At 39.2% G+C, this 72,089-nt stretch overlaps 1 protein-coding gene across 1 annotated transcript; it reads right to left on the bottom strand.

The window, feature by feature from the left end:
• Positions 1-32,776: 32,776 nt before the first annotated feature.
• DIO2 (iodothyronine deiodinase 2) lies at positions 32,777-44,234 on the bottom strand. The gene is made up of 2 exons (XM_081105175.1): positions 43,313-44,234; positions 32,777-35,085 (listed from the first exon to the last, which is right to left on the bottom strand). The coding sequence occupies exons 1-2, from the start codon at positions 43,532-43,534 to the stop codon at positions 34,510-34,512; spliced, it is 798 nt and encodes a 265-aa protein (XP_080961301.1). The 5' UTR covers positions 43,535-44,234; the 3' UTR covers positions 32,777-34,509.
• Positions 44,235-72,089: the final 27,855 nt, after the last annotated feature.

Here is a 72,089-nt window from a genome sequence, read left to right as displayed (position 1 = left end):
AAGTGATATCTAGTCCAGAAAAGAGAGACATTCCTAATTTAGGCTTGCTCTAAAAACAACAGTGTGCCTTCTTTCTGTAATCTAATGAAATTTCTAACCAGAATTCATACATCCAAATAAAACTTGGGAGGGAGCAGAAGAAGTGGCAAGTGAATAAACCATTAGTGAGAAAACATATTAGGCAGTTATTAAAATAAGACTTGGGAGTCAAAAACAGTGTGGTAGAGAGTCCACAAGGTACTGGCTACTCTATATAGCAGCCAAGGCATAAATCAGTAAAATATCCTATCTAATAAAAGCGAAACATGGTAATTGGCGTACGACCGCTACCCTTCCCATTGGCTAATCAGCGAGATATGCAAATTAACTGCCAGGCAAGATGGCGGCCGGCAGCCAGGCAGCTTGAAACTAACATGAGGCTTGCTTGCTTCAGTGACGGAGGACTCCAGCATTCCCCGCCAGCCTTGCCGGCATATGAGTCTGCAGTATAAGAAACATTGTAACAAATATAGAAGCTAAACAAAAGCCCAGAAACCTGCTTTCAGCGAGCCCAGGATCTCAGAGCTGGAATTGATACAGAGTTTCTATTATAGAACCAAAACAAACCAGATACCTGCTTTCAGGAGCGGAGGCCCAAGAGCTGGAGCCTCAGAGCTAAAGCTGGCCCAGAATAAAAAAGAAAAAGAAAAAAAGGAGCAGTTGGGAGCTTCCATCACCCACCAGCCTGAAAACAGCCCTCAGACCCTCAACCAGACTGGCCAGGCACCCCAGTGGGGTCTCCACCCTGAAGGGTGTGTGACGAGCTGCAAACAGCCCTCAGCCCCTCACCCAGGCTGACCAGGAATCCCAGTGGGGACCCCCACCCTGATCCAGGACACCCTTCAGGGCAAACCAGCCAGCCCCCACACGTGCACCAGGCCTCTATCCTATATAGTAAAAGGGTAATATGCCTCCCAGCACCGGGATCAGCAGAGCCGCGAGGCCTCCAGGCACCGGGATCAGCATGACAGAGGGCAGCGCCCAAACCCCCTGATCACCCTGCAGCTCTGTGTGTGACAGGAGGTAGGGCCACAACCTCCCTATCAGCCCTGCTCTGTTCGTGACAGGGGAAGGCGCCCCAACCTCCTCATCAGCCCTGCTCTGTGCCTGATACAGGTGAGCTCCCCAACCCCCTGATCGCCCTGCGGCTCTGTGTGTGACAGGGTGCGGCGCCCCAACCCCTGCAGCCCCCCCCCCCACGGGCCCTGCTCTGTGTGTGACAGGGTAGAGCCATAACCTCCCCATCAGCCCTGTCTTGAGTGTGAGAGTGGCAGCGCCCCAACCCCCTGATCGGCTCTGCTAGTGGGTGATAGAGGGCGGCACCCCAACCCCCTGATCCACCCTGCTGTGTGTGTGACAGGGGGTAGTGCCCCAACTCCCCTATCGTCCCTACTCTGTGAGTGACAGGGGGGAGCTCCTCAACCCCCTGATGGGCCCTGCTCTGTGTGTGACAGAGGGGAGCTCCCCAACCCCCTGATGGGCCCTGCTCTGTGCGTGACAGAGGGGAGTTCCCCAACCCCCTGATCCACCCTGCTCTGTGCGTGACAGAGGGGAGTTCCCCAACCCCCTGATCCACCCTGCTCTGTGCATGACAGGGTAAGGAGCTCCAACCCCCCTGATGGGCCCTGCTCTGTGAGTGACAGGGGGTGGCCCCACAACCTCCCTATGGACCCTGCCTTGAGTGTGACAGGGGGCGGTGCCCCAACCCCCCAATTGGCCCTACCCTGTGCATGGCTGAGGGTGGCATCGCAACCTCCCAATCCGCCCTGCTCTGTGCATGACAGGGGGTGGCGCCCCAACTCCCCAATCGGCCCTGCTCTGAGCCCGACCAGGGGCTGCACCTAGGGATTGGGCCTGCCCTCTGCCACCGGGGAGCAGTCCTAAGTCAGCCGGTCGTTATCTCCCGAGGGGTCCCAGACTGCGAGAGGACACAGGCAGGGCTGAGGGACCCCCTTCTCCCCCCCCCACCCGAGTGCACAAATTTTTGTGCACCCGGCCTCTAGTTAACTTATAAGAATAAAATACTTATCCCTTTGGTCTGGATGTCTAAAAGCCACTATAACATTATGAATTTTGTTTTAGCAAATTCAAATCAGAGATTTAGGGTTCTAAGTATCAATAGAGTTATCTTTCTTTTCCTTCAAGTGAGTTATAAAAATAGTCCTTAGCTCCAGTGCAACAGATAAGCTTTCGCTTGATCCCCTTGTTTTTTATCTAATGCCTCTTGACTACCTTTTTTCTCTCTCTATTCTTTCCTATTTGCTTCTAAATATCACTAAATCTCTCTCCTCTTAGTAAAATCTATGGCACCTGATCTTTCTCACTCTCCCCACAGATTGAGAGAAAATGGTTTTAATACCTCTCCAGAAACAATTAAACAGACATTTGGAAAGACATTTTAACGTTGGTTTTAGTTGTTTCTGAAGGAACCCAACTGCTTAACAGCCCTTCTCACAATTTGGATGTTCCTTTTCCCTTTCTATTATATAAGCTACCCCAGTGTATTCAGTGGTCAATACCATTCCAAAATGTTAGTGGCTTAAAACTATACTATATAAGTAATTTTACTTACACATTCTATGCTGGTTGCATCTCTCCATTGGTTGGCTTTTCTTTGAGCAGTGACTTTGAGATGCAGGCAACTTTCATTGAGTTCACCACTTCTCTTTGTTTTGAAGCTTTCTCCACTCAGGAATAAAATGGAGGAGTACGGAGTGGAGATTGCATAGGGTAGGGATTCATGAGTCAGGCCAGGAAGTGGTATATATCACTTCTGCCCACATTTAAGTGGCAGAACCCAGTCACATGGGCATGCCCAGCTGCAGGGAGAATGGGAAACAGGTGCAGCTGAGGGCCCCATAAGAGTGAAGCAATGCGTTTGTTAACAGCTAACCTGTCTCTACCACACACAGCCAGTCAACTCCTACTTAATAGGTTCCTATTTTTGCTTAAACTTATTTGATTTGATGTGTTGTCACCTGCAACCCAGGGTACAGACTAATCCAGATCGTAGGTATAGGAATCTAAGTTCTGGCAAGGAAAAGTCCTAAATCCCTCAGATGAGCATTCAGGTAATTGTAGTATAAATTTCATTGTTCATTTTTTGTTGTAAAAAGATAAGAACAAAGAATAAGAATATAAAGTAAGAGATGGTAAACACATTTTGAAAAAGGTCACAATATCTAGCAAAATATTAAGGAACTGTCATTTTGTTAAGTGTTAAACTTGCCTTAACCGGTTTGGCTCAGTGGATAGAGCGTCAGCCTGTGGACTGAAAGGTCCCAGGTTCGATTCCGGTCAAGGGCATGTACCTGGGTTGCAGGCATATACCCAGTAGGTGATGTGCAGGAGGCAGCTGATCGATGTTTCTCTCTCATTGATGTTCCTAACTCTCTATCTCTCTCCCTTCCTCTCTGTAAAAAATCAATACAAAAAAATATTTTTTTTTTAAAAAAAAGAGTTAAACTTTTTCTCTAACCACTGACATGCATTACCATCTTATAGAGTGACATCTAATAGAGTGATTTATCAATTTTAAAAAAATGTTTTTTTTAAAATTTATTTCAGAGAGAGAGATAGAAACATCAATGATGAGAGAGAATCATTGATCAGCTGCCTCCTGAACTCCCCCTACTAGGGATTGAGCCAGCAACCCCAGCATGTGCTCTGACTAGAAATTGAACGGAGACCTGGCTCAACCACTGAGCCACACCAGCCGGGCTGATTTATCACTTTCTAGCAAGGTCTAACTGAGGCATTCACTGGTTTTATAAACTCTCCCTAGTTATTCTGGATATGTCTCCTCATAGACCAATGGTTCTTAGATTTGGCCATACATCAAAATAACATGGATACCCAGACCAAAACCAGATCATCAACCATCAATCAGTTTAGATTAAACTCTATATTTATTTAATGCCACAGGTGATTCTGAGGCACAGGCAATTTGGAGAACAACTGTAACAGGGTATAGAAATAGATGTGAATCTGATCTGAGTAACAACTATATATTTTCCATAGTTCCCCAAGTTAAATTTTAAATTTTAAATCATTATGATATTGAGTTATAAGGACCACATGGAAGATATCAAAAACAATCTATAAGAATAATTTTCATAAAACGTATGGTGGGCACTTTGAATTTAGAGATGTCTTGGCTGATATGGACTGTGCAAGCTTCATGGTGCAAAGTTATTTGACCTGGACCCTGGTAAGTAGGTTGATTCTGATGAGAAGACAGGACAGGCCATTCCAGACAGGCTGAAGAAGAACAAAGTCATAGTTGGGAAAGCACCAGGAATAATCAAGGAGATAATAAGCAGACCCAATGTGGCTGGAACAGAAACAACGAAGAAAAAATACAAGGCAGCACAACCAAATGTTAAACTGCGCACTCTGAGCTCAAAGTGCTATGGAAATTCTAAAAGGAGAGCATTTGGTTAGAACAGACAAAGAGACTTCATGAAGAAAGCAGACCTTGAGCTGGGTTACAGAGATGCTGTTAACAGAGGAGAAAGGGGGATCAGGGTAAAGAAGGATATGTTGTCCAAATACAGCAATTATTAGTTGGGTGGTAAATCTGCCCATTCTTGAACTCTGCACTCTCAACTTTGGTCTCCAACTTTGGCCCCTCCAGATTTAGTGTTCATTTTCATTCTCAACTGAAATTTTGTCTTTGGCTCTATTCTTACTGTTTTTGACTGAGCCAACTCCTGCTGATCTCAGCATTTTTGTTGTCTTGGATGAGAAGGCCTGTGTAACTTCAGCAATACATAACTCAACCATTAGGTTGATCACTTGGCTGGACCAGCCCCAACTATCCCCAAGGAATAAACACATAGCACAAGCAATTCCCACAGGCAGTAAGGACTAGAACAGAACTGATATCAAATGGTAGGGCATAGGGAAGGACTTGGAAAGCAAAGAGGATTGAGTTTCATATACATAATATTCATTGGTATGTACCAAAGACAATACAATATCCCTTACCCTGGGATAACAATATGTTTAGATGGGTTTTGAATGAAATTATGAATATTGTACCATAAGCAAGTATAAATGCAAAATCTTCTCCATTTTTGTTTACTTCCTTGAATTATTTTTTAATTTTTTAATTAAATCTTTATTGTTCATATTATTACAGTTGTTCCTCTCCCCCACTCCCATAGCTCCCCTCCACCCGGTTCCCACCCCCCTCTGCTCTTACCCCCACCCCCACATTGTCCTCATCTATAGGTGTACGATTTTTGTCCAGTCTCTTCCCGCACCCCCACACCCTTCCCCCCCAAGAATTGTCACTCCACTCCCTTTCTATGCTCCTGATTCTATTATATTCACCAGTTTATTCTGTTCATCATATTTTTTATTCCCTTGATTTTTAGATTCACTTGTTGATAGATATGTATTTGTTGTTCATAATTTTTATCTTTACCTTTTTCTCCTTCTTCCTCTTCTTAAAGAATACCCCCAGCATTTCATATAATACTGGTTTGGTGGTGATGAACTCCTTTAGCTTTTTCTGATCTGTGAAGCTCTTTATCTGACCTTCAATTCTGAATGATAGCTTTGCTGGGTAAAGTAATCTTGGTTGTAGGTTCTTGTTATTCATCACTTTGAATATTTCTTGCCACTCCCTTATGGCCTGCATAGTTTCTGTTGAGAAATCAGCTGACATTCGTATGGGTGCTCCCTTGTAGGTAACTAACTGTTTTTCTCTTGCTGCTTTTAAGATGCTCTCTTTGTCTTTTGCTCTTTGCATTTTAATTATGATGTGTCTTGGTGTGGTCCTCTTTGGATTCCTTTTGTTTGGGGTTCTCTGTGCTTCCTGGACTTATAAGTCTATTTCTTTCACCAGGTAGGGGAAGTTTTCTGTCATTATTTCTTCAAATAGGTTTTCAATATCTTGCTCTCTCTCTTCTTCTGGCACCCCTATAATTCGGATGTTGGTATGCTTGAAGCTGTCCCAGAGGCTCCTTACACTATCTTCATATTTTTGGATTCTTCTTTCTTTTTGCTTTTCTGGTTGGGTGTTTTTTTCTTCTTCGAATTTCAAATCTTTGACTTGATTCTTGCAATCCTCTAGTCTGCTGTTGGATCTCTGTATAATATTCTTTATTTCAGTCAGTGTATGCTTAATTTCTAGTTGGTCCTTTTTCATGTCCTCAGTGGTCTCACTAGATTTATCAAACGTCTCACTAAATTTATTGGTGGTTTCTAGAAAATTCTTGAAAAACCTTATAACTGTGGTTTTGAACTCTATATACAGTAGTTTTCTTTCCTCCATTTCTGTCATTTGTGACCTGTTTCTTTGTTTCTGAACTTTGGCTGCTTCTCTGTGTTGATAGAGTAGCTTTCTGTGCTAGGTATCCTATAAGGCCCAGTGGCTCAGCCTCCCCAATTACCTGAGGTGGACACTCTTGGTACACCACTTTGTGGGCTTTGTGCACAGTCTTGTTGTAGTTAAGCCTTAATTGTTGTTGGTATCACTGGGAGGAATTGACCTCCAGGCCAATAGGCTGTGAAAATTAGCTGTGTCTATGGTGGGAGAACTTCTGTGCTAGAGACACCCTTATGGGGAAAGACTTGCTTCAGTGGGGCTTTGGTGCTCACTGAGTCTGCCCCCTCAGTGTGTCCTTTATGGATCTGAGGAGCTGTAATCTGGATGGCCCCACTCGACCACTGGATACACTGGCTCTAGGATCTCTAAGGAGGTGCTAATTTAGCCTCTGCCTGAGGCTACCCAGCAGGAGCTACAGAGAGATCTGCAGATTCCTCTTCTTTATTTGGGGTTTGGAGGTGCCCAGATGAGGCCCAGCTGTGAAGCAATGCAAGCTGCTGTGGGGCTTTGGGCCTTCTTTTGGATGTTCTGGGTCTCCCTAACCCAGCTGCAGTTTGTTAGGTAATTTTAGATTGCAAAGGGCCAGGCCATTCATATGTAAAAGCTTCTGCGCACCGCTTGGGTGGGGCGGGGTCTCAGTGAATCAACAGGGTGGAGCAAGCAGCTATGGCTGATCCTCAGCCCTGCCCTAAGAGGCCCCAAGTCTCAGTGTCCCGCAGTAATCTCTGCAAGCACCTCTGAGAGAAAGCTGCCCTCGAGTTCTGCCCAATGCCAGACAGTCCAGTTTCTCCCCGTATGAGTCTTGATCCCCAGAGACTCGCCCAGAACTGGAGTTCAGAGCTGTTGGGTGCTTGTATCTCCCTCTCGATTGAAAAAGACAACCATGTCCTCAGTTGCCAGCCCTTTCCGCGTGTGCCTCCATACCTCTGCACTTTACTTCCACACCTCCTCTGAGTCTCAGTGTGCTTTTCTCTTTCATTCTAGTTGTAGAATTTCCACTCAGCCAGCCTTCCTGTGGTTCTGGGTAATGTCTATTTTGTCCTTTAGTTGTAGTTTTGAAGTGGTTGTACCAGACAGCAATTTCAGGTGTTTACCTATGCCGCCATCTTGGTTTCTCCAATTCTTCCTCGAATTATTAACAAACAAATCATTTTCCACCACAGGGAGGTACACATTTAAAACTATGGCATCAATTGCCCTGGATAAGCAGAACCATATAGAATTCAGCCTCTTATTTCACTATTGCAGCCCTACTTTTACTCCCCAATTCACAGACAAGATCAGGTTTAGAGTATCTTTAATTAAAGTTCTGTCAAAAATAAATAGTCTGAATGACACTGGATGGTAGCATGGACAATTAAAACAAAGTTATTTGGTGTCCTATTTATCTGTCATATGGGCTGATTTATAAGCTTCCTACAAGAAGTAATTTAATGGCTTTTTAATAGAAAAAGACTTGATAAAATACCAGCAGACAGTATTGTGGGTAATGACCCAGGCTTTAATGATTTTAGTAATGACTTGTCTTATCTATTTACCTGTTCTCAAATAAAGGCTGAAGTTGCATAGATGAGCATACATGCATGTACATTATCTTCTGGTGGACTAGGCTGCCTAATTGCCTTCAATAGAGAACATGTAAACACACTTAAGTAATTAAAATATATGCAATTCAAGAAAAGAACAAAACTGGAGAAAACAATAATAATAGTAATAAAAATAGATGATACCATCCAGACAAAAACTATTTAGTATCCATTTGGACTCACCTTGGATTTCCATCAAGAAATAGGTGGCATCTTCCTAGAGAACATGCCTTTTAAACACTCCCAGCAAGTTTCACAGAGATCTTGGGTTAGCTACTGCTAAAAAGGATGAATAGAAATGGCTTATATCCCTCAAGTAGCCTTTTGGCATCCATACACAACACAGGCAACTCTCATAAGCAGTAAGAATGACACAGGACTCAATACAAATGGCATCCCTCCTACTGATTGTCTTTTGGTCCTATTGTCTCAAATACAGATCTGGCAGCCACAGCCACGTTCTGGATAGCTTCCCCTGAAGGAGTAAGGGAATGATTGGGAACTTACTATTAGAGAAAAAGACCAGGTCAAGTGTAGTGACATCCTAGGTACTGTTTTATTTTAGTATTGAAAGTGTTTGAGGGACAGAAGCCTGGCTACAAGCCAAAGGGTCAGTCAGGAGCAGAAAGCAGGGTCATAAGAGGAAAAATACACAATGACCGGCACCCTTGGCCATCCGAGACAATGGGATCAAGGAACATCCAGGATCTTATGCTGTGGACAGAGCTGAATCAGTTTTGGGCACCGTCTATAACTGGTCTCTGTGTGGGAAAATAGCAGCTCATTATTTCAGGGACACTGAGCTCACCTCTGACCTTTGCTCCTTGTGCCCCAGACAGCACTACTTGCCTCTGGCCAGGAGAGATGGTCCATGAGCTCATTTCTGGGCAAGGTTTCTATGAAACAGAGACAGCGTCCACTGGGGCTAATATGTGAGGAAAATTTCAGGGCCTTGTTTCCTAAGAGAGCTGGAAAAAACATTATTAAGTACTGAGAAGAATAGCCAGTGGGATTTTTAAATAAAATTAAAAAGGAAAAGCAAAATGAGAATTTTCCCAGGAAAACTTGACTTGAGCATACTTTGTGCGGGTGGAGCAGCAGATACCGGCACTGACCTTGCTGACCAGCCTTGGAGAAAACCAGGAAACAAGCAAAGCTTACCCTCTAAGCTCCTGCTAAGCAAGCTGTCTCTTTCCTCTCCTTGCGGCCCCTGGGAACCTTTCCAGGTTTGCCCTCCCAGTGGTTAGCCCACCCTGAAAATTAACAAGTCCATTTTCTAACTTGTCCAATACAGTAGCCAGTAGCCACATGTGTCTTTGAAATGTATTTGAAATGTAATTAGCCTGAATTGAAATATGCTATGAAGCAGCGGTTCTCAACCTGTGGGTCCCAACCATCGGAAAACACATATAGCATATCAGATATTTACATCACGATTCATAACAGTAGCAAAATTACAGTTATGAAGTAGCAACAAAAATAATTTTATGGTTGGGGGTCACCACAACATGAGGAACTGTATTAAAGGGTTGTGGCATTAGGAAAGTTGAGAACCACTGCTATAAAGTATAAAATGCACAACAGATTTTAAAGATTTAGTACAAAATAAGAATGTTAAATATCACCTAAATGTTTTTATATTGATTACATGTTGAAATGAAAATATTTCAATAATAATACATTAGGTTAAATAAAATATATTATTAAAACTACATTTTTCTTGACTGTTTTTTTAAAAAATATGGCTACTTTAAATTATAATATTACATCTGTGGCTCAAATTATATTTCTATTGGACCACACTGCTTTTCATCCTTAGGGCTCTTATTTCTAATACTAGAGGCCTGGTGCATGAAATTCATGCATGGGTGTGGTCCCTAGGCCTGGCCAGCATCAAAGGGTAAGTGTCTGACTTGGAAGGGCAGGTCCCAGCTGACCTCTGGGCCCTGGGCAGCACCTGGGCCTCTGGGAAGCCATGCGCCCCCTCTGCCTGAGTCATTGGGCCCCTGCCCAGCTCCCTCAGCACTTGGGAGTTGGTCGCCATTTGCAGGGCTATTGGTGGGGCGATTGGGCCCCGCTTGCACCCGCCTTGGCCTGGCACCGCCCAGTCACCTGCTCTACCATCCCTCCGCAGTCCCTCTCTCATAAGGGCCCATCGGGGCTGGCAGCACCTCCACTGCCACCCACTGCCAGTGCTGCATTGTCAATGCCTGCCATGTTCCGCACTGCCCCCTGGTGGTCAGCACATGTCATAGCAAGCAGCCTAACTCCTGGTAGAACTCTTGGTGAAGGGGACAATATTAGGCTTTTATTATATAGGATAATAAATTTAACCTTGACAATGACAAGGGTAAGTTTTCTCAAATAACATATTTGATTTTAACAGGGGCGAGAGGAGAAAGGTATGTGAGGGAACATGTAATTAACTATCTTATCCTAGAATGTGTTTCCTTTTTCTTTACTCTGGCACTCTTTTTCACCCATCAAGATCCAGATAAAATGTCTCCTCCACCAGGAAGTTTTCTGTAACTCTCCCAGGCAGAGATAGTCCCCTCTGTACTGTCAGAACACTCCATGCAAATCTCCATCAAATACACTTTTAGTCATACCCTAATTAATGCATTTCTTTTAATATACATATCTCCCCTAAGTTGTGAACTTCTTAAAAGAACTGCCTTATTAATTTTACTAATAATCATAATACTTCAATAGTCATACTAAAAATGTTTTCTGACATCTTAATTTATTCTTTATACACTTATAAAGTAATTTGTAAATTTAATTCATCCTTAAATCAAGCCAAGCTATTCAACCCACAGCAGTATCTGCCCACACCCTTTCTTCTTCACATATCCCCTAATCCACCTTGTAGTGAGCGATCCCCTCATGAAATGCCAACCGAACTTCCAGTGAATTCACCTAAAAATAACTATCTTTGATAATGAAACAAGGACTTTTACCATGTACTTTGACTGCCTATGCAAGTGTCCTAGGTTTTTCTCCTTGTATATCTTACACATTATCCAACCCAGGCCAGCTTTGTCCCCTGTTCTTGCTGTTCTGAAGGTTCTGCTGTAAGCTCTCTCCTTACCTCACCCCTAGGAATATTCTCCTGCTTCCAAATGCAATGTTTGTTACATTGTTTGGCTGTTGACTCTTCTCAAAGCCAGTGGAATATGGGATTCACTAGGAAGATGATGAAACTATAATTCAAAGACTTAGTAATTTAGAAGAATTGTGTCCTTTCTTCTGATAGCTGCCAATCTGAGAGCTGGTAAAGTCAGCTCTCTAATACATCCAAACTAGGCTGTCAATTGGTCCCAGCTGTGACTTTGTTATTCCTTGTCATGGAGACAGGTATCCTGTGTGTAGTAAAAGGAGTCAGAACTTTGCTTAACTGGTTGGAGATGTTGCCCTTCTGCAAAACACCCCATGGAATGCCTAGGGAGAGGCCCTGCTCCTGTAACCAGACACCCTTTTTCTGAGGGTTGATGAGTGAGCACCCCATACCACTTGGCTTTGGAAAAAGCATGTTCCCTCCTTTGTAAAGGGTGGCCTTGAAAGAGGAGGCAGCCACAAAGTTCTTGTGAAAGGGATACATTCAAAACTCTATCTTCAATTATCATTGAGATAGTAAAAACAAACCAGATTGCCAAAGAATTACTATTGAGTAAGTGGGAGGGAGGGGGAGAAGTGTTAAAAACTTCCTTTGCCCTTGAGAAGGTAGTGACAAGCCACTTAATTTGATTCTTATTAATTTGATTCTTAAAGAAAAAAAAAGGAAATCTAATTGATACATATCTTCATATTGAAATTGGAGATTACACAGTTGTGGAAATTAATTCTTAGCTTCCTTGCCTAATTTCTACTTGTCAGGTCCATTGGGATACTTTAGAGATAAAAAATGAGAATAGCCTGGAATGCTCCAAGCCCTCCCACTTTGCCTGAATAACATTCATCACTTCTTTCTTCCTTTCTCAGCTTGGACATCACCCCTACTCTGATTTTCCATGACAGACAGAGAAGTTCACTACTGTGTGTCCAGTTCTCAGCACAGTGCCTGAACCACATGAATGGCAGCAGGATACAGGCAAAAAATATTCAACGTGAAGGTCAAGAACTAGCTCCACCATTTACCATCATTAACCTTTCTGAGGCTTGTGTGCTCATTTGAAAAAAAGAAAAAAAGAAAGAAAGAAAAAGAGAGGGGGGAGGCAATAGTATCTAGTTATAGAGCTTTCTGAGACAAGTAAGCTAATGTGTGTGAAAGTAATTTATAAACTGGAATGCCTTAAAAGATTTGAAGCTCTCACTGCGTTTACCCTTTTCCCTACATATTTTGCTATGAGGGTTGAAATATAACGCAACATCTTGGCATGTGAGCCAAAATGATCTGGAAAGCAGGTTGGAGAGAGTTTACCAACCATATTCTCTGCTAAATGCAATTCTGCAGTGGACTGCATATAATCCGTGGCTGATATGCAGAGAATTCCTCTGGGTAATTTCGGCAGCCCAGCTCAGAGGTTCCTGGAAATCAGAAGAGGAGAAGATACAGGATAAAGATAGGTTCATGCTTCTCATCCATCATCTGTGACTCTGCCCACGGTCAGGTTCTACTGAGTTTTGAGACCTGCGATCAGAGGGAGAGCTCTGATGTTCTGTTCAAATGTCCAGTGTTTCAATAGCTTTGTCAAATGATTGATTAGATTGAAGATTAAGTTAAGTATATTATCTTGCCTTCCCAGGGAGCAGTTCCTGGCAGTTGAAAGGGTGAAAGAGAGACATACAGAAATTTTGCTCACTGGCCTCTTGATTCAGCATAACATTTTGAATAAGCTAAGATGAAGGGCGGAGTAAAGTAAAGGAGAGGAAAAATTAGTCAACCAGGAAAGACTGAATTTGTTCATCGTACCAAGGCGAGTGTGGATAGTTTTAATAAGGAGATGATCCCATTTCAATTATCACTATTTATGAAGTAGAACTGAGTTGTGGAACAGAGCTTAGTATGAGGACAGCCAAAGAAAGAAAACCAAGCCAAATTTCTCACTCAAATCTGCTATCAGTTTTCTAAGTGACCTTGACAAGCTGTTTAACCTCTTATGCTCTAACATTCTTATATGAGAGATGCAAGGTCAACATGACCAAATCCAGTAGAGTCGACTATTGAATCTTAAGGATCATGAATTAAGTTCCCCAAGTGTAGTTGACATATGTGTCTTGGTGATTCTTTGTTGCAAGGAATAGATACCTAGCCTCACCCTTAGAAAATATTTGTACTATAAAAAACACACAAGAACTTTTACAGTCAGCTGAGAGAAGAAAAAGGAAAGCAGGCCACATGAGGATAAGAACTGGAACTGGGAAGTCCAGGAGTGAGGCAACTTTCCTGTTTCTCTTGGGCAGCATGGGCGTTGGCATCTTGGTCTATCTCTGTCTCTTTTTTTTTTATTTTGATTGGCTTCCTCTGGCTGCATATGATCTGACATGGCATTTTAGGCAATCTATCATCACTACTTTCTAGTACCTCGGAAAATTGACTCAAGCACCTCCACTTGGATCTAATCAGCTGTGGTCATTAAATTCAGGGTCACATGATAGAAGAGGACAGTAGGGCTCTGTGTAGAGGCAGAGTTCTCAAAGAGGGGATGGAGGCAGATGTACAAGTCATTTAAGTAGCGAAATCTATTCTTTGAGAGCATATTGGGGCTTATGAAGGATGCTAATGATATGGAAGGAGGCACAGATAGGGGAGAAGCATGAGGGAAGTGGTCTTCTTTATTCACTAACCAGGCCAATAAAGCAGAAAATCAGGGTAGACCAAAGTGTGATCAATCTCTCTTTTCTCATGTGTGCTTTCACAAGGAAATGGTGATTTCAGTCTTCTGTGAGTCACCAAGGGGAAAGAAACTCTGTAAGTGGGCCTCTAATTGTGGTTAAGAAAAAATGCCTTTTAAAAAGTCTGTGTCTAATTTTCCCCTTACCAGCCAGTATATTCAGCAGATTAGCACCAGTAACCAAAATACTAATATACTCCTAGATTTTAAGTGCCTTTTAACTGCCATGCACATTGTCTCTGCTTGCCCTCTGCCAGGTATTTTGAGTGATTCAAGGCAAAAGTACAAAGAAAGGCCCCATACTGTGGCCTTCTCACCTTCTTTCCCATATCTACCTCCATCTTTCACTGTAGAGAGCCTTCACTACATGGAGTATTCCTCCTCCAAAACAATCCATATTATGCCTCCAAAACAGAATTCCTCCTCCAAAACAATCCATATTCTGCCTCCAAGTGGGTCATGGGAAACAAATGTGTAGCTCACTCTTGGAAGGAAAGCTTGGAGGGGAAAAGTGAGCAAGCCCTGAGAACAACATCTCAGGTTCCCAGAACACTAGAGGAGTGGGGAGGGGAGGTTTAGTGTGGGGGAACACCCTCCCTCCGGGCTCTGCAGACTCCTCACACCCTATGGGAGAGGCTGACCTATAAAGTGCCAAGTCCAATGTGGGGACATTAGCTGCCAAGGTCTAAGAGCAGATCTGGCTGGCAATGTTAGGAATCACCTAGGGACTGTTTGACTGAGGTGGGGCCTTTTATAATGGGGACAGAGCTATGATTTCAAACTTGCAGCAGGGACAAAAGCTAGCATGTGTGTGTGTTATTGGCCGTAGGGGGCTGGGAGTCTGGCTTTTTTGTCATGTGCTGTCAAGGAAGGGAAGGATCATTCAATGAAATCATTAAAACTCCTGAAGAGTATTTTCTACATGGAGGGAAGCTATTATCTAATAAAACCCCAAATATGTGCTGTCTCAGCAGCAACAGAAATGTATCATATTTGAAATCAAATTCATCAAACTTTTTCCTATATCTTTTTCTTCTTCCTGCTCCCCTACATTATCCTATCCCTGCTAAGAGTATCATTGTTCTCCCAATAACTTTGTCTCCATATTTCTTTGGTTTCTCTCTTTCCCAAACTCTAACATTGAATGCTGTCACCAAGTCCCCTGGACTGTTCCTCTCTATTGTGTATCAATTTCTCTCCTTTTCCCTATTTGTGTTCAGAGATGTAGTTCTGACCCTATTACTTCCTGTCTAGACCATTACAATAAATTCCAGTCAATTTTCCACTTGAATCCAATTTAAACAATAACAATACTTCTGTCTTAATCTTCTCAAAATACAAATCTATTCATATCATTTCCCTTCTTAAAAAGCTTCAGTTAGTGACAGGAGAAGATTTGACTTAGTGTGGTAGGCATATGATGCAATATACAGATCTTGTAACATAGAAACCCACACTTGAAACCTATGTTCATGTTGACCAATGTCATCCCAATAAATAAATGAATAAATAAATAAATAAATAAGCAAGCAAGCTTCAATGGCTTCCCATTGACCAAGAATGCATCTAAACCCCTTAATTTGCTATTCAAATCTACCACAACACAGCCCCAGTCAAGCTCTCAATGGCATTTTTTTGTTTGTTTGTTTTGTTATAAAAATAACTCCAGATAACTGTAGAAAACCTGTGGAAAAAATATGAAAAATTATATAAATCAATCTTAATTTCACAATTCAAAGATATTTTGGTCTATCAACATATGTCCTTATTTACAAAAGTGGAAACATGGTTGTTGTTTTTTCATTTGATAGTATATCAGTAGCATTTTGCCATACTTGAAATTTTTTTTAATTATTTTTAACTAGAGCCCCAGTGCACGAATTTATGCACCAGTGGGGGCCCTTGGCTTGGCCTGTGGGGTCGTGCCAAAACCAGCTCTCCAACATCCCCCGAGGGGTCCAGGATTGTGAGAGGATGCAGGCCAGGCCAAAGGACCCCACTGGTGCACAATCAGGGCCAGGGAGGGACACAGGAGGTTGGCTAGCTAGGGAGAGGCCACCGGAGGGCTCCAGGGCATGTCCAGCCCATCTCGCTCAGTCCCAATCAGCCAAACCCCAGCAGCAAGCTAACCTACTGGTTAGAGTGCCTGCCTGCTGGTGGTCAGTGCAAGTCATAGTGAGCAGTTAAGCAGCCTTAGCATATCATTAGCATATTACGCTTTGATTGGTTGAATGGCTAACTGGCTGACCAGACACTTAGCATATTAGGCTTTTATTATATAGGATACTATTTGCTGCAATGACTCAAAAATATAAATGATCTGTTCTTATTATGTAATTACTCTGCATTTATTATAAAATGTGTGTAAAATATAGACAAGCATAAATAAGTAAACAAGTAAAGTTATTTCATACTTAGATAATGTAGAACGAATCATTGTGGACATTTTAGTATATATAGTTACTGCTTATTTTATTTAATTATTGTATCATGACATTTAGCTGAGGTTATCTTTTCTCTAGGGATTTGGAAGGTTTTCATCAGGTTTTCTTCCTAGCAATGATAAAAAGATTAACTTCTATTTCAAAAATATTATAACCTACTTTCTCTAGTTATTAATATCAACAATGAAAGTATCCATTTATTTTTACAGTGTATGTGGACATAATTTTTTTTACTTTTTATTTTTTCATCAGTTTCCCTATTTTTGTGTATGTAATCTGAATTTTTATAACAAATTATTATTTTTCCTTATCATGAATATTTTGTTTTAAAGATTTTTTGACAAACAAAATGTTTTATCAACCAAGATATAATTATTGATATTCAAATAGTTTTTTTGCTCAACACCAAATTTTGTTTTTTAAATTATGACTTGAGTTCATTATTTCATTTTAACTGTCAATTGTCTTCCCAGGATGTGGGTTCAAGTAATTTTTTTTTTAATGAGGACACAGTGAAGACTTTCCTAGCTCCTGAAAATTTGACATATCTTTACCTCACCCAAACACATAATGACAATTTTGCTGAGTATAGGATTTTGTGTGTGTTTGGGGGGGAAGGGGGGAGAATGGTAGATTTATTGCAGAAGATATATGAAAACTACCACCATTGAAAGGGCCAGTAATAAAGCTCTGGGCTTGGCCTTGTATTTCCACAGTCTCTAAGGCAGGGGTGGGCAAACTTTTTGACTTGAGGGCCACAATGGGTTCTTAAACTGGACCGGAGGGCCGGAACAAAAGCATGGATGAAGTGTTTGTGTGAACTAATACATGTTAACACTGCTGCTGGTGAAGGAGCGGAGGGGAGAGCAAGAGAACCCTCCACTCTTTCGGCTCCGCGGGCCAGATAGAACAGCCGAACGGGCCGGATCTGGCCCGCGGGCCGTAGTTTGCCCACAGCTGCTCTAAGGGGAAGAGAATCTGCCTAAGAACAGGATGTTAATTGAGGGATTGTGTCCAATGAAAAAATGGATGGATGATCAGCCACAAAAATTTTCCTCTGATATAAGCATGAAGAAAGTGGCAATGCCAGCTGTGGCAGCTGCCGCCTCTGTGCCCCCCTGCCAGCCTGGTCACCCCCTAACTGCCCCCCTGCTGGCCTGCCTGATTGCTCCTAACCACTCTACCTGCCTGCCTGATCGCCCCTAACTGCCTCTGCTTGCTGGCCTGATCACCCTCTAACTGGACCCCTGCCAGCCTGGTCATCCCCTAACTGCCCCCCCTACTGGCCTGGTAGCCCCCTAACTGTCCAGAAGGAAGTTGGACATCCAGAAAATGTGCAGTCGACCTGGTCTAATTAGCAGATTACCCTTTTATTAGTATAGATACTCTATATCAGTACGTGCATCATTTCTATTTCACACCACAAGCATGAGCTAAGTATCATTTTCCTTTTTTGTAGAATAGATATCTAAGACACAGACAAGATTAATAACTTTAAGGTTATATAATTAGTGACTGAAATTAGGTTCACACTCAAGTCTCTCCAATGACTATGTGATTTTTCTGCCACACCATTCAGATTCAATTAAGTTTAGATGACCTCAATGGGCATAAAACTTGTAGAAGGAATACAATTGTGTTAGATATGCAACAGCAGCTCCCCCTCTGTAAGCCTACTTTGTATCCTCTTTCTTTGGTAAAAAATTGGAAGTAGATTTCAAGATTACTACTAAATTGATGGGTATAGTACTTCTAAAGACCCCTGGAAGACCTCTCTTTTCTTCTCCCAAATATGAAAATTATCTAATTAGTACAAATATGAAATAATAGTCATATCACACCTTGGAAATCAAGGGAAATTTGGTCAAGATATAGTTTTCCCCTATGTCATGAGTACCATGTCATCCTAAAAACTAAACCCACACATATAATGATCCAACACTACTAAACTGGATCTATGGTTTGTGGAGGCAGCAGGAAAATAATATGCGGCAGCTGTTGTTCACTGACAAGAAAAGTAGTAATTGAAAATGGTAAGGACATGGAAAAAATCCTTTAATGCATAAACTAGCAGCCTATGGGCCAAACCCAACCAGCTGTTGGTGTTTAGTTTGGATTTAACAGTGTTTTAAAACTATTGGAATTTGTGGCCAATATATAAAAGTTTGAACTTTTAAATAAAAATCTAAATTTATGGTTTCTTTTTAAAAATATGAAGGTCTTGTCACACCAGATTCACATTCCTGCATGAAAACTATCTACTCAGGCTGAATAGCAGCATGGATAACCACTGCCTCCAACTGTGGACCAGTGAGTTTGGAATATACAACACACGTGGAGTAAATATAAAAAAAAAAATAGGAATTTAGAGCTGCAAAGGATCTTAGCAAAATTCAGCCAGCTTCTAAACTTAAAATAAGAAAACTAGACCAGAAAGGTGATTATTATTGTAGCTGGTTACATACAACAAGCAGCTAGGTATTCTGACTACTCAGGCCACCAGCCTGTTTATTGACAAACTTCATAATGCAATAAGGACCTCTAATGAAATTACATTATTTGGTGCTTAAAAAGTGAGGTGTATTTCAAAGCACCTATCTGTTGCTTCCATGCTCCCTTGACCCCTTCCCTCTTCTTTATTTGCATTAGCACATTGCCTTATTGAATGAAAAAATAAATCCTTTGAGAAAGGGATGCCAATTTATTTGAGTGACAATATGTCAACATAGCTCTGAAAATAGGATACTGTGCAAGGTCCAGCTTGTATAAACAAAACTGTTGGTCCTATATTAACCTTACTATAAATATACATTATTTTGTTCATTTATTCAACAAATATTTATTGAGCATCTACCATATTCAAGGACTGTATTGGGCATTCACTGGGGATAAACAGAATAAACAAGGCAAATAAGATCTCTGCCTTCGTAGTTATAAATTAGCAGTACCATCTATAACAGAATCTCTAACAGTTAATAATCTAAATATGTGTTTCTCTAAATTTAAAGCCAGAATTTATTTATAGTAGTTCATAGAGAGTATATATACAACACACATAATCCATGACTTTTAAAGCTCAGTATTATTATTGGCAAATTAGAATCATAGACTCAAATAAAGGTAATGAATTAATGGATTGAATGACAAAACAAGTTATCTGGAACTAGGTAAAAACATTAACTTTTAATAATCATATTTCTAACCAATAATTTTGATTCTCTGCTTGAAGCTGAATTTTAAGGTATATCTATGATGCAAGAATGTATTAGACAAAAATGTTTCTAACTACTCATCAAGTCACAGAGTAATTATCTTCTAAATATGCATGTTGAATCAGAGATGTCACTGCAGTTGGTGGCAGAATTAGTAAGAATTAACTATTTTTCTCTTTATTTCTCAGGGAACAATCATCTCTCTACAAGATTTAGTTCAACAAACATGTATTGAGCAATAACTATGAATCAGGCATTATATTTATCAATGGGAGGATAGAAAGATGACTCTACAATATTTACTTTTTTATATTAAACATTAGAGATGGAGATTGAGGTAAATAGGAAATAGGTAGTCCTTATTATGCTATTTCATAATTTTGTTTTTAAAAAGAGAAAATAAATGTAATAGGTATTCAAAAATTGGAAGAAAAAATGAGTTAGAGGATCCCAGGCACATTTCAAGGGGACAATGAGTCTTGAGGATTAGGTAGTAACTACAGAGTCAAGAAGGAGGAGGGAATCTCAGGGCACTGCAAGATTGAAACCACAATGATGGTGGATAACCAAATTCTTTTTATTTTAGAAATTAAACCCCAACTAGACCCCCAAAGAAAAATGGAGGCTGGCTAGTATATTAGTTTTTGTTTTTAATAGGTGAAAAAGAGGTTAGCAAGAAGCAGCTAAAGAAAAATTTTTAAAAGGGAGAAGGGAACTTCCTTGTCTTATTTAGCTAAACTAGATGGCTAGCTGTAAGTACTAAGATGATGTCATCAGTAAGCCACCTTTCCCAGCTCTGCTTTTCTTTATGTTCATTCCCTAACTCCAGCAAACACTGAAATCTCTTCTTTCTTGTCCCCACCCAAATATGCATTACCTGATCCAGTTTATTAGGCAATTATTACACTTACTCAATACTTAATTAAGTAATAATATATGTAAATTTAGTAGATACCCCTTTTTATTGTTTGAAACCAGGAATTTTAAGGAAAAGGCCAAATATAATGTATTTTGTATTATCTGTAACAGCTTGCATACTACCTTTCACAAAGCAAATGACCAATATGTGCCAGATGCATTAAAATTATATCAAATCAGTCTTAAGTAAGATGGTTAAGGTCTTATATTCTAGGTAAGGATTAAAAATGATAATTCATAACATAGATATTGGGGCAAAAAGAAGAGATGGTGTCAGATTGCATACAAATATGGATACAGTAATTATTCCTAGTTCTTTCAAGGCTTATAGTTTAAAAATTAGGAACTATTTAGACTCATTAAAATAGCAACATTTGATAGGATAATCAAATTGTGGGGAAAGATAAATTCTACTTTGGACACCTTGAGCTTTAATAGTTGATGAAATATTCAAGTTGCTAGTTCATACTAACAAATGTCCATTGGAAATAGAAAGCAGATGAGAGTGTAAGTCTGGAGATATAGATTTGGGATTCACTGTCAGTAGCATAAAATTAATGATAATCATCATTAGAATGGATAACATTCTATAGAAATGAAAAGCAGCAAGTCCTGCTTTCAATAATAGAATTGGATATATATTCCAAAAAAATCTTCTATGCCAAACTCTAAGAAATTCTGGATAATATAAGACAAAATAGACTGTAAAATGCATAGATTATCAACAAAGAAAGTAAGAGAAATTCACAGGTAGAAGAGGAAAAAGAAAGAGGAGGAGGAGGAGGAGGAGGAGGAGGAGGAGGAGGAGGAGGAGGAGGAGGAGGAGAAGGAGGAGGAGAAGGAGGAGGAGAAGGAAGAGGAGAAGAGAACTTGAAACTGAGTATAAACAACTATTGAAATCACAGCTGGCCAGGGGCATCTCTTCACAGCAGGCATCTAGATGGTTATATTTTAATGGTCAGGATCACATAAGATGGTTATTTACTTTGGATAACAGTAATAAGTCAAATAAGAAGAGAGATGGGTTACTGAGAGGATTCCCACAATAAAAATATTAGGCAGAAAAAAAATCCATCCTCTGGGAAAGGGAACAGTAGAGGAATCAGTTTGCCTTGGGTCTTCATAGAAAGGAAAAATGATCCTTTCCTGGAAATTTATAATTAAAAGCCTGCCCTCACATGGGTTAGGGACTTGAACACTTATGTTTGCCTTCTAGTAAACTGCAAGCAAAATTAATTTTAAGGGCTTTCAGGTTATTATTTGCCCAGGACGTCTGGCAGAAGAAAACACTGATCCTGTCGAGAGAAAGAATCCTTTTAACCTAGATTCCTCAGAATCTCTATAAATTAATATCCTCCAAAAGGAAGAATGTAATATAAAATGATCAAAAACACAAGTAAACAATGCCCTAGCAACAAGAGTCTGATAAACTAAAGAATGTACTTTATGGAAAAAAAAAAAAAACTCATGAGGTAGGCCTGGTATTCAAGAAGGACTGGTAAGCAAATAAATTGATCAATATGTAAATATATAGAAATGAACAATGTCTCTGTATAAAATGGGAGCAATTTGAAAAAGAGAACTAAAATGTTGCACAAAAATAACATTAGAATGTGTGAGATATTTATTGAGAAAATCATAAAACGTTATTGAAAATCACTAAAGAATATCTAAATAAATGGAAAGATATGCCATGTTCATGAATAGGAAGATGCAATAGCATGTAGATGACAAGTATCCCATAAAATAATCTATGTTCAACAAAATTCCAATTACAGTGTTAAAATATATTTTTTCTAGGAACATGGCAAACTGATTCTAAAATTTATATGAAAAATATAAGTGCCAAAAAATAACCAAGATGCTGCCTAGGAAGAAAAGTATGTGTGATGAAAGTAAGAGGAGGAATTTGTAATTATAAAGCTTATTATGAAACTATAGCATTAGTTTCAAAACATATGAAAATAACATTTTTATAGGCCAAAACCAAGCATTTCTAACTTCTTATGGTTCAATAATAAAGATATAGTATAGTACTGATTTAGAGAAACACAAATAGAAAATCCAGGATAGAGAGCTTAGGGACAGACCCATGCATGTATGGAAACTTGTCAGAACTGACATAGATCATTGGGAGATGAGGGAGAAAAGATGCTGCAATAATTAATTATCTGATAGGAAGGTAAAGCCAATTTAGATTTCTTACCTAATGTCATAAACAAAATTAGTTCCAGATAGATAAAACACATACTTATGAAAAAGAAATATTAAAACTGCTAGAAGAAAATATAGGCAAATGTCTTTACAAATATGTTTTTCCCTTGTACTGTAATAGAATTTTTAGAAAGGCACATGGCTTGTAGTATGAAGAGCACATTTTCTAAACTTCTTTGCAGGTAGGATCATCTTGTGACAAAAATCCTGGCCAATGGGATATAAGTAGAAATGCCCATAAAACAGTTTCTAAGAATCTCCTTAAAAGATGAGGGTCTCTTTTTCTACCCTTCTGCCTCAGATATGGGTATATACCATGAGGTGGAGCAGAAAGCTGGAAGGAGCCTACATCTCTAAGGATTGCATGGAACCAGTCTTCCATACCTGCTGCAAATTCCCTACCTCAGGCCTTTCACATGAGAAAGAAAACTAATCTTTGGTTTTATTTAAGTCATTATTCATTTCGGTCTCTGCTCCTCACAGGCAAACTGAATGCTCACTATAACTAGTGCAATTTGCAATGACATTTCCTCTCTTCCTATTTCATAAAGACTACAAGAGATAAAACTGAATACATAGGAATAATCCTATAGAAACATCTACTTCTTTATTTTTTTTATTGATTAAGGTATTACATATGTATCCTTATTGCCCCATTGCTCCCCCGCTCTCCCACTCATGTCCTCACTCCCATGTTGTCTGTGTCCATTGGTTAGGCTTATATGCATGCGTACAAGTCCTTTGGTTGATCTCTCACCCTTATCCCCACCCTCCCCTACCTTCCCTCTGAGGTTTGACGGTCTGACCGATGCTTCTCTGTCTCTGGATCTGTTTTTGTTCACCAGTTTATGTTGTTCATTATATTCCATAAATGAGTGAGATCATGTGATATTTATCTTTCTCTGACTGGCTTATTTCACTTAGCATAATCCTCTCCAGTTCCATCCATGCTGTTGCAAATGGTAAGAATTCCTTCTTTTTTACACAGCATAATATTCCATTGTGTAGATGTACCATGGTTTTTTAATCCACTCATCTGCTGATGGGCACTTAGGCTGTTTCCAAATCTTAGCTAGAAACATCTACTTCTAATAGACTACTAGTAAATAGGATGAGGGAACACTAAAGAAGAAGAAGCTATAAGAGCTAGAAGTGCCAAATGCTGTGAAATACAAAATGAGGACAGAAAAAAATTACCTCTGGACTTGTCTAGATTAGAAGGTCACTGGTGACTTTAAAGAACTGTTTCCAAAGAGTGACTAAGAAGCCTGTGAAGCAACTCAGCACTCAAGGGATTATTGCCACTTGCGTGTTACTTGGAGGCCTCCCAGCTCCACACAAAACCAGCATACAAACACGTTGGGTGTTTCTGGGCTACAGGTGTAACTAGATGTACCTGAATCATTAGGAAAAGAAATAGCCCTTACCCTGAGTAATTTCTTAACGCCTTTTCATGGCACACCCAGTAGGAACATGCTTATTGTCTTTTACCTGGTCACTAGGATGGAGACTGTCAATTCAGCTGGGGTTCAACCTATATCTCTCTTTAATTATATGAAGGGGATTCTTTTTTTCCTCTAGGGTTTTATGCCAGGGGATGAACTACATGATGACTATTAGTAATATATATATATATATATATATATATATATATATATATGAATGTTGACCAGTACTATAAAATGACAAATATAGAGGTATAACTGAAATACAAACCTGACATCAATCACCAATCTGTGTGGGAGCCCTGAGCACCAGAACAAGGGAAGAAATAGATGCAGGCCAGAACTTTGAACTTTCCAAAATATGATTAGGCATTCCTTGATGTACCCAAGAGATGTGCTTTTAACAAATGGGCAGAAACTGAAAATACATATGCCAAAAGAAATTTTTCCATAAATAATAGTAGTAAAGAATGAATGTAAAGGATTTCTGTCATTACAACATATGCTAGCCTATACTTATGCATCCTTAATGTATAATAGAGAGCACACTTAAATGGATAGAGTCAGTAGTGGAACTGAAAAAAAAAATAGTGTTGGGTTTGGTGGAGGAAAATGTAGCCATTACAAAAGCAAATGAGGTTTGTCTCCATAGAATGATGATAGTTGTAAATGCGGGATTCGATTCTCCTAGCACCATCAGAGAGTGGAAATTCCTAGAACTTCCCTTAGGATTTTCTTTACTTTAAAGAAACTTTACTATGTCAAACAGTTGCAATGCACTCATTCTCCCACTAGAATTGGTAGAGTCCCTAAACCTAAAAGAGTTAAAATAACAAAGGTAAACTATGAAACATAGATGAGCATAAACAAAAAGCAATGAAAATTTAGTGACTGATGCAAACAAATAACCTTCTGCAGCACTAAGCAGAGAGGTCACCTCCTATAGGAGTGGCCTATGAGGATTCCTAGGGCTATGGTCTGCACCTAGGTCCATAATTTACCTAACTTGCCTCACATAATTTAGATAAATTCATATTTTATCTAAAATGCATAAATCTAGATTTTTGCTAGAATTACATGGAATTTATTAACTATACAATCCACTCCATCCTAACTCATTTTCATGTTCATTGTATTCAGGTTAAAGTTGTTAACTTTTCTGAAGAGAGATGGAAAATATGAAAGTGATGGCAAAAGCCAGAGAAGAAACAAAGTTAAAGTCCCTTTTCTGAAGCAGGAATGGGAAGGGGTGGGTTCCTGGACCCCTAGCATTCTCTGGGTCCAAGCTCCCTGGTTTGGGCCAGGTAACATGGCAACAATTTATCAAGAAGTACCTGGGATCTCTGTCAGGACTCTAGAAGACCTAGGCATCTATAAGACCCATAATTGCCACCCCCCCCCCTCCTTAGATATTTAAGCTACAAGGTAAAATTGAGCCCAACTGTAGCAGAGCTCTAACTAGCCTTGGTTCCAGAAGGTAGACCCCTTGAATTCCCAATGGCAAGATGTGCAAGTTTGCCCAGGATGTATCATTAACTTGCATCTTCCTTAATAAGTTTTCAAGTTTTTGCACGAGTGTATGTTGTGGATTTTTCTTATGCCTCATGAGCTAGCATATCTTCCTTTTATCTATTGCACAAATCTAGGACATTGCAGTTGACTAAGATGACTAAGCCACAGTGAATCTTAACCTATGTGAAAATTGGAAAAGCATTCTAAATGCTTTTGTAAAATGCCCCAGTACGATGTATTATACTTAAGAATTTTATTACAAATTTTCCTTGAATCTTGAAGGGCTCCACACTCTCTAGAAGACTCCCTTATTTTTATGTATATTTTTATTGATTTTAGGGAGGAAGGGAGAGGGAGATAGAAACATTAATGATGAGAGAGAATCATTGGTTGGCTGCTTCCTACATGCCCCCCCCCACCCCCCCCCCCCCACACACACACATCCTCGCTGCTGAGGGATTGAGCCTGTAACCTGAATATGTGTTCTGACCAGGAATTGAACCATGTCTTCCTGGTTTATAGATCAATGCTCAACCACTAAGACATTGTGGCTAGGCAACTCCCTTATTTTTAAAATACTCTTGTCCATGTTTTTCTTCTCCAGTTTCTTCTAAAGTTCAGTCTAGATGGAGTTAAATGGTAAAGCTTCAAGGTTTAAGGCTCAGTACGTTTGGAGATTAAATCTGGTACATTAGATATTATTGTGATTAGATTTTTCACTTTGCAACTAGAGTGTAAACACTTATAGAATGGAAAACCATATTTTATACCATTTGTATATATACCCATATACCCACTGAATGTAGTGTTTGGGTGGCTCGTGCTTTCTTTATGATTTAACTAGAGACCCAGTGCACAAATTCATGCACGGGTGGGGTCCCTCAGCTTGGCCAGCGATTGGGGCCTATCAGGGCTATCTCGCCCAGTCCTGATCGGGGTGAAAAGGGCCGGCAGGCTTGGGGGAGGGACCACAGGAGGTGGTCCAGCCAGAGGAGGTTGGCTGCATTGAACATCTGCCCCCTGGTGGCTAGTGCACATCATAGCTACTGGCCAGTTGTCAGGTTGTAATGGTCACTTAGACTTATATATATATAGATAGGTGGTAAAAAACATTCATTGGTGATTGAACTTTAAATCTCTGCTCACCCCAGAGAGTAAAAAATACAAAGAAATGTAAAACATAACTTCCATCCTCAGTTCTCTCAACTTTTACTGAATTGAATTTTCCTTTCTAAGATGATGAACATATTTAGTGTCTTATCATTTTTATTGATTTGGTCTCTTGAATTGCAACTCCTGGGCACTTAATATTGACTTACTAACTGGAAAATCTTCTTCTTCTATTTAAATTATGCCCCTCCTCCTCATTCAAGTTTTTTAAACTCTACAAAGTCTCTCCTGACAGCTCTATCTGTAGAGTCCCTTCTTTTTCTGAACTTGTTCTTATTTGCTGTCATATCACTTAATGAGGTGTCCTTGTATCTTTACTTAACCTTTATTATTAGGTAATTTAAAAATACTGGTCACTCAAAGGATCTGAATAGGCATTTTTCCAAGGAAGACATACCGATGGCCAACAGGCATATGAAAATATGTAAAACACTACTAATTATTAGGAAAATGCAAGTCAAAACCACAATAACATATCACCTCACATCTGTTAGGATGACTATGATAAAAATGACAATAAATAACAAGTGTTGGACTGGATGTGGAGAAAGAGGAACCCTTGTATACTGTTGGTGGAATTATAAATTGGTACAGCTACTATGAAAAAACAGTAAGAAGGTTCATTAAAAAATTAAATATAAAACTACCAAATGCTCTAGCAATTCCTCTTCTGGGAATTTATTAAAAAATATGAGAACAAATTTAAAAAATATATGAGAACACTAAATATATATATATATATATATATATATATATATATATTCATTGAATCATTATTAACAATAGCAAGATATGCAAAAAAATGAAGTATCCATCAACATAAAAGAAACTGTGGCATACAGCGAGAGAGAGAGAGAGAGAGAGAGAGAGAGAGAGAGAGAGAGAGAGACTACACAGCAATAACAAAATCAAATAATTAGGGAATACAGTTAATAATGTTGTAATAACTAGGTATGGGTACTTGACTTATCAAGGGATCAGTTTGTAAGTTTTATAAATGTCTAACTACTGTAGTATGTGGATGGATCTCAAAGGTATAATGCTGAGTGAAATAAGTCAGATGGAAAAGAACAAAAAACATGATTTCACTTATATGTAGAATATAAAACAAAAAAGTAGCAAATGAACTAATAAAACCAACCACATAGATACAGACAACAGAATGCTGGTTAGCAGAGAGGAAAGGGTTTTGGGGAGGATGACTGGACAAAACAGATCAAATGTATGCTAACAAAAGGAAACAACTTTTGGTGGTGAGCATGCAGTAGAGTACACAGATATTGAATTATAATGTTGTACACCTAGAATTTATATAATGTTATTGACAGATATTACCTCAATAAAACAAAAATAATAATGGCCACGGAGTTAACTTCTGATACCTTTGTATATTCCCAGCACTTCTTCTCCTTCTGGCAACAGACCCTCCTCTCAAGGCAACAGTGTGGGCATATTAGTTAGTCCAGCTCAAGTCCTTCCCTGAAGGTAGGGTCAAATTCTATTGAGTCATCTTATAGTTAGAATGCAAGTGAGAACTTGGGCCAGCCAGGTCACCCAACATAAGTAAAAACCTGTCTGAACAAAAAAGCTGACTCCCCCCAAAAGAGACAAGACAAAAGACCTAGCAAGCCCTGAGAGTTTCTAAGCCCCTGGATCCAGTTGTCCCTGAGCAAGTTTCCTCCCAAACATTTCCATGGTTTGGTTATATCAGTCAATAAATTTGGGTTCTTTTTGTTTTGTTAAGTTGTAGACTAATTTGAGTTTGTCACGTGCAGTCTTGACAAATCAATTATAGATCCCTTGAAGAAGTCATACCTTTCTGTGTTCAGTTTTACTGTTTTTGGTCATCCCATTGTACCTAGCACCCTGCAAAGAATAGAAACTCAATCAGTAGTTGTCAAACTAATAAGTATTTGTTTTTATTAAAATTCAGAAATATTATATAAGACCCTACAAGTATTAATAAAATTATTATGTGTACGAGATCATGAGCAAGAGTCTCAAGAAATACTAATACTTTGGTTAAGTCACCTGTTTTCAGGAACAAAATGTACATATTTAACCAAGTTGCAAATATATCCTTGTCATTAACAGGCCATTACCTCTGTAAACCATTATTCAAATGCTTTATACCTTCTCACAGTGGAAAATGCTTAATATAAATGTGTTCAAATGTTGATTTTTTTCTTTCCATGTTAATGTACTGACAATTGTATAACAAAGTGTATATATGTATATATACTTATACACACACACATACATACATACATACACTCTGTGTGTGTATGTATGTGTATGTGTGTGTGTGTGTGTGTGTGTGTATTGCTTTAACCACCTTCCTGAAAAGTTTATTTATTGCATTTAGAAAACCTGGGGTGTAAATATAACCAAGTAGAAGTTTGCTCCACAGTCTCTTTTACAGGCCCCTTTCCATGAATTCTATGTGCAACTTGTTCATGAATATGGAAAGTATCTGAAGATTTTCTTTTAACTTGTCTTGATTTCCTTGAAGACTCTGGCACACAGCATGAGATTAAAATAACCTGGCCTTGCTGGCCACTTTGCCCACAAATACCAAGGAATAAATATTAGAATGATGGATTCTCTTTCCCTTGTCAACCATGAATGTGTTCCAGCCAAGGGCAAGGTCTAAAGAGTAATTCAAAAATAAACAAATAGAACCAAAGAGTAACTTTATTCTTTTATTTAAAGTTTATTAAAATACAAGGACAAATTGTAGAAGCACACATACCACTCAGCACCAATATAATAACACTCTTTCTACTGATAGTCTCCAAAGCATTTCTGTTTCTGCAACCAAGAAGCAGAGATACACACATGCATTCTCACCACATTTACCCAGTACTCATAGCATCATGCCCCGAATATTCTCCTTGCTGGGAAGACAAAGATGGGCAGAAGCAAACGAATGTGACTACATCCAACCACTAACTGAGTCGATGACTCTTTGGTCAGTAGTTATCATTCGCACACTGGTAGCCTCCACACATCCCAATCTCCCTCTTCGGGGGCCCGGTTATTTGGGCTAGTGATGGAGTCTGGTGATAATGTGATGCAAAACTAAAGAAAACTGGCCAACATTCCCTACCCAATATCTTATCATGGCTTTGGTTGTATAATACTAGATACTCATGTTTCCACATCCTCCAATTCTAACACACATGAAAACCACACCCACCAGTGACATGGTCTGGAGAAGTCTTGGGAGAATTTTATTTATTTCCCAAAACCTTCTGTGGGTTTCTTTCATTTATGTGTTTACCTGTTTGTGTTTTTAGGGGGGTAGGAGGAGTTTTGAGTCAAAATTATGACTTCATTAAACATTGCTTAGGTCTTCAAAGTCTCCTCAATAAATATTAAATAAACTCTCTGGAGCTCTGGTGCTGCTGCCCAATACAGGCAGCAAGCCCTGACTTGCATGAACAGTCTTGTTTGGATAGCTGTACATGTTTGCTTTCTTGGTTTAGACTCACTGTGGAATAGAAATGGGTCTCTTAAGACTGAGGCCTTGCTTCTGGTGCTATCCAGAATGTAAGGCATTAGGAAATGGCCCTTTGGCTCATCCTAAAGTCACTCAGGCCTCCTCCAAAGGTGTGAAGTTTCTTGTAGAATTTTCCCAAATACATACACCAAGGTCTTCCCGCCTAACTAACCACTTCCTGACTCTCCCAGGCCCTGCCCCCTTCTTTCCTAGAGAACCTCAGGATACTATCAAGAGAGTGCTGATCACCAAGCAGAGGTTGGTACTTGTGCTCCATTCTAGAAATGCATATCAAGACTGGGTTTAGCTTCTATTTTAAAAATAAAGGAGGAAGTAAGGAGGAGGTTTGAATATAACAAAAAACACTTTAGCTCTGATTTTTGGCAATATCTTTTTCGTTTGTTTTTAAAGCTCCTAGAATTAAAAGGCTCATTGCTAGTCTCAACTGTTGAGAGATCTGACATTGGACATTGGGCATGTTCTGAAAAGCTCTAAATGCTGGTAAAAAAGTTTTCATTAACTTTTCAATAGGACAGATGTCGGTGTTCACATTTTTCTCTTTGCAATGGCCATGTGATTCTAGTTGAGCTTATTTTTCAAACTATCAGTCAGAGTTCAGGTGAAATAAATGCCCAACTTGATCCTCTTAGGATTTACAGAATGGGAAGTCCTGTACAACAGTACATTCCTCGTTATGGACATAGCCCATAGGACATGCTGAGGCTACCTTTCATCCATCTGGGAATTTCCCCAAAGGCCTAGATATTGTCTTTCACCTGCCTCTCTGGTATTTTATCTAGCCAGGCAGTCCTCATGCATGACCTCACCATATTTCCTAATTTTTATTCAAGAGCCCAACTAGTGAAATACACTCAAGCAAAATGAAAGGCAGCAGTCTTTTCTTTTCTCCATGGTAATAGAATAGGCATTTCCTGATTAGTGGCAGGATTTAACTAAATCAATATGCCATTTAGAAGTTGATATTACCAAAAATCAGGAGTACATTCTATAAACAAGGTGAAGACATAGGACCAGAGATACAAAACATAAATATAAAAAGGCAGATAAGTTAAATGACAGTCACTTTAGCTACACAAAGCAAGAACAGAGGTTCTAATTTGTTTCTAAGGAGGTCAGTTACATTTTAATGTCTGTATCAAACATGTCTATTTTACTGTGCAGGCATTTTATTCATGCCCAATTAAGAAAGTCATTGTTGGTTCCACTAATATTTTCAAATATAAAATAAAAAAAATAAAGTAAGTTTTGAATAGTTCCAAGACATAAGTCTTTCAAACACTACCTGTCTGAGAGAATCCAGAAGCTATGACAATATCTAAAATTGCTCAGAAACTATTTCAATAACAGACAAGCTAATTCAGTTTAAGAGGATAAACTGATAGCTCCATGTAAACACAGGGGGAAAAGATGCTTAGTTGCTAAGAAGAACAACTCAAAGTTTTACATATAAAATTTTAAATATATAAAAGTTTTGCCTTGTGAAAATAAGAACTACAGTTTTTCAAAGGAACATACTTTATAAAGACAGGATTGGTGGGGTGGGTATTGACAATCTAATAATTTCTCTGAGCATGTCAGCTAAGCATCGATTCCCCTCTACCTCAAACTATGAGTTCTCGTTAAGTTCATAAAAGATACATCACAGAAAATCATAAAAGTTTATGTTGAGATAAATAGGTTACATAATTAAAGACTTATCATAATTCTGATAACACCAAGCCATTCTATATATTGTAGGATTCCTGAGCTTTGTCAATTCATTTTCTCCATTGGCCCCCAACAGTCTTTCTTCCAGTGACTCTTCTATGTTCTATCGAACATATCTTTTTCCCTGATATTCAGCCTATGCCTTTGTATGTCTATTTCCACTGCCTCATTTCTCCATTGGATGATCCTCAGCCAGAGGAATTGTACGCACACAACTTTCTCTTTCTTCAAAAATGTATCACAACTGGGTGATTTTTTTTTATCACCTTTCCCCAGACAACTAGCACTAACTGCCTTCACTGAATCTCATCCCCCTACCAGCTTCTCTAACATCCTGTTCCATTGTTGTACATATAGAACAAAGGGGAAAGTTTAAGGAAACAAGGTGGGTGTGCTGCAACCAATTGATCTTTTATGTGCCACAGAAATCTCAACACCATTTTGAAGATAAAAATCAATGGGGCCCACTGATAAGCCTTGAGTTATAGAGTTTAACTATTTAACTCTGAAATAATCCATTTTCAATGTGATTTTTTTCAGAAATTTGTGTCACAATGTAAAAATCTGCTTTGTTTCTTTGTAGGTGTACTTTGTAGAATTTAAAATACTGAGAAGCTTAAATGTTGTTGTATAAAGAGTCAGTTAAAATGGCCCTTTAATATCTAAACAATAAACTGACCAGTGATATGATTACTATATTACTCCAATCTGAAAATAAAAATAGATTTCTGGTTTTTGCAAACTCAGTTCCCACATCTTTTTCATTTCAGGAAACTAGTTCAGAAAGTTATTTTCAACTTTAGATATCTTTTTATATTAATTTTATTTTATGATTCAATTATTAATGGAATGGTCATAAGAACCTTTGATTTTACATATAAATAAAAACATATACTGTGTTTAATAGTGTCCTTAAATTTATGATAGAAAATTTGTAGGCCTGTTACTTATTTTACTTATAGATAAAACTATCATGTCTTCATTTTAAAGAGATTTATATACCATAAATAACTTTATATTAATGTACTATAAAGGCCTTAGATTACTAGACCTTAGCTAATAGAAACAAAGGAAGATCCAAGTCCAAATTTAAATGTCAATGGCTATTCCATTTTACCAAATTCCATACTACTAAGGATTGCCTTTGATGGGAATTATCTCAAACTAATTTTCTCTTCCTCTATTTTGCAACTGACAAAACCATGTTTGTTTGTACTGGTCATTCATTATAGCTCACCTACTTTGAAAGAAAAACAGGGCTGTAGTTGAATGGGTAAGACACCTACCTCCCACAGCATCTGAGAATGAATGTGTATACATATTTTGAGCCAAAGAGCTCAGCATTGATTAAACACTTCTATAGAGATCAAGACGAATAGGGCCAGGCAGGGGGTATGGGGTGGGGCGGGGCTAGAAGAAGTCAATGGGGAAAAAAGGGGACATATGCAAAACTTTCAACAATAAATATTTTAAAACAAAGAATGAGTAGGGCCACATCACAATTGTAGAGATGGAGTGGGACAGATCAGTACTACTGGATCCATTGGTTTTACCTCTCAATGGTGTGGGTGCAATTCACCCACTGAAAATATACGCACCACAAATACATTTCAAAAAGTAATTATTTAAAAAAAAAAAACCTCAGAAATGCAAATATTAGAGTGTGTTTTTCCCTTTCAATTCCCCTTTCTCCCTTAATCTAGGAGTATACTATGATAAATATATTGATTCCCTACGTATATTCTCTATGCTACTTTTAGTTGAGCTACTTCTTTTTCTGGTTTTGTGTATATTTTCATGTTTCTGTGGATAAAAAATTACTCTCAAGGTGAAACTCTATGATGCTTCCTAATCCTTCTGCCTCCTTTTCCTAGCTAGTCAACTTGATTTTCTTCACCTGTCTTGAAAGTAACTCTCAGTTTTAGATGATCATTCTAACCCTCCAGGAAGGAATCATTCTTGATATCTACAAAAACACCTGTGAGCTCTGGGATGTTTAGACTGGTATAGAGCATTACATGGCTAGAAACTAGAACATCAGAAACTAACATTTAAACACCAAGGTCCTAACCACCTGGCCTGGGTTCAAGGCACAATTGTAAATATATATTTAATATTTTTTTAGTTGAGCTCTATCCATGCTGAATAAAGCCTAGGCAATACCCCTTATACTAACAAGAATGGTAGCTTCTTCCTTAACATGGTAGTTATTCAGGTGAGTCTTTTCTTCAGGTCCCAAAGCATGCATCAGCTGTCGCAAACAGGGTTTCTTCCTTTCCATCTTGGGGTCTTTACAATCAGAAAAATTTTGAAGTTTCTTTTAGAAAGAGAAGTGATGGGGCTACTATTTAGCCAAATGCTATTTTGGGTGTTGAAAGAAGCATTGAGATGATAGAAGTTTATGTTCTTCTGAGATGTAAATTCCTGTCTTTCAGTGAGGCAATGAGATCAGTGGAGGCAATGAGATTCAGTCGAACTAGTGGATTCAGCTCTTCACTTCCTTTCATATGTATATATACATATATATCGCTCCATTACAATCATACCTTTAACTAGTTAATCTAGATTTCATGTCTTGTTGAAATTCTTCTCCAGCCAATGCCGGACTTCTTGGAGGTTGTAGAAGAAGGGACCCTTTCCTCCCAGATAAGCAATTTTCTGTCTCTGCACAATACACACACGTTCAAAGGCTACCCCATAGGCTACATTGGCATTATTGTCCATGCGGTCAGCCACAACTCGGCACTGGGGCGGCAAGGAGAAACGCTCCAGAAGCCGGTGGGCAGCTGCGCATCGGTCTTCCTGGTTCCTGTGCTTCTTCACCTCAAAAGACAAAGAAGAATCCCCAGGCACCGCCCAACCATCTGAAGGATGAGCCTCATCAATGTAGACCAACAGGAAGTCAGCCACTGATGAGAACTCCTCTATCAGTTTGCTGAAGGCTGGCAGCTGGTTAGTAAAAGGAGGTCAAGTGGCTGAGCCGAAGTTGACCACCAGTGGGCGCTCCGGGCAGGCAAAGTCAAGAAGGTGGCACTCGGCTCCAGTAATTATCTTCTCCTGGGCACCATTTTCATTGTCGTCGCCTCCTTCAGGATTGGAGACGTGCACCACACTGGAATTGGGGGCATCTTCACCCAATTTCACCTGGTTGTGAATAAAGAAAGAGGAAGAGCATACCACATTAAACACATTGTCACTTCAATTCACTCTATATGAAAACAAGTGGCTCTAATAAAATGTGGTGAACATATATTGATTTGAGTAAAGAGGCATCGTGGCAGGTAACGTAAAGAATGGCCCCACAGAGAATAAAAGTCTTTTTCATTCCGTGTAATCACTGAAGGTAATTATTTTTATCATTGAAGGCACTGCAGTTAACGCTCTTCATAATTAAGTTGAGGCTGGTATTCTTCACTGTTCTTACTTTGCTGTCAATGCTTAGCACACATTATATAACAAATGATTAATTGACTTCATTTAAAAAGTTAAATGGTCTACTCTAAGACAAATTATCAGAGTCGTGGAACATAGTACCTCTTTCTGAATTCCCCCTTCTAAGCTCTAAACTACAAAGAAAAGACCTTTACTTTTTGCATGATGCTAAGTCATTTATTCTCATTCAATGGACAATGATACCAATGGGCTCTATTCTTGGCCAGAGATAGAAAATGTGGGGTCCACCATTTATAATAAGAAGCTAGTCCCACTTAGCCTCTTCAGCACTTCAATATTCCCACCTGTAAAATGGTGATAACGATGCCTGTCTTCCTCATATGGTTATAGAAGGATAACATAAGGAAAATAGCTCTTTGTACACGATAACTCACTGTGTGGATGTAGGCTGCCATTATTAGATGCCATCAAAATATGTAAAACAGAATGCCACCTTTCCCGGGCAATTCTATGTTTAAAAACATTTTTCCCCCAGAAGTAATTTGAGCTCTCATCAGCACGACATCCTTCCTATAGCCACTGCCTACTTTGGGCTCTTATTATTAGAACCTCATTATTTTCATTAAACAAACAGGCAAAAACATTAAACTATTCCAGAATTCTACTTGTAATTTCTCATTTTTTGTGTTTTGTTTTGTTTTTTGGTCTATTTCCCTCTTTTTATCTAGGAAGTCACAAACCATTTACTCGTCTATCATCCATTTTATTAACAAGCTCCTCTGAATTATAAAATACACAGGCAGAAGAGATCTAGAAGAAAATTGTTCCAGGTGCCCTCTTTGCATGTGGTTTAAATAGTTGAACAGAGACTGAAAGAAAGTTTGCTGGCCTTTGGGTCTGTAAATTGATAATAAAAAACAGGCAACACAAAAGAGTCAATTACTTCAGTTTGAATGAACACAATTGGATCTTCCCTTAGAATGGTTTAATCAAAGCCAATAACATCAGGGACAACTTATGAAAGTACAATTGATTTTATACACCATTCTTAATATTACAAAACACTTCCAACTAGATCGACTTATTCTCCTCATATAAATACAGCCACATATAAAACTGCTGTTAATTGAAGTCATTTAGAAGTGAATTGTTAAAGATTCAACAATCCAGACTGATATAAAATACTCAAGGGTTTTTATTCAGAAGCTTCTATCTAATGTTAATGCATAACTCATTTTCACTGTAGGGAAAGAATTAAAGAAGTCCTGACTCTCCCTTCTGAAAAATCTTAGCAGGGCAGGTTTAAAACAAGTACTGGTTCTTTTCTAAAAGAAATCTTAAAATAATACTCTGCTTCTTAGAAAAGCAAGCTGTTGGTATGATTTCAATAGGTACATTTGTTTTTCAAACACTATCAGGGAAAATGTTATTTATATTAAGCTTCTTGGTTAATCCCCTTAGATGGATTATTTCATTTACTTATTGTTCTTTATGTTTTACTCTTCTATTAAATTTATTGGGGTGAAATTGGTTAATAAAATTACATAAGTTTCAGGTGTATAATTCTATAGTACATCATCTATATATTGAATTATGTCCACCACTCCAAGTCATCTCTTTCTATCACCATCTATCCCCTCTTTACCCACATCTACCTCCCCTCAACCCTCCTTTCCCTGTGGTAACCACTATACTGTTGTCTTTGTCTATGAGGTTTTTTGTTTGTTTGTTTGTTTGCTTAATCCATTCACCTTTTTCACCCAGCCTCAAACCTCCCTCCCTGCTGACAGCTGTCAGTGTTTTCTATGAGTCTGTTTCTATGTTGTTTGTTTATCTTGTTCATTAGATTCCACATATGAGTGAAATTATACGGTACTTGTCTTTCTATGACTGGTTTATTATTTTATATAAGCCACACTTGTCTCTGAGGTATTAAAATATACTTAAAATGTAAAGATATACATTTTGAAGATATTACAAACCTATAATCTATGAGTTCTTTTTGTAATTCTTCATAGATTTAGGTGGTAGGTAGCATTACCATTACCTTACCATTTAGATCTGTTCTAAGATAGCAGTAACAATTCTAGCATGGCTGCTTTTAACCATATTGTTGGGCTGTGTTCCTCAATATAGTTATACAACCAAGATCTGAATGCATTCAATCAGTCTGAATCCACTAGCTCTTGTACTTTACGTTAACTGAGCAATCCATACACAGGAAAAAAATCATGTCTGGACTATAGACTTGTTGGTTCTTGGTAGGTAAAAACATCCATCTGCCTTTTGGAGTCATTTTTAAGACCAACCAACAAGTGTGTGGTCTTGTTAAGTGGGCCTCCGATGCCCATGGCTCTGATCCAAGCAGCACTGTTGATCCTTGCATTATTCCTGACTATTCAACTGAATAATCTAATCTGATGCTTCAGTCACAGGTGCCTCTCCTATTACCTGTAGTTAATTTTCTTGGAAAGTTAAAGCACTTTCTCTTCGTTTTTAGTGACAAAGTATAAGTCAGCCACATAATTCTTTCCAAAATACAGCCATACTAATTTACTTTAGAAAATTTAGAACAAATACAACACTTTCATTCTAAAATTAAAAGTAAAGAAAGTTACCAAATACATAATGTTCTTTGTGTGTGAGGATTTGGCATTTTGTTAAGCCGGGATCAGTGTGTGTGTGTGTGTGTGTGTGTGTGTGTGTGTGTGTGTGTGTGTAAATATATATGTATATATTTGAATGAATTATTGAATGAATGATAGTTGTTCTAATCCTATGTAGGGGTCAGTGAAGAATTTTACACTTAGTATAACCTTGACCTGTAATCAATATAATCATAGTTGGGTGATGAATGAGCTGAGATAGATAATTTAGAAATGTAAACCTACTGTAGAGTACCGCCATCATCAATACCTAATGCTGTTGCTCTGTTCTGGATTACCTCAGATGGTTATTGTATAAAATGAAAGTCAATCCTCTTTATTTTGTTGAGCATCTATGACCCTATTGCAGATTAGCATGTAATAAGCAGATATCCTGCTCATGAGAATGACTAGGTAAGAGAAATGCATAGGTAAGATCAATGTTATTAATACTAGTAGGGGAAAACACACACCCATGATTTGTAAGTCCAAATGTGAGTAGACCAGTAGTCTGCTTTTTTAAGTATCATATACTAATCATACAATTTGTCCATATTGGCTAAAAACCTACTGATGGAGGATAATTTAGCAATAATAAAGAAAAAAATAGAAATTTAAAATAATAAAGTTTGCATTTAACTGCAAAGAAAATTTTTTACAAGGACATTATTGTTCCTTTCTCATTTTCCCATTTGGTCACCATGAAAATTAAATTCCTATTATTACCAGAGTTTCAAATGGAGAATTTCTTGGTTTGCTTGGCTATGCACCCTGCTGAGATGGAATGGGAGAATCACCACTGTCTTCAATGGTGGAAGATTCTTTGCTTTCCCCAGGAGCAAAGCATTCCTTGACAAAGAGCCAAAATGATGAAGAAAATAAAGCTGGTTCCATAATAATAACATTTAGGCTGCAGGAAAGAAGCTCAACAAAAACAAGTTATCCCTGATACTCCCAAACTTTGTTTTAATTTCCCACAGTGGCACAGAAAGTCTCCTGGCCACAAGTTACCTATCATCTTAATTTCTCCTTCTTAGAGGGTTTGTGTTTGGTTTTTGTCCTTAATGAGACATATTTGCCAAAGAGGCATTCAAAAGGCATTTTTTACTCTTGCGGAAGAGTAATTAGGTCGGTACCTCTTTCCCTGCCAGCATTAGCGGCTCTAAAGAGAACCCTGCCCAGTATTTAATGCCCAAACACAAGAAGCATCATTTCCACTAATTGGTCTTGAAGTTCCGATGTTCCCAAAGGGTCCCTTTATTTTGCAACAATCAGAAAGGACGTACATACGTAAAATGCAATATCGTCATCACTGACTTTTATCTCTCTCATCTACACTATTACAATGGTCCTTTCTTACGTCTTTGTAATCAACGTCAACACAACATCACCAACACTGGAGGTACATTAAGGGTTTGCATTTTTATGACAGGGAGCATCTCTGGGCCAAGCTCAAATGTTGCGAGAGCCATGTTTATAAATATGAGCAAGAGTGTAACTACATGGCATGTTTATAAATCTGATTCCCTTGATGATGGGGTTCCTTTCACTCACAGTGTTCAGTGCATGGGGTGGGGGGAGTGGGGAGGAGGGCGATGCTGCTTGAACATGTGGACTGTGAAAGGAACAAAGAAAGGACCATTCGTCAATTAGAAGCTGGAAACAGAGCATATACTACTAACTTTTTTTTTCTTTTCCACTGGACAAAATATCACCTAATCTCATGATAGAAAGTAAAGCAAGTGATAAATATGGAAGGGGGTAGCAGAATAGTTTTGCCACATCCTTCTTGCTGTTCAAAGTCCAGGAATGGCTTCATTCACTACCAGGAAATTTCCAATTCTTTGACATAATGACCAGGCTACATCAATGTCCTTACGAACATAGCCAAACAATTATTAAGCAGCGGTTTAACCATTTACATTCAAATTGGCCAAATAAATCAGAGTTGGAGAATAAACTACCTACTCTTTCCTCTGAATTCAGTTCACTTCTGGCCATTTTCTTTTGGATTCCTACCTTGAAACACAGCTCTGAGCTTTTATCAGTTCCCACTGTTTTATCCAAGTGATGAACAAGCTCTGGCTGTGGCCTTCTTTGTGTTCTTTGGAGAATGTTTCTCTCTTAAAAGAGCCATTTTCCATGGTAGAAACTAGTGTCAAAAGGCTTGAGGTGAATGAGGAGGAGGAGATGTTAAAGAGACCTTTTCAAAACCAAAATTATATGTTCAAATGAATATGTTTTCTGTACCACTGCCATATTAACCGTGAGGAAGCTAAACTGCTTCTCGGCATCTATACTGTGTGTTTGCTTTTACACTTCATTTAGGTAGGGGCTAGCTCCCAGACAGGGCAGTTTGCTCATTGGTTGCATTTTTAGTCTTTGAGCATCAGCAGAAAGATGCAGTGTTAAAAGCAATGACACTGACAAAAGAAACTTAAATGACAAATATCTGTTATTCACCTCAATCTATAAGTTTTTGTAGACTTGCCTTTTCATAAAAGCAATGCCTGGAACACCCTCTAACCGAACCCAAATTATCTTTGCAAGCTTCCCTACAAAGTTAATTTCAAATCCCTTTTAACATGTTCATGAAGAAGGGGCTTTTTTTGTTGTTGTTTATTTGTTTTATTTTGTTCTGTTTTAACTTCTGTGTTGCCTTGTGTAACAGCCAAGCCCAAGGATAACACTTTCATTTCACTTTCTCTTAAAATATCCCCATGTATCTGACATTCAACAACAGGGAGAATTAGAAAAGACATGTTTCATCGTATCTCATATGCACACACTCATCCTGGAAAACTCTGCTTCTGGGTGGCAGTCTCAAAATAGTGCAAGTCAGGGTTGTGAAATACTGTGATGCTATCTCAAACAGTACCTCCTCCAGTGTGTCCCTAGAAATGGCTACACCCAGAGATGGTGGCACAGAGGACAACAGTATTCAGGAAAGAGATTCTGAGTGAACTTCAAATGCCACCACCAGCACCACTACCCTTGCCTTACTGGGTGGCAGAAGGAGACCTAAGTTCAACACAAGTTGGGTTTGCCATGTTTCCATTCATTACACACCCAGTCCAGTCTTGTCTCTGGACAGGCGGGTTCTTGGGTTGTTTCTTCTCATGGTGTTAGCTATTATATAAATCATTAAAAGCAAACTTAATAACATCAGTCATGAACTTGGTCACTAATCAAATCAGTAGGCATAAACAATACAGGAGAGGAATGCGCAAGCCATAGGCAAAAAAAAAAAAAAAAAAAAAAAAAAAGAAAGAAAAGAAAAGAAAACAAATCACTCATCCTCAATTTCCTGGAATAGGAATAACAAAATATTGCAACACAATGGAACACTATACATTAATGAAAAAAATAAATAATAAAGTCTATTACAGAGGTATTTGTTTGTTTTTCTCTCTTAATTTTAATAAGTTGCTTAATAGGAAAACAACCTCGCTTAATATTTGTGGGCAACCTCACAGCCCCTATATTTTATGTGAGAGATGTTTACATAAGTATACACTCATATTAGTAAAATTCTCCCAGGCAGTGACTTTTCTTTTCTAGGCAAAAGTCAATTCTCTTTCAAAAAAGTAAGAATCTAATATGCTGAGATTAAACCACTGACATTGCCATGTTATCTCCTAAGACCTACAAATACAAAAACATAAGCATCTCACATTCAATGTATACACTTGTGGAAATGAAATGATCCCCTCATACTTAACATACTCCCATTGGCCCCACATACACAATATACATGAGTTTTCCTGTTAGAACTTTGAGCATCATTTCATATAATTATAAAAGAAATTTTCCTGACTGACAAGAGTTCTAACTATTCTCCTATCTTTAGAAAAAATGAAAACCTTCTGCAGGCTTCTCTCAATATCAAAGGCATGTGTTATAGTAAAACTTCCCTAATGCACAGTGGATATTTTCTTCCTGAACAATTGTTTGATTTTCAATGGAACAACCCTACTCTGGATTCTTTGTGACTAGAAGTTACTTCTTTTCCTTTCCGGGGGCATAGGTTTAGTTTTCTAGTGCTTATTATGGAGGTCTCATTCCCTTCCCCCTCTTTTATTCTGAGTTTTATTCTGGTTCTGGGGTGCTGCCTGCTTAAGGTGCACCACTTCATTGGCTTCCATATTCCTCCCAAACTCCCCTTCCCTGGCAACTTGGACAAGATCCCCCAATACTGTGAGGGAAAACCAAGACTGCTTTGCTAGCAACTTTTGCCAAGTAGGTCTATTCTTCTTGCTTGGGGACCTTCAGGAGTTATACGGGCACAGGGGAGAAGGGGCAAATTGACTCACGAGAAATGTTTCACTTTGTTCCTAAGATGAGTTGAAGATCCTCTGAGCATAAAAAATAAAAATTAAAAAAGGCTAAAATGACAGCATTCTTCACTGAGAAACTAAGGTCTCAACTCTGGCTTTGAGAGAGCAGCCTCTGGGACCTGATTTCCTCAGGTAAGGGAGGTTGCTGCTCCAGTGATCAAGGCATGCCTTAGAACTGCTTTGAAACGGAATGAACCGTAGGCGCATCTGCTCTTTCTAAGACAACTTATTTCACTTCTGAGAAACAAAGCAAATGTGGTTTCTTTTACAAAGTCTGGAGTTCTGACTTTGTCAGTGCTAAGATCTTCCTTTTGCAAACTGTTACCTAGTAACTTGGGACACAGGGCCTGATAACCCTTTGAAAAGGGTTCAGATTGGAATCAATATAGAGGATGATGCTGAACACGGGCTCGCTTACATTAACTCTTACCTCTCCCAGAAATGATGCAGATAGTATGCCAAAGCACACCTGCTGTGATCATTCCTGCAGCCTTGTCCTCTCCCTGAGTTTTGGTAGCATGTTCTCGGCACCTCCCCACCACCACCACACGCGCCCCGCACCGCCACTTGCTTTTCACCCATTGAACTGTCTCTCCCAACACAGCTCACCTAGCATCTCATCAAGCAAAACATCGGAACCCCAGTTTATAACAAGAGCATGGGAAATGCAGCTGTTTGCCCTCTCCCAGCATCTTCATACTTTTCCCAAAGCTCTCCTGCCGGCACAAACACCCTCTACTCTGAAATCACAGCAAGCCATTAAATGACCCTTATTACAAAGACTCCTTATTAGGTCACACAGTCAGCGTGGCTTACTACCTGTCAAATCTGACTCCTGTGACAGGTGTAGAAAGTCAAGGCAGGAGCTCACTTGAGCATAAACCCTCGGCCCCCACACAGGCTCCACAATCTCCCCGCAATGCTCCCAGCGGCCTCCAGTCTCAGGGTGTGCAGCCCCTGCCCCTGCTGACCTAAGCAGCCCCTTGGCCCGCTCACCTGTTTGTAGGCATCCAGGAGGAAGCTCTTCCAGATGCAGCGCATCCCCTCTGAGGTCAGCATGCGCCTCCACTCCCCGCGAGTGGACTTGGAGCGGCTTAAGAGCAGCACCACGTGCTTGAGGAGAATGACCGAGTCATAGAGCGCCAGGAAGAGGCAGTTGGAGAAGAAAACTGGCAGAATCTGCAATGTGATCAGCAAGTCTACGCTGAGGATGCCCATCTTCCTTGCCTTCCAAGTCAGTTCCCGTGTGCGCTGTGGCTCCCCTTCACCCTCTTACTTAAAAGGGGGTGGCAATAGAGGGGTGGGGGAGGTAAAGGGGAAGGTTAGGGAGGGTGAGGGGGGGGGAGAGAAGGAGAAAAACTAAATTAAAAGGAAGCCCAAGATCTCTCCTCTTTCAAAGAAGCAGAAGTGGCAAGACCAAGTCCAGTCTCTCCAGCCCAGCAGTTGGAGTGTGCCCATCAATTCATTCAATTCGGAGCTGCTTGCATTTTTTTTTTTTCAGGATTTTAGATGTTAAAAAAAAAAAAAAACCCTAAAAAAAAAAAAAAATACTGGCGTACCGGTCCCTAATCCAGTTACCCTCTCAGAGTCGGTTAAAGACAGGCAGTTCCACTTTCATTTCCAAGCACCTATGAGACTGTGGCAGAGACAGCAAAATTTTCTGTAGCCTTTCATTGTCTCTATGTTCAGATACGTAGCCTGTTTCTTTTCTTGAGTTGCCAGAGTTTTTAAAATGTGCTTTAAGGGTAGGTTTTTTTTTTTTACTCCCCCCCTTCTTTACTCCGTTTCACACACACTTTCTGTTCTCCTTCCCCCAGCCTGCCTCACTCTCTCCCTTCCCCTGGAACGACTGACTCCTCTCCTCTCCCCACTCCCTCCGGCTTTGCTTCTGCTATCTGTGGTGCAAAGTGCTCTCTGCAGCCCAGTGAGTCTCCCTGAAGCCTTTTATACATTCCCTGGCTAATTGCTGCAATAGAGAAATGAAAGCCTAATCTTGGTAAAGATCTTGACGTCATTGAGAAAAAGGGCTTTACTTTGGCCAGGACTGCAGTGAATAGAAAAGCAAAACTCGACAACTTTTTTTTTTTTTTTTTTTAGAAGTGGGGGGGTGGAGGTGGGGAGAAGGACAGTGGAATTCTGCTTTGTGATTTAAAGAGAGAGAGAGAACAAAATTAATACCTCTGACGGTTTTTAGGAAATGTTTTCAAACCTTGGGGAAAGTAATTTACTACAATGTGTAGATTTGATAAGTTAACACTTTCTGCTCTGATTATTATTATTGCTGTTATTATTATTCATTTAGGAGGGGGGTTAGAAAGAAGGGATCCTGGACGACAGAGAAGAGGAGGAAATGGTCACCTTTGCTCTATTTCTTGGAAGATGTGAATGCTTCCATTTGGTCTTTATATTTATATAGTATGACTCTCATCAGATTTGTGACCTAGGTTCCTTAAATATTTTTTGAATCAGGATTTTATTTAACAAAATTCAGAGTGAGTTTTGAGGTGGAAAACTTTTCGACTCTTTGAGTACCACCACAGCATTTCTCTAAAGCTGCTTGCTGAAAATTAATACAAGTATTCTTTTCAGTTTTACCTGTTTCTAATGCCCACCCCCCCAAAAAAATATATTTCAGACATGAAAGCAAGCTAGGTGACCAGACCTCCTTTTACTTCCATTTTGATTATATGCAGATTAAATTAAAACTTTCCATCAAATGGCATTAAGATGCCATAAGGTTGAGAAATAAATTCTTTATAAGAGAACTCGTTACATTCTGCACTTCCCCTGCTTCTGTTAGCACAACTCCTAAGAGACCTGACACTTTAGGGAATCTATCTTTTTGCTTGAAAAAAAAACTTTTAAATTAATTTGTGGGTGTTTAGGAGCAGACTTTGAATTGGTTCAAGAGCCACTCTGACCACTCCTCAATGGCCCACCTGTCCCATCAGTCTCCAGCACAGACAAGTATTTAGGCAAACAATTCTTGGGCAGAATGTCATGACCCCACCTCATTCTAGTTTTCCTTCCTCCCTTACCTAACAGATCACCTCTAGGAATTATGTTTTCTTGGAAAAAGGAGTGGCAAGTATACACCCTGGAGTGGGGATAGAGAATTTTAATTGAAAATTAATTAGCTGACTTGTCTATGTACGTAGAGCTCCCATTAAACATGAGCTAAGTAGTGGGTGCTAACCTTGAGTTAGTACATTTCTGTGTTTTATCCCTGTGACTAAAGTTTGCAAGATCACAGAAATAATTTAAAGGCCTGGAGCTGGGTCATTATTTGGTGGGCCCATGGGCCAAATTCTGCATGCAGATGCATTATTTGGTTCACACGGTGCTTTTTGCCTTTAAAAAAATAATTGAATGAGAATGCCTTTAGATTCTGTGAGACTAGGTATTCCTGTCTGCTTTGTCCATTGTTGTCTCCCAGTAGTTAGAACCATGCCTGGCACATAGCAAGTTCAAGGAGGATATACTGAGTGGATGAATGGGTAGTGCATGCATTGTTCCACAGTAGGGGGCACCATTCACATACAATATGATATGACTGGGGTGCCCCAAAATTATATATACCCTAGTAGACTTGGGTGTGGCCCTCCCCAGTCTCACAACCTTCACCATCCCAATGTCTAAAAAATCTGATTCTTTCATTTTTATCACCAATTTAGTCTGTGATGAGTTTTGAATTTGCATTCCATGGACTAAATGTTTAGAGAAGACTTTCAGAGCTTAGAAAAAAGAATATAAACCACACAGAAAAATATTTTTCCTATGACTAGCATATAATGTTAGCAAAAGAATATTATTCATATATGTAATATACATTTACTCCATTCACACTCTAATCTTCCACTATCCTTATGGAAGAAAACAAAAGATGAAGAGAGGGAAGTAACAACATGGTATTTTAACCAGTGTAATGGGAAAGCTACAGGCCAGAGTCCTAGCCAACAATGACAGGAGAAGGTGTAGACTCAGGAACTGATGCTTCCACTTACTGCCCAAGCCGAGACTTAAAGTCTCACCCCTTCTCAGACATTCATGTTGTTCTGTTTGAATTAAATCAGTGCTTCTTTGAGGGAGAGACTTCAGCATCTATAAACTGATTCTTCCTCATTTATTGTTTGCTTTCAAAGAGAGAGGTGTTTTTGGAAGTGGTAAGCTAAGGATGGGGATTGGTAGGAAATCAGAAAAATACTTTCTTTTTCAATGCAACGTTCAAGGCATACCCAGACTACAAAGTGTTATAAATCAGAATGGTATTTTTCTTCTTTTTTACTTTTTCCCCTCCTCCCTTTTTTTGAAGTCAGAAGCGTTTGAGGATTAAAAAAAAAAAATAGAAGAACAGCCTAGCTGGTATATCTCAGTGGTTGAGCATCCCGCCAGGAACCAAGAGACCGCCAGTTGGATTCCCAGTCAGGGCACATGCCTGGGTTGTAGACTCTATCTCCTGTGGGGGGTGTGCAGGAGGCAGCCAATCCATGATGTTTCTCTCTCATTGATTTTTTAATCTCTCTGTCTCTCTTCCTTCCTCTCTCTCTTTAAAATTCAATAAAATATATATATTTTTAAAAATAAATAGAAGAACAAATAGGCACGTAGCCAACCTGATTGTGTCATTTCTCAGATTTCTTCTATCATTTTTTACTAAATGAATAAATAAGTGAATCACAAAACTGAGAGTCATTCTTTTACCTATTAAAACAATCCATCCATTCTAGAAATTATACTTCCCTAAAGCTGTTTCTCTTTTTACATTTGGTTCACAGTTGCTTGTTTTAACTAATAAAAATATTTAGCACTTTGATCTTCAAGTAACTCTAAACTCATTAAGTAACAAAAATAACCCATAAAGTGACAGTACAATGTGTCCCATCATGTAGATGAGTGAAAGCAGATCATCAAGGTTGTAGAGTCAGAGCTGGTGCTTGGATATTTTCGCCAACTCTAAACCTCACTTTTTCCCTACATGACTGCTTCGTGGGTCCTGGTCATTACTCTGAGACTCAAAGCACTTGCCCAAAGTGGTTGTGCTAAGTAATTTTACCTTCTAAACTGCCAAGGATAGCTGGGATTTCACATCTGTTTAATATTGACCCAATTCAAGCTCCTCATTTAGATTTCATATGATCATTGGAAAGGCTTGGATATCTTGTTGGTAATGTTAAGTGTTCTTAGTAATTAACAATGCAATGAGTCAAATGCTAACTGATGTGTGGTGTGTTAGTTGAATTTCCACAACAATGTAGTACACAGGTTTTAAATTCCAAAGAGAGGCAGAGGCAGCCCGGGCAAAATGCTCTGGGCTTCTTCTTCTTCTTTTCTTTTCTTTTTTTTTTTTTTTTTTAATTGACTTCAGAAAGAGGAAGGGAAAGGGAGAGAGAGAGAGAGAAATATCAATGATGAAGAGAATCGTTGATCAGCTGCCTCCTGCACACCCCACACTAGGGACTGAGCCCACAACCTGGACATATGCTTTTGACCAGAACTGAACCTGGGACACTTCAGTCCACAGGCTGAAGCTCTAGCCCAGCCGTGGGCAAACTATGGCTCGCGGGCCAGATCCGGCCCATTTGAAATGAATAAAACTATTGAAAAAAAAGACCGTACCCTTTTATGTAATGATGTTTACTTTGAATTTATATTAGTTCACACAAACACTCCATCCATGCTTTTGTTCCGGCCCTCCAGTCCAGTTTAAGAACCCATTGTGGCCCTCGAGTCAAAAAGTTTGCCCACCCCTGCTAGCCACTGAGCCAATGGGCTATGGCACTCTGGGCTTCTTAATAAGTGCTGAATCACTAAAAATTGTTTAATTTTTTCTCTCGTTCCAGTAGTATGAGAGCATCATGTCCTACCATTGCCTTTTTCTGATTGGACAAATAATGTGGATCTGAGTTACAAGTCTTCCTTTAGTCTACTTTTTGACTCTTAAATTGAGACTGAGAAAATGAAGTTGGATAACTCAAAAGCAGTCTTGGACATTTCAAGGATGGAAGCTACCACTACTATTTCCTTATTGTTTTCTGAAGGATCCAAAGAACATTTTAAAAAATTCAGTTAGCCCAGCCAGTGTGGTTCAGTGGTTGAGCATCGACCCATGAACCAGGAGGTTGAGGTTGATTCCTGGTCAGAGCACATGCCCAGATTGCAGGCTCGATCCCCAGAAGGGGGCATGCAGGAGGCAGCCAATTGATGGTTCTCTATCATTGATGTTTCTCTTTCTCCTTCTCCCTTCCTTTCCCTCTGAAATCAATAAAGCTTATTTTAAAAAATAATAAAAATAATTCATGCTATGGATTTTCAAGCAGTCTTAGTTTTGTAGGATTTTAGCCCTTCTAAGTCAAGTGATTTGTTCAATTTAATTAAAAAATAAGTTTTATCTTTATTTTATTAAAACCTTGCCAAATAGATTTTAAACCCCAAAAAATGTCTGGTCAGGATAGGTGTGATGATTTGGGGTTTGGAAAGATGATTGTCAGACATAGCCCCCCAAAGTATGCAGCTCTTGTCACAGAAGGGAATGTCAACTTGGACAACCTCTGTCTGGAGTAACTCCTGGTTGTACCTGAGAGGGAGTTATAATGAAGAGTTTATACCACAACTACTGAATCACTCAAAATTCCCCTTGGGCCCATTCACTATACAAACACAGCCATGTTCCTTGCCTTTGTGATGAAAGAAGAGGCTGAATGGATAAAATTGACAACCCCAGAGTAAACTCTGACACACCCTAGGCAAAGCAACATAGGGCTGGGGCAATGAAGGCGGGCGCTGTGGGAGGTATGAGCCTTCTATCCCAACAGCCTTGGACTGAGGTCCCTTTGCAAGCCCTGGCAGGGAGCACAGTCAGAGGTGTTAACACATTCTTCCCTCAGGAACTGTGGCTGCTCTCTTTCTTCAGGCCACCTACTGGAGGAAAGGAAAAGGAAAAAGACAGGAACAGGAGGAGGAAAGCAGAAATGACAAGAGCCTGCCAGCAAGAGAGCCTATGAATGCCAATTGTGGCAATGATTTTTGTGAGGAAGACAGCTGTCCAGAAACTGGATGGAAGCCACCACCTCATTTCACAGAGGCCACTGAACAGCTGTTAGGAGACAACAGCCTTCATATGTTAGTGACCTGGTCTAGATCTAAATTGATGGTCAGGCCCCACATCCATCTGCTCACACCTCTTCAGGTGGCTCTCTGAGTGTTGTTCAGTTTTGAGAATAGTTTATTAGCCTCTAGAGACACCCAAGGTTGGTGGGAATGGGAGGAGGTGAGGGAATAGAAGTAAAAAAAAACACTGTAAAGTTATATGTGGTGAATTCCTTCAGGACAAAGACTCCACAGAAAAAACTAATTGAACTCAACCTCTTTTTTTCCTAAAATTTGACTCAATGTCTTCATTCTTCCTAAATCTTTGACCCAATGCAACAAACCAAAAGAAACAAAGGAAATTGGTCAAAAACAGTCATCATCTTTGGAAAAAATTCTCTATTTTATTCCACAGCTCATAGGAAAACATCAGATGATACTACATTTTAAAAGTAAAATAGGTCATTCTTTATAAATCGTTTTACAGGCACTTAAAAACACACACACTTATATATCGCCTCACTCATATGCTGAGTACATGAACATAGAGCATGACAAAATATATTAAGATACATGCTGGTTCATGCCATCAAACTATAATAGTATAGTTTGTTTCCACTGAGACCAAATGATGCCATACTTCCTCTCTCAAGAATCCAGATACTAACGCACAGAGAAAGTAAGCTAGATATTCTATTCCAACCTCATGGAGATGGTGAAGCTGATAGAATTAACTGTAGGATAAAAAATCCACATTTGATACAGGGATTAGATACCTGCAATGAGAATGATTGTGCAATGAGATAAGTTTCCAAGGGAGGTTAGTGGGACTGTTTTCAAGGTAGGGAGGGAGGCTAATAAGATAATGTTTCAAAACCTTTTAAAGCCTGTGGTGATTTTAAAATAATATTTTAAAATAAGTTAATATATAACACATACGTTAAAACATCCAACTGAGCTAATAGCAAAATACCATAATCACAAATTATTGCTCTGTTTCCATTTCAATTCTGAAGACTAACTTCTGTGCTATTAAGTATATCCTTATGCTTTCCTAACATGCAGTAGACAGGAAAGGATTAGCATGTCTTCCAAGGACAAAATATAATGCATGAAATTCAAGTCTATTTTTAAAATTGTGCCTCATCCATTAGATGGACACTGATAGTCTTCTATCACTATCAACAAGCCACCACTTAGCCAAATGATTTTATATATATATATATATACTAGAGGCCCAGTGCACAAAATTTGTGCACTGGGGTGGGGGTGTTCCCTCAGCCCAAACGGCACCCTCTCCAATCTGGGAGCCTTCAGGGGCTGTCCTACTGATGGCTTAGGCTTGCTCCCTGTTGTTCTCTGCTCTCTGTGGGACCTGCTTGCTCCACACCATGGCGACGTGCAAGCAGGCCCTGATGGGTGCTGCCTGTGGGCCGTGCTTGCCTGCTGGGCTCGTGTTGCCCTGGCAACACCACCAGCATCCTGCCCTGGCCACTATGGGTGCCACCATCTTTGTTGTAGTGTGATGGTTAATTTGCATATTACTCTTTTATTAGATAGGATATATCACAACTTTTTTATTCAATCATCTAATGAAGGACACAGTCATTTTCATATCTTGGCCACCATAAATAATGCTGCAATTAACATAAGGGTACATATATTTTTATGTTTAATAAACTAGAGGCCCGGTGCACAAAAATTTGTGCACTCGGGGGGGGAGGTCCCTCAGCCCAGCCTGTGCCCTCTCGCAGTCTAGGACCCCTCGGGAGATAACGACCTGCTGGCTTAGGTCTGCTCCCGGGTGGCAGAGGGCAGGCCCAATACCTAGGTGCAGCCCCTGGTTGGGCTCAGAGCAGGGCTGATTGGGGAGTTGGGGCACCGCCCCGTCACACTCAAGGCAGGGTCGATGGGGAGGTTGCAGCGCCACCCCCTGTCACACACAGAGTAGGGCCCACCAGGGGGGTTGGGGCTCCGTACCCTGTCATGCACAGAGCAGGGCCAATCAGGGGGTTGGGACAATGCCCCCTGTCACACACAGAGCAGGGCCGATCAGGGGGGGTTGGGGCTCCGTACCCTGTCACGCACAGAGCAGGGTCAATCAAGGGGTTGGGGAGTTCCCCCCTGTCATGCACAGAGCAGGGCCGATCAGGGGGTTGAGGATCTCCCCCCTGTCACTCACAGAGTAGGGCCGATAGGGGAGTTGGGGCACCACCCGCTGTCACACTCAGGGCAGGGCGGATCAGGGGGTTGGGGCGCTGTCCTCTATCACCCACAGAGCAGGGCTGATCAGGGGGTTGGGGCGCCGCCACACTCACACTCAGGGCAGGGCCGATGGGGAGGTTATGGTTCTACCCCGTCACACACAGAGCAGGGCTGATCAGGGGGTTGAGGCGCCGCACCCTGTCACACACAGAGCCGCAGGGCGATCAGGGGGTTGGGGAGATCCCCCCTATCAGGCACAGAGCAGGGCTGATCAGGGGGTTAGGGCGCCTTCCCCTGTCACGAACAGAGCAGGGCTGATAGGGAGGTTGTGGCCCCACCCCCTGTCACACACAGAGCTGCAGGGCGATCAGGGGGTTTGGGCGCTGGCCCCTGTCATGCTGATCCCGGTGCCAGGAGGCCTCGAGGCTCCGCTGATCCCGGTGCTGGGAGGCATATTACCCTTTTACTATATAGGATAGAGGCCTGGTGCACGGATGGGGGCCGGCTGGTTTGCCCTGAAGGGTGTCCTGGATCAGGGTGGGGGTCCCCACTGGGGTGCCTGGCCAGCCTGGGTGAGGGGATGATGGCTGTTTGCAGCTGGTCACACACCCTTCAGGGTGGGGGTCCCCACTGGGGTGCCTGGCCAGTCTGGGTGAGGGGCTCAGGGCTGTTTTCAGGCCGACTGAAGCTCCCAACTGCTCCTTTTTTTTCTTTTTTTTTTTTTTTTTATTCTGGGCCAGCTTTAGCTCTGGCTCCAGCTCTGAGGCTTCTGCTGCTGAAAGCAGATTTCTGGGGTTTTGTTTAGCTTCTATATTTGTTACGATGTTTCTTATACTGCAGACTCATACGCCGGCAAGGCAGGCGGGGAACGTTGGAGTCCTCCGCCACTGAAGCAAGCAAGCCTCATGTTAGTTTCAAGCTGCCTGGCTGCCGGCCGCCATCTTGGCTGGCAGTTAATTTGCATATCTCACTGATTAGCCAATGGGAAGGGTAGTGGTTGTACGCCAATTACCATGTTTCTCTTTTATTAGATAGGATGTTTCCAAATATTTGGGGTAGAAACATGGAGCAGGAATTGCTGGGTCATATAATATCTCTATTCTTAATTTTTTGAGGAAGCTCCACATATTTTCCACAGTGGCTATAACAGTTTATATTCCCACCAGTACTGTATACATTAGAATACTACTCAGCCATAAGAAAAGATGAAATACTGGCATTTGTGACAACATGGATGGATCTTGAGAATATGCTAAGCAAAATAAGTTAGGTGGAAAGGAGACTTGACTTTTGGGGGTGAACACACAATGCAATATACAGGTGATGCATTTTAGAACTGTATATTTGAAACATATAATTTTATTAACCAATGTCACTACAATAAATTTAATAAAATTTAAAAAATAAAACAACAGAATAAATAAATAAGTAAAATAGTTGTATATAAATTTCTGAATATTCTTATTTTGTTTTCTCAGGGGGATTTTCTATCTTGCTGTAAAGACTTAAAATCTACCTTCCCAAAGTACTGATTTTTGTATCAGTAATGAGCTAAATTATACACAAGTCTAAGACCTCAAACTCCTCAGAGCAAATATCTCTACTGTTTCTTGACAAATGTTAAATAGTACTAGCTCACTCAGCAAATTGGCATACATTTTTTTTATCATGATATGTCTTGTCCTGACAGACTTCAGTTATCAGACACAGAATCTATTTCTGGGGCCATACAGGTCCATATGGCCAGAAGCAAACCTCTGACTTGATTTTTCTACCAGTAAAATGGAGCTAAAAATGTCTTCCCATATTTACCTCATTTTTTGTGGCTAATGTAGTCGTGTTTTTAAGAAACGTGGTCTTGATCTAAAACTCCTCAAAATAAAAAGCAATCTTTACTAATAAGTTTATTTGGACCTGTTCAAGCACATAAATTTCCTTTAATAAAACATTCTTTGGGAAAAAAGTTCCTGAATTACCACCTTGCTCCACATGACCTTTATAAAACTTTGATTACTTAGTGGGAAACAGGCAAGATTACCAGTAATTGGGGATAGATAGGATGAGCAAATTTTGCCTAAAGAATCATAATTACTCTGAATCTTTGTCCAAATTCAACCCTGAACTGAACCTGTTTGAAAGCTCTCTAGAAAAGCATGTTTCTTAATTCTAAACTATTCACCCTATAATACTTCTGAATCTTTCATGATTCTAGAGAGAATATCAAGAAAAGCTACCCAAATATTCCTGATTCTAGAAAACAATTGTTCTAATTTTTCTGGACCAGAATGGGATAGAAAAATATTCAATAACAAAGGAGAAAAACCACTGACATTTTAATGGACAATGTGCTTGACAAATTGAAGCCTTAACAAAATTCAGTGCCTGCCAATATTTGTGATATTACTTTGCCTCTTCTTTAAGAGATTGTTTTATTCATCCTACACAGAAATATTTTCCTTCTACCCTGGTACCTCAGAACTATGGGTCTCAAAAGAGCTATCAAAGCTATTTATTTTCTTGTGTGACAGAATGACTTTTCCAGATGAGTTAACAGGCAATGGGGCAAAAGGCAAAAAGATGGAAGATAGAACTAGATTTAGAAGAATGAATGTAATAAGGATTTGGGGGCAGGAGTGGGAGGATAGTGCAATATTGATCAGTGGTATTTGATTACTTCAATCACAATATATGCTAAGCAATGGGAAAACTGAGAAATGTGAAGAATGTAGAGGTAAGTTCAATGAAATAATATGGAATGGGAAGTCAGTAGGTAAAACACTTTCATTTTCTATATGTATTCCCACTGAAAGGATATGAGAAATGTAAGAAAAGGGGTAGGTAAAAGCCAAAGACATCTGCTTACATTATAAAATTAGTCACTCAAAGGATTAGCCATTATAAGGCATTTATTCAATTAGCCATTCACTTACAACAAACATTTATTAAAACCTACAAAGAGCTAGTCATTGTGCTGAGAACATTGAAAAGAATCTCTGGATTAAAAAAATGTAGTGTCCAGTAGGGGGAGACAGACATGTGAACTAAAGAAGGTGTTATAGGTACTATAACAGAATTTCAGTATACAGTATAGTATAAAGCAAGGATTACCCAATTTTATGTGTAATAAGAGTCAATAAAGGGTTAATAAAGAACTACACAAGACCAGCTGGTGTTGCTCAGTGGTTGACCATCAACCTATGAACCAGGAGGTCATGGTTCGCTTGGGGTCAGGGCACATGCCCAGGTTGCAGGCTTGATCCCCAGTGTGGGGCATGCAGGAGGCAGCCAATCAATGAGTCTCTCTCATCACTGATGTTTCTATTAATCTCTCCCTCTCCCTTCCTCTCTGAAATCAATAAAGATATATTTTTTTAAAAAAGAAAATACACAAGTACCATTAATTACAGACCTGCAAAATCAAATTTAGAAATGTGGTACTTGATTAATTTGTTTGTAATATTTTATCATAAATCTCTGTTAGAGGAACTTAAATAGTATTTTTGTCCTTGGGACATAAATTATTTAGGAATATATAACCTTCCCTCAATAAACAAAGTTGTTATAGTTACACAAAATGAAAAATAAATTGCTTCAAGCTTTGTTTAGATATATGCTGCCAGTATCAGCAAGAGACAGAGAATATATGTGTATATATATATATTTCCTTCTCTCCTTATCAGTTGACAAAAAGTTAGTAGGTTCAAATTCAATCTTAACATCTTCATATTATAGATAAGCCACAGAAGCAAGGAAGCACTTCTTGGCAATGCTGTTCACTTCTAGTTAAAGAATACATCATTGGCAGGGATGGCAGTGACCAGATTCATTCTAGTTCTTCAAGACCACACTTGTATGATTTTGAGCCATCCATTTCATTTTTGGGCTCTCCAGGTACCTCACCAAGGTAAGCTTATATCATAAAGCACATTGAGAATACAAATTATTAACTACAGAATGGCCAAAAGTAGGCTTACCGTTGTTTGTATGGAAAATAATACAATAATTAATAAATAATAATACAAGAATAAACTCTGTTTCATGTACTTACAACTGTAAACCTATTTTTGCCCCACTCTGTATTATAGCCTCTGGAATCTTTATACTGCTATAGGAAACAATATGGGTCTAGTAACTCAGCATGACTTTAATCCAAATTTCCATTCCTCCTGTTCTCTCTCAGTTGTAACTCAGGGCATCACTCTTGCTTCTTTATTTGTGATTTTCGTTACCTTTTCTTATCGTGACAAATCACCTGACAGTATAGGAAGCAGAGTTAGAGATGTTGAGGATGTCTATTTATAAGGAAATTTCATGAGTTTGCTCAAGAAAAATGTGAAAATCAAGATTTTATGGAAATAGGATATTATATGAAATACAGAGCCTGTTGTATAAGAGCACAATGAACATTATTGTTTCCATATTTAGAGTATAAACTCCTACTGGGAAATAGTTAAATCTTAGGATTTTAAAGAACTATTTACTATGGAAACATTCAAACATATGCAAAAGTATAGTGATGAGTATAAGAAGCCCATGTACCCATCAGCCAGCTTCAACAAGTATAAACTCAAGACCAATCTTGTTTTATCTCTACCACCCTGCCCACTTCCCTACTTCCCATGTAATTTTGAAGAAAGTTCTGGTCCAGTTTTTTGATTCCCCAAATCATCTACATTGATTTTTGCCTACAGAAACCATGTATAAATTAGCTAGCTAATTTATTTATTCTCTTATATCTCCCTTTTTACTCATTCTTTGACTTATCTGTCAAGCCATGAAGAAAGAAATAGAAAATAGACATTTCTCCCCATCACTTCTGAGCTTGAATCCAATCTTTCATCTAAGTACCTTATGCTATGGCAAAGGTGTTTTAAAGAAATGCATGGGTAGATCATAAAACTGTAACATTTTCCATAAATTACTGAACCACAATAATTTCCTTACTTTCATTTGTTTTTACTGGTATATAGTACACATGATGACTCAGAGTGAGATTGCTTTTTAAATTATGAGGTGGTCTCAGTTTACTCATTTACATCCATCCCCAGATGCAATGTACTGCAAGATATGACATGAAATAACCAACTAGGTCATAAGAATCTGACAATTCTGATAGAACAAAAGCTGGTAAGAATTTATGGAGGTGATCAATGACAAGCAAATGTGTTTCTTCATGTAAAATTTCTCATAGGGAAACTTCACTGGTATAAGAAAATCATGAAATTTACCACAAAAACAAATATCATATGAATAGAAAACAACTTCTTAGTGAAAACCCATAGTAATAGGCCTCTATGCCTATTCACTAAAGTCATTCTCCTACCTTGAGTCATCAAACATTTCCCCCAAAATAATAATCCCTCCCTTAGAAATCTGGCATCTGCTCAACTACTTACCACTCCAGAACAATCCCTAGCCCAAGAAGTGATAAATGGATGTTTGAGAGGCTTTATGGAAAATATAATACCTTTCCCAATATCACTGATCACTAGGGGAGAGAAAATGGAGAGTGGAATGGGAAAGTATATGCATCTATTTAGTTCTCTGCATTTTCCCCAAAATAAAGTATAAAATTTTACCTGATGCTACTTCAGAATAGTGTACTTGAATATGCATGTACATTAAATTTTGTAGGTGTGCTTTGCTATATTGGAAAACATATTCAAATAATAAATCTCAATAAATGAAAATGACTTTCTTTTCCTACAGTATATAAAAATGCCAGGGCAATCTGCTTTCCATGTTCAGGCACCAAAGAGCTAAACGTTGAGTGATACCCAACTTTATGAGTCACATAAAAATGAAATAAAAATGTGTAAGAAGATAAACATTTAAAGAGGTAAACATTGTCAAACAGAAATGATTACAAAGTTTGTAACAATCTGCAGTTTTCATTGTTTTCTATTTACCCAGCCTTTCCCACTATGAATTTCTTTCACTCATTTTCCTTCTTTTAATAATGTATGTTCCCATTATCATTGACATTAAAGGATATGAAACTGGACTCAGTTTATATTTATTGGAGTAAATATAAGTAACTTGAAAATGCAAAATTTTCTTTATATACTTGAATGTTTCCTCTAGCTACTTTCATTTAATAGCTCTGGAGAACTGAGCTACTTTTTCACAGAGGTACTATCTACAGTGTACCATAGAAAACCACCACATTCAGTCTCTTTTTGACCTACAAAAACAGCAATTTCATATTGTTTAACCTAATACTAGTAGTATTTTAAATAGTAAAAGGTCTACAGATTGCCAATGCGCTTGGGCTTTATATGGTTATTTTTTGGTGAAATGTACAGAGAAAAATGGAAGTACTATTTCCATTAGTGCATCCATGGCATTACCTGAAATGTCATGGTTTGAAAATCACATCAGATTAATAATGAAGACAAATTAATATTATCTTTTAGTCTGGCTTGTCAGTGACTCTATCATTGGCCTAAGGTAGCCCCTGGAAGAAACTACATACTCTACCAATTAATGTGTACAATAGGCAGAGTAGTTGCTTCTTCGAAATGATGACACCTAAAATGACACCTAAAAATACAGAATGTCATTATTTATAAAGCCCTGTAAATCCTTTGAGTAAAAAATGTTTTATAGCCCGGCCAGCATAGATCAGTGGTTGAGCATCGACCTATGAACCAGGAGGTCCCAGTTCGATTTTTGGTCAGGTACATAGCCGGGTTGCAGGGTTGATCCCCAGTGTGGGGCATGCAGGAGGCAGACGAACAATGATTCTCTTTCATCATTGATGTTTCTATTTCTCTCTCCCTCTTCTGTCTCTCTGAAATCAATAAAAATATATTTTAAAAATATGTATTTTATAGACAATATATTGACTCTTTACCAATAAACATTTAATGTTTAAGTGAAAAGGTTAATCTGTATAGGAGACATATTAAACAAGTCAAGTTCTATAAGGATGGTACTCAATTTAGCATAAAAGGACTTCTGTTAAATCTAAAAGTTGAGATTTTACTTGTTTATAAAAGGTTGAAAAGGTGACTAAGTCATTTTTAGAGTATAAAGCTAATAGTATATCTCTGCTACTCCTGAGGCTGTTATTCTTAATGGGAACTTTTATAAAACTCAGTTTTTGAATTGCCTACTCAATTTGGGGGTTGGCTTAGTCTGTCCCTGTTATAGACAAAGTTAAGTAAACTCCACAAAGCAGATCAAGTACATTCTTTGGACATCAAGTCACTACTTCAATTCCTTCTGTGATCCACCTTCACTAAATTTGTCAAAACAAAGTAAAGTAACAGTGAAGAAATGTGGATTGTATCTTAGACCATTAAGCAAGTGGCCAATTATCTTTTCACATAATCTTTCTTTTATACTAATGATAATGATAATATCAATGCAAACAGCACCAAGTAATGGTAACTGACACATATTGAGGACTTATGTACCAGCCACACCTCTAAGTGTTTTAATTTAATCATTTAATCTCCATAACAATTTTATTGCATAAATACCATTATTATACTTATTTTGCAAGCTAGAAAACCAAGGTTCAGGGAGGGGTGTAGCAAATTGCCAAAGGTCAAGATCTTGAATCACAAAATCCCAACACTGGAAGTACCCATAAAGAACTTAATGAGTTTCTCCCTCAATTTGTGTGCTAGGCAAAAAACAAAACAAAACAACAACAAACCTTCCCCTAAATAGATATTAAATCCTAATCTCTGGAGGCTGTGATGTTACCTTATATGGAAAAAGGGTCTTTGCAGGTGTGATGATGTTAATGATATTGAGGTGGGGAAATTATCCTGGATTATTTGGATGAGTCCTAAATGCCATTTTATGTATCCTTCTAAAAGAGAGGCAGTGGGAGATTTCACACACACACACACACACACACACACACACACACACACACACAACAAACAAACAAATAAACAAAACAAAAAAACAATGAGAAGGCCAAGCAAAAAGAGATTTGAAGTGACACCTGGAAGAGACAAGAAAAGAATTCTTCCCTAAAGCCTCCAGAGGGAGCAGAATACTACCAACACCTTGACTTTGACTCAGTCATATTAATTTCAGATTTCTGGCCTCCAGAACTGGGAGAGAAAAAAACTTTCCATTGGTAAAGCCAACCAGTTTGTGGTAAACTGTTACAGAAGCCACAGGAAACTAATACAGGCTGCACTTAAAAAAAGTGAGAATAAGTTAAATGGTTTTTTTGTTTGTTTTACTTTTTATTATATATTTCTTCTGAGTTTAGAGAGGGGGAGGGAGAGAGAGAAAGATTGAGAGAGAAACAATGATTGGTTGTCTCCCATATATACCCAACTGGGGGACGAACCCACAACCTGAGCATGTGCCCTGACCCAATCAAACCTGGCAACAATTTGGTGCACAGGATGATGCTCAACTGACTGGACCACATGGCCAGGACAAATTTTTTTGTTCTTAAAACCTCCAAAGAAGAGACTTTAAATTCTTCCTTCGGTAAACACTACATTCAACCATGTCATTCAACCATCCCTTCTAATTTATAAACCATTCGCTTTCTTTTCTCCACCTACAGAAACAGATAGTAGTTTATTTTTGTCCTTTATGAGAGCCCTCCATACTCTAAGTGACTTCATATTACTCTTACATTTCACAGGATGAATAATGCTCATTTATCTTGTTTCTTTATTTCAGGACCAATTTCTGATGTTCCAATTATTTCCTACTTTTCTTCTGATATCCCACTACAGTTGCAAAACTCAGAAATGGTTCCAGAAATAAAATAAACTTTTTTTTAAAGGTCTAGATATAATGGAGGGGCATATGGAATGAGGTGAGTGTAGTTATGTGATTTTCAATATTAACAATGGAACTTTTACCTTAAAAACACTTATATTAATCTAGTCACAATCCTGCTAACATTAACAATGAATATATTTTTCCATAGGCATTTCTATTAACTCCACAAAGTTGCTTTTAGCCATCCAAAGAGACTATCAAGAAACTGTTAAATAATATAATGACTTTTATACTTAGAATTTAATCTATATAGAGTATAACAAATTGAAACAACAAATATTTAGTGATGATAGATAAGATTTTTATAGAGCAAAAATTATTGGGGACATAATATTCTCTAGTCTGTTTATGAAAATAATAAAAATTACAGATACACTGGCTTGCCCTAAACTCTGTCAGGTTTTACACCAACCTGGATGATTACTCTGAAATAGAAATTAGATTACTCCATCATAGGATAGCCAACAGAGGAGACACTGTCCATCCCAACCCATTTCCCCTTCTCAGTGAAAATAGAATTTAGGGTTCAGCAATAGAACCTGCTTTACTTGAGCCAGCAGATGTAGCTGTAATTAAGAATGACACAAGAGACATAAGGGGGTTTCCTGGTAGGAAGGATGCATTTTCAATTGCCTGTAAAACTTTTTCAACACATCATCATCAAAACCAACCTCACTCTTTCTACCCTACATGCACTATTTTAGAGCATGGTTTCTCAAACTCAGCACTGTTGACATTTGGACCAGATAATTATTTGTTGTGGAAGCTGTCCTGTGCATTGTAGAATGTTTAGCAGGTCCCCGGTTCCTTTCTACTAGATGCCAATTGCACCACCTTGCCCAATCCCCCTATCAAAATGTCTCCTGATGTTATCAAATGTCTGGGGGGAACAGAATCACTCAAAACTGAAATTTGCTGTTTTAGAGCAAGCATAAATTCTAATTAATATAATCAATTGGCTAAAATGGGATAACTTAGAAACAAAGAGCAGGCGTAATGCTTCTTTTAAAATGGACTTGCTTTGAGATTTACATCCAAGATGGCAGCATAGGTAAACATGGTACACAAATCCTCCAAAACCACATCTAAATTACAACTAAACTAAGAACAACCATCATTCATAACCACCTGAAATCAAGCTGAATGGAAGTTCTATAACTATGAAATTAAAGAAGAAGCCACAACAAGACTGGTAGAAGGGGCAGAAATTTAGAAGGGCTGGTCCCACACCCACATGTGTCAGATGAAAAATCAAGAGATATCTCAGCTGTGGAGGTCCCCCTGAAGAGCAAGAGTCCCAGTCTTATACCAGGTCCCCCAGCTCAGGGTTCCAGTGCCAGGAAGAGAAGTGCCCATAACTTTTGGCTATAAAAACCAGCAGGGTTTGAGGCTAAGGGAGGCTGAGGCTGCTGGAGTCCCAGGCAGTTCTTCATAAAGGGCCAGTACCCAGATTTACTCAGATTCACTCCCTCTGCGCTCCAGCACTGGGGCAGAAGCTTGCAAGGAACCAGGAACATATAGGGAAAAACTAAATTGGTTGTCATCAGGGCAAGATACGTAGGGGCAGCTTTCTCCCAGACAAAAGTGCTGGAAGAAGACTCTGTTCCTTTGAGGAGCCCTCAACCCCGAAGATCTGGCAGGTGGGTGCTATGTCTGAGACTCCATCAACCTGGCTCACACTGTTTACCCTATCCTGGTGAGGCCCTGAGACCCTGCTCCACCCAACTTTTGGGCCCACCCAAGCTGTTTCAAGTGGTTTTACCATATTAATGTCCTGTTTTGGCTCATGCTCCAGATTTTCCTAAAATCTCTCAAACAAGCAGCATCTGCCCTCACTGAGACCCATACCTTTCATGAAGTGGCCTGAGACTCAGCACTAGCAGCAGACACCCTTGCTTTAGAGCTTGGACTTGCCTGGGTACTTCCAAGCACAGCACAAGAAGCAGCCATCTGCAGATCATTTTGTAGCTTATGCCTAGTAGCTCTGGACAAAGCACAGGTGGTGGCCTTGGCCTGCACCTCCTGGGAAGCCCCACAGCCAGTAAACCCAGTGGACAGCTTCAGACTATATTGTAACATCACCATTCAATCACCTCCACAAAGGACACGTTTAAGAGGTGGACTCAGTGGGGATCATAACCTTGCTGAAATAAGTCCTGCCCTGTGTGATGGGCCCCTACACAGCTGATCCTCCAGGGTGGATGGAGGTGAGTGGTCAGTGGTCATAGCCAATCCTTCCAACTGATCAGCCTGGGTAAATCCCTTCCATTGACATGCCAAAAGCAATCAAGACTAAGTTACAACTGAAGGGTATAGACCCCACACAGGGAGCGAGCACACCTGAAGTGCCCAGCTGGGTTGATTAGGGAGGCTTTCCACATTAGGCCATACTATCAACTCTAGGAGACATAGCAACTCTCTCTAATACATAGAAACAAACACAGGGAGGCCAAAATGAGAAGACAAAGAAACATGACCCAAATGAAAGAAGAGAACAAAATTCCAGAAAAAGGAACTAAACAAAATGGCAATAAGTAGTCTGCTAGATTCAGAGTTCAAAACACTGTTACAAGGATGCTCAAGGAGCTTAGTGAGGACCTCAACAGCATAAAAAAGGACCAGTCAGAAATGAAGGATACTCTAACTGAAATTAAGAATAATTTACAGGGAATCAACAGTAGAGTAGGTGAAGCCAATAATCAGATAATTAATTTGGAATTTAAGGAAACAAAAATTACCCAATCAGATAAGGAAATTAAAAAAGATTACAAAAAATAAGTATAGTGTAGCTTCTGGGACAAATTCAAGCTTACCAACATTCACAGCATGGGGGTGCTGGAAGGATTAGAGAGAACAAGAAATTGAAAACCTATTTGAAAAAATAATGACAGAAACTCCCAAACTTGGTGAAGGAGACAAATATACAAGTCTAGGAAGCTCAAAGGGTACCAAAGAAAATGAACCCAAAGAGGTCCACACCAAGACACATCATAATTAAAATGCAAAAGGTTAAAGACAAACAGAGAATCTTAAAAGGAGCAAGAGAAAAGCAGTTAGTTACCTACAAGGAAGATTCCATAGACTGTCAGCTGATTTCTCAAAAGAAACTTTGTAGGCCAGAAGGGAGAGGCAAGAACTATCCAAAACAAGGATCTATAACTGAAATTACTCTATTCTACAAAGCTATTATTTACAATCGATGGACATATAAAGAGCTTCTAAGACAAGAAAAACTTAAAGGAGTTCGTCACCACCAAACCAATCTATGTATATAAAAGCCTAAGTAACCAGCTGACTGGCTGGTAGCTATGACATGAAATAACCAACAGGGGGCAGACGCTCAATGCAGGAGCTGCCAAGCTGCGGTGACTTGGCAGCTGTGGTTCTTGGATGATGTACCCAGAACCAGAGAGGAGGGGGCCCAGTTCCAGGGTGCGTCACCTGAGAACTGCCCTCTCGCAATCCTGGACCCCGTGGGGGAAGTTGGAGAGCTGGTTTCAGCCAAATCCCCCAAGCCAGGCTGAGGGACCCCACCAGTGTACAAATCCATGCACCAGGCCTCTAGTATTATATGAAATGTTAAAGGGTCTTCTTGAAGGAGAAAAAGGAGGAGGAGGAGGAAGAGGAGGAGGAGAAGGAGGAGAAGAAGAAAAAGAAAAAAAGAATATGAAAAATAAAATGGCAATATATACGTATTTATCAACAATTGAATCTACAAACAAAATGAACAAGCAGGACAGAAACTGACTCATAGATACAGAGAACTTTTTGTTGGTTGCCAGATGGGAGGAGAATTGGGAAATGGGCAATAAAACTAAAGGTATTAAGAAGTACAAATTGGTTGTTACAGAATAGTCATATGGATATAAAGTACAGCATAGGGAATAGAGTCAATAATATTCTAATAACTAGGTGTGGTGTTGGGTGGGTGCTGGATTGATTGGCGTGAACATTTATTAAGTTATATAATGTCTGGGCACTGGAGTGTACACCTGAAACTAATATAATGATTTATGTTAACTGCAATTAAAAATATAAAATGATTAAAAATAAAAAAATGGTCTTGTTTTAAAAGAAATTATAAAGTTATGACAGTCCAATGGAGACCCTCCCTTAACTCTAAAGATAAACTTCTTTAAAAGAGATGATGAGAATGCATCTTTAATCAGGGTAAAGGACAGCTTTTTCATGTTCTATATCTTTTCAACTGTTTTTCCTTTAGGTTTCTGGGAATGAGGATTTTAAAATCAATGCTTATTTTACATGGATTAAACTGACATTCAGCACAGGTGTGCATTCACAGAAGTTCTATTCATATATGTATCTAGAGCATACAGAGATGATGTTCCTGCATTAAATATTAGCAGTTTCATTAATTTAAGTGGCCAACAGGCATAATCTTAAATCCCTGGAGATTTAGGAGTGGAGATAAGGAAGAAAAGACTTATGAAAAGGCCACCTGAGATGCCTTACCCCTGTTTCACTCCTAAAGGAGATATTTGTTCTTCCTACAGCAGATAAAAATGACAACTAAGTGATATGAGGCCCCCAATGGTGATAACATGATTTTTAAGAGAATTAGAAACACATGAAACAATTTTCAGCCATTTATTTTCAAAATAATACAATAAATATATAAGGACACAATTTTTAAAAGTCTTCAATAGAATGGGCTTTTGTGAATATTTATAAAAGTGAAACCATCTGAGCTGTTAGAACTCTTAGAAGCTTTTACTTGCACTGTGATTTCTCTTCAGATCAAGTAAATACTTGATATTTTTAATGCCAGGGGTTATGTGCTATTCCTTAGATATCTATCCCATTTGCTTCTGGGTCAAAAAATCCCAAGTCTGCTTTCAGCTCTAAATAATCCTCACAACCTGAAGAAAAATAGTTCATTACTCTGCCTCCTATTACCAAGTGAGGGCAAAGCTTAATGGCTGTCTCTCATTTCTAATATCTTCAACCAGCAATTTATTTCTGCCCATCCCACACAAGTAATGCATGTACAAACAAATATTGGCATGTGTTTATTGCTATTCTTTTTAATCAGACATCACTTGTGAGAATATATAAGCAAAGTTGTTATAATCTTCTTGTTCCTGGCATCACAACCACTCCCTTTTAAGCCAAAGGATGTAAGCCCTACCCCAACTCTTGTACCAGCAAGCCAAGGGCTTCTGCTGAAGATCTCTTTCACAGTCATGCAAAAATGAGCACATGAAGCTCTGTAGACTGAAAGTAAATGGGGCCAGTTCTTGCTGCCAGAGATGCATTCTTGCCTCTCCTTCTGAGTAAGTGTTTTGCTCTTTTGACTGAGGGAGTTGCAGTGGGTGAGGAAAGCTACCCTTGAATTGTCATCTCTTACCAGGAAGCTGACAGTGCTAATAGTTCAAGCACGGGTTGATTGATGAGACTGTCCCAGCCTGAGAGGCTGGCAATCTCTGTCACTGTCAGGCTCAGGTAAGCAGTTTCACCTGCCAAAATTCTGGTCTCCCTCCCCAGATTCCTATCCTGCCTCAAAAGAGAGAGGAGGACAACTGTTCCTGAAAATAGAAGTCTCATGTGATTTCAGCTTGTTGACTTTTCAGATCCAAGGACTTTGGCTTGCAAATTAGAACAGTTCTCCACCAGGTTTTAAAAGAATCTCAAGTTTCTAAAATTTCGGAGGACCTTCTTTACTTATAAGAATATGTAGTTATAAATACAAGAACTAAATACAAAAGTGAATAGCTATTCAGAGAAAAGACAATACAATAAATTAAAAATTTTTAATTAATTACCTGATATATTTCCTACAGTCTTTGATCACCTCTTCATAGTAAAATAATATTGCCATACAATTTTCTATAGAGAGAATAAAAAGATAATAGTTTTTTTTTCTATAATTCTACCAACAGGAATACAATTTCTATGATTATTAAATTTTTGGATTTTCTTTCAGCTTTACAACCCATTTAAGCCAATGTTAAAATTTTAGGAGGGGTATCAAATTTTTCTTCATATGAGAGTTTAAGACTGTATTTTCCAGAAATGAATTTCTGATTTTGTACATTTCCAACTTTTATTTTTCCTCCACAACCACATTTCTCAGTCCTCTGGTTCTGTACCATGCTGTTACAATATCAGTTGATTTGTCATGGAGGGCAGTATTCCTAGAAGCAATCCCACAGCAGGACAGCTTGGTAGCTCAACTGTGCACAGATGACTGCAAATAACATAAATACATCCCATTAAACCTCAACTAAATGCATTTCTACTAAAAAAGAAAAAAAAAATGACTGGCGCTCTCCCACTGCCAGACACAAAAAGTATAAAAAAAAAAAAAATCAGGATCTAAAGAGACAGTTGTTTTAACCAGTTGTGGTAAAAATACTTTAGTTGTGTAAATTTTGCAAAAAAAAAAAAAAAAAAAAAGTGTATGGCCATGTGAACACATTGCAAGTGAGGGGACTGAAGCTGAGAGTCATGAGCATACCACAAATCTGCCTTGGGAAAACTGTAAAGCCTATATCCTCTGTCCACACATCCCCGTTTCTCCTTTACTTTCCCCTACATATTTCTTTTTAAAAAATATATATTTTTACTGATTTCAGAGAAGGGAGAGGGAGAGAGAGAGATAGAAACATCAATGATGAGAGAGAATCATTGATCAGCTGCCAACTGCACACCCCGTGCTGGGGATGGAGCCTGCAACCCAGGCATATGCCCTTGACTGGAATCAAACCCAGGACCCTTCAGTCCATAGGCCATCACTCTATCCACTGAGCCAAACTAGCCAGGGCTCTCCTATGTATTTCACAAGCCCTTATAAAGTGATTGGCAAGAAAGTTAGTTATTTAGCTTTTATCAGGGACATTTCAAGTACTAGAATGACTATATTAATTGTTAAAAGAAGATACCATGAGGATTAAGTCCCCACCCCAGCATTCTTCCATTTATGTTTCTAATGAGGACATGTGGCTAGAATTCTGGCAGCCATCTCAGACCTTGTGACAAACTTGACAATGGATACCATATGCAAAGTCTGATAGAACATAAATATAAAAATGTCCTGAGTCCCAAATGGCCATTGATATGCCAAATAAGCACTGGGGGGGATTATTTCTGGGCTTTTCTAATGTAGGAGAGCAGGCAGAAAGCTCTGGGGTTGGGGGAATATTAGGGGTGGAGGGATTGAGCGAAAAAGAAAAAAAATAGAACTCATAGACATGGATGACAGACAGTGTGGTGATTCCAGGGTGGAGGTGGGTGGATGTGGAAGAGGGTATAGGGGAAGAAAAAAATAATAAAGAGGAAAAACAGAAGTGAATCAAATAAAAAATTTAGAAGGCAAAAATATAATAATCAAAATTAAAAACTCAATGGATAAATTTAAGAATAGCCAAGTTGCAGTTGAAAAAGAATTAGTGAATTTGAAGAAAACTGGGAGATAGACTGTTCAGAATAAAACACATATTTTTAAATGAAGAATAAAATTAATGAAGAGATTTAGGAGATAAATTAAGAAGGCCTAGCATAACTTCTGGACTACAAGAAGAAGAGAAACAAAATGCTGAGAATAAATGTCATAGTTTGTTAAGTTCATCACTTTTCTTTGTATTTATCTTGCTTGAAGTTTCCAGAACTTAGTAAATCTGGGGTGGTCTCTTTAATCTGTTTTGGAAAATTCTTGCTCATTATATCTTCAAATATTGCTTAAGTCTCATTCTCTTTGTGAATATATATATATATATATATATATATATATATATATATAGTCTTTCAAGTACCTTAAATTGTTATTAATTCACTTTGATTTCTATTGACTTACCTTTGAATTCACTAATTTTATCTAGTTTATACAATCTAAAAATAAGTCTCTCCCAGCTAAGTTCTTCATTTCAGATACTGTCTTTCTTTTCAGAACCATAATATCCATTTGGAAAAAAAAATTATATTACATTTATCTGTCAGAATTCTCCATCTTCTTTTTATTAAGTTTGTCCATTATTTTTCCGCTTTTTATACAAATTTTAATTGTCATTTAAAAAGCCTTGTTCTCTATTCCAACATTGAGATCATGGGGGTTCTGAAGATACGCAGGGTGGGAAAAAATTAGCTTTACATTTGTTCATATAAAAAATACAATAATTAATAAATAATAATACAAGAATAAAATTTTGTGGACTCACAACTGTAAACCTACCTTTTTCCCCACCCTGTATTTCTCTGTGATTGTAGATCACATTTTTATCTTCTTCATATATTACATAATTGTTTTGGGTATGCCAGGAAGAATAGAGATGAGTCAATGTTATTTTCCCAGAGAAAACATAAAACATGATTTTTCCTTTTTTAGGCAGACAGGGTGACAGGCTTGTTATTTTGAACTAATTAGGAATTGAGCTGGGTTACTTCTTCATTTAGAATAAGTCATAACAGTGTGAGCTGTTCTGTGTTCATTATAAACTTCTCCATCTTGCAGAATGTTTGTTTGTTTGTTTGTTTGTTTGTTTGTTTTGAGATAGAAACATCGATGAGAGAGAAACATCATCAATTGGCTGCCTCCTGCACACCCCCTACTGAGGATCAAGCCTGCAACCTGGGCATGTACACTGACCAGGCATTGAACCAGCAATCTCTTAGTGCATGGGTCAATGCACAACCACTGAGCACACTGGCCAGGCAAGAACTTTTGCTTCTAAGTGTTGGGACATAGAAGTAGTTACACTGAGTATTTTAGTCCAATCTCCCTTCTGCATAACCCTAGACAAAAGTCCTGTGGAGAAATATGGTGGGAGAAAATTAGCTATGCATTTAGGATTCCTCCAGATTCCAAGTGGCTATGCCATCTCTCTGGTAAAAGTTCCTCTGATATCTCTTTGCCTCAGCAATGTCTGCCTGTCTATATTAAAAGCCAGCCTATGATTAAACTTGGTAAGAAGCCACCAGAAAGGAAAATGGTTGCCAACCTCTGCTCATCCAGAAGGTATCTTAAATCCCTGGAAATGATTGCTCTATATCTGTACACATTCACAATTTTCTGATGACTTTTATAGATATAGAGATAGATATAAATTGTACATATATTTTTTCAATTTATCCAGGCTTTTCTAGTTATTATAGAAGGAACAATGGCTTCTCACTGCCTTACATATATCTTAAAGGAAAGTAGAAGTTTCTATAATTATAATATAATCTAATTCAATTAAAAATTTTCCACTCAGAAAGTTCCATGCCAGGTTGACTTCACAGATACCTTATATCTAATATTTAGGAAAGCAATAATGTCAATCTTATACAAATCCTTCAAGAGAACAGAAAAAAAAAGAAATTATTTTCAACTCTTTTTTTTTGAGACTTGATATCAAAACTTATAAGGAAAATTATAGCCTAATTTCTCTTAACATCATAATTATAAAACAAAACAAAATATAAATAAACTATTTGCAAACAAACACCAAAAAGATAATACATCATAACCAATTTGGCTTATTTCAGTAATGTGAGGCTTATCACTGAAAACTTATCAGTATAATTTTCCACAGTAATGGACTGAAGAAGCAAAATTATATGACTATCTCAATATACGTAGAGGAAATATTTAATACAATTCAACAGTAGCTGGAGTCAAGAAAATGGCAGGCCAAATAGGAAGACCTTTCTTGCGACCTCCTCCCAGGGCCAGACTGGAAATAAAACTGAAGTGGGGAACATACACCCGAAATTACAAGCCGAGGTCCAGCTAGGAGACTTCTATCGAGGAAGGACAGAAAGCACCTAGAGACTGACAGGAAGGGCAAGGTCCGGAGAGGGGTTGACCCAGCTTCCACAGGTTGCAGGTCGAGAGTGAGGAGGGAGCTCTTGGCCATGGAAGGGTCTGTTTCCTCAGAGCAGTGGTTCTCAACCTTGGCTGCACATTAGAATCACCTGGGAATCTTTTTAAAATCCTGATTGCTGGGCCTCATCCTCCGGAAATTCTGTTTCTTTGTTATGGGGTGAGGCCACAACATTAGTAACAAAGAAACAGAATTTCTGGAGGATGAGGCCCAGCAATCAGGATTTTAAAAAGATTCCCAGGTGATTCTAATGTGCAGCCAAGATTGAGAACCACTGCCTCAGAGGATAGAGGCCCAGAACCCAGGCTGGGGCGAGCACCAGAGCTGAGATCTGCAGCCCAGGTAACATCTAGCCATGAAAGCAGCAGAGGTGCCGGCCGCCATGGAGCCAGTAGCGGTGGACGGAAGCTGAGTGGAGAGAAAGCCTCAGTTTCTGCATTTTTTCTTTGTTTGTTTTTCTAAACCCAGAGCACAGGAGTTTTATCTGGAGCTACTTACCCTAGACCCATGGTCGGCAAACTGGGGCTCGCGAGCCACATGCGGCTCTTTGGCCCCTTGAGTGTGGCCACGAAGTTTCAATCACTCTGTACATGCTCGCCCGCACGTGGTATATTGTGGAAGAGCCACACTCAAGGGGCCGCAGTTTGCTGACCACTGCCCTAGACTTTGGTGCAGGGAGGGCGGTGCTGACTCCAGGTGCCTAAGAAAAGGCTGGGGTGGGAAGCATTGCCTGGAGATGTGGAAAAGCAGCAGCCAGAAGTCCTGTATTTGGTCATGTGTCCCAAACTGAAACAGCGATTTTCCCTGAAAGGACCTAGTCACTCCTAGTAGCCCCAGGGCAGAAAAGAAAAAAAAGAACAAAAACCCTCTAGGTCAGTGGTTCTCAACCTTCCTAATGCCGCGACCCTTTAATACAGTTCCTCATGTTGTGGTGACCCCCAACCATAAAATTATTTTCGTTGCTACTTCATAACTGCAATTTTGCTACTGTTATGAATCGTAATGTAAATATCTGATATGCAGGATATATTTTCATTGTTACAAATTGAACATAATTAAAGCATAGTGATTAATCACAAAAACAATATGTAATTATATATGTGTTTTCCGATGGTCTTAGATGACCCCTGTGAAAGGGTCGTTCGACCCTCAAAGGGGTCGCGACCCACAGGTTGAGAACCACTGTTCTAGGTGATATAGTTGTGCCCACCCCCAGGAGCCCTGCTAGCCACACCTGTATTTTTTACCTTTTTAGATGAAACAAAAGCAGAGGTAAACCTGTGGGTTTGAACAATCTCAAGGAACATCAGTGACTGGATTAGGGGAGGGGCTGCCCACACCACTATCCCAGGAACCTGAATGGTGCTTCCCTCACATGAGTCAGCTTATATGAACTCCAGGTTTCCAGTTGATCCCAATGGACTGCATACAAGGATCTCTGCCCAGTCAAGGGCAGAGTAATATTTTGGGCCACTCAAAGCAGAGTAGCTCTGGGACAGGGAAATACACACAGCACATTTGCTGAAATCTGAACAGCACCTCCCCCTCACGGGAGAACCAGAGGTCTAGACTCCCAATTCCGCCTAAAGTCCTTTCAAAAACAGTATTTTGAGTGACTAAGATTGACAGCTGCTTGGCAAGCAAAAGGGAGCCAAGGCAGTGCCCGGGGAACCCAAGGAAGGTTACTGAGCCAGTCCTAGGTTCCATACTGCTTGCAAACCTGATTTAGCAGGCAAGTTGGCCTCTCCCTCCTGAAGCCAAGTCCCCTGGAGATAGACACAAACTGTGGACACCTTGAACTTCAAGCAGGTTGCTGAAAGCCAAAGGAGCAGTTTCTGACAGTGGGTACCACCTAAATACTTCCTGGGGAACCCAAAGTTGGCAGACAGAAC

This window comes from Myotis nattereri (assembly GCF_964212035.1).
Source record: "Myotis nattereri genome assembly, chromosome: 1".
Lineage (NCBI taxonomy): Eukaryota > Metazoa > Chordata > Mammalia > Chiroptera > Vespertilionidae > Myotis > Myotis nattereri.
Note: the sequence above shows the minus strand (reverse complement) of the source record. Positions and strands in the feature narration are given on the sequence as shown.